The sequence below is a fragment of the Bufo bufo genome, chromosome 4, assembly GCF_905171765.1.
Source record: "Bufo bufo chromosome 4, aBufBuf1.1, whole genome shotgun sequence".
NCBI classification, from domain to species: domain Eukaryota; kingdom Metazoa; phylum Chordata; class Amphibia; order Anura; family Bufonidae; genus Bufo; species Bufo bufo.
Genome location: NC_053392.1, coordinates 85,621,553 through 85,693,641, shown reverse-complemented (window position 1 = coordinate 85,693,641; position 72,089 = coordinate 85,621,553).

Here is a 72,089-nt window from a genome sequence, read left to right as displayed (position 1 = left end):
TGAAAAAAATAGAACATGTACTACAGTATTCTTAATAGGCATATTCTCTCAGTGCCGGCAATGTGCGGTCCGCAAAATGCGGAACGCACATTGCCGCTGTCCGTGTTTTGTGGATCCGCAAAACACACACGGATGTGTGAATGGACCCTAAATGTGAGGTAAATTAGTTTCCAATGTAGAATTAATAACTAAACAATTAAATAATAAACATATTGCATTGTCTACTTACCACCAGGACAATAAGATGATCTGCTCTCTGGCTGCAGTCTGGATCTTGGTCTGGCTCTGGGGACTCCCTTGTCACTCTCTTCTCCCCCCTCCCTTGTCACTCTCTTCTCCCCCCCTCCCTCCCTTGTCACTCTCCCCCCCCTCCCTTGTCACTCTCATTTCCCCCCTCCCTTGTCACTCTCATTCTACCCCCCCTCCCTTGTCACTCTCATTCTACCCCCCCTCCCTTGTCACTCTCATTCTACCCCCCCTTGTCACTCTCATTCTACCACCCCCCTTGTCACTCTCATTCTACCCCCCCTCCCTTGTCACTCTCATTCTACCCCCCTTGTCACTCTCATTCTACCACCCCCCTTGTCACTCTCATTCTACCCCCCCTCCCTTGTCACTCTCATTCTACCCCCCTCCCTTGTCACTCTCATTCTACCCCCCGTCCCTTGTCACTCTCATTCTACCCCCCCTCCCTTGTCACTCTCATTCTACCACCCCCCTTGTCACTCTCATTCTACGCCCCCCTTGTCACTCTCATTCTACCCCCCCTTGTCACTCTCATTCTACCCCCCCTTGTCACTCTCATTTTACCCCCCCTTGTCACTCTCATTTTACCCCCCCCTGTCACTCTCATTTTACCCCCCCTTGTCACTCTCATTCTACCACCCCCCTTGTCACTCTCATTTATCCCCCCCTTGTCACTCTCATTCTACCCCCCCTTGTCACTCTCATTCTACCACCCCCTTGTCACTCTTATTTACCCCCCCTTGTCACTCTCATTTTACCCCCCCTTGTCACTCTCATTTAACCTCCCCCCCTTGTCACTCTCATTTTACCCCCCCCCCTCCTTGTCACTCTCATTTTACCCCCCCGTCACTCTCATTTTACCCCCTTGTCACTCTCATTTTACCCCCCCTTGTCACTCTCATTTTACACCCCCCTCCTTGTCACTCTCATTTTACACCCCTCCGTTGTCACTCTCATTTTACACCCCCCTTGTCACTCTCATTTTACCCCCCCTCCCTTGTCACTCTCATTTTCAACCCCCCCTCCCTTGTCACTCTCATTTTACCCCCCTCCTTGTCACTTTCATTTTACCCCCCTCCTTGTCACTTTCATTTTACACCCCCCCTTGTCACTCTCATTTTACACCCCTCCTCCCTTGTCACTCTCATTTTACCCCCCCTTGTCACTCTCATTTTACACCCCCCTCCTTGTCACTCTCATTTTACACCCCCCCTTGTCACTCTCATTTTACATCCCCCCCTTGTCACTCTCATTTTACACCCCTCTGTTGTCACTCTCATTTTACACCCCCCCTTGTCACTCTCATTTTACCCCCCCTTGTCACTCTCATTTTACACCCCCCTTCCCTTGTCACCCTCATTTTACACCCCCCTCCTTGTCACTCTCATTTTACCCCCCCCTTGTCACTCTCATTTTACACCCCCCCTTGTCACTCTCATTTTACCCCCCCTTGTCACTCTCATTTTACCCTCCCTTGTCACTCTCATTCTACCCCCCCTTGTCACTCTCATTTTACCCTCCCTTGTCACTCTCATTTTACCCCCCTTGTCACTCTCATTTTACCCCCCCCTTGTCACTCTCATTTCACCCCCCCTGTCACTCTCATTTTACCCCCTTGTCACTCTCATTTTACCCCCCCTTGTCACTCTCATTTTACAACCCCCTCCTTGTCACTCTCATTTTACACCCCCCCTTGCCACTCTCATTTTACATCCCCCTTGTCACTCTCATTTTACACCCCCCCTACCTTGTCACTCTCATTTTACCCCCCCCCCTTGTCACTTTCATTTTACCCCCCCTTGTCACTCTCATTTTACACCCCCCTTGTCACTCTCATTTTACACCCCCCTTGTCACTCTCATTTTACACCCCCCTCCCTTGTCACTCTCATTTTACCCCCCCCTGTCACTCTCATTTTACACCCCCCCCCCCCTTGTCACTCTCATTTTACACCCCCCCCCTTGTCAACTCTAGTGTAGCGTGGCCGAGCTCTGTTCGGTCCGCGGTACAGGAGCATTTGTTTCCTGTACCCGGCTGGACTAAAAGGAAGTGCACACTAAGTGAGCACTTCCTGTCAGTCCGGCCGGGTACAGGAAACAAAAGCTCCTGTACCGCGGACCGTACAGAGCTCGGCCACGCTACATTAACAACAGCAGTAGCACAGAGCAGACACAGCATGCGCAGGCAGGCTGCGCAGCACTGAGCCGGCGGCCGGAGGTTCTTTAGAGCGGCAAGCGCTCAGGAGGCGCAGCATGAGGGGTGCCGCCGGCTGGCCGAACCCCCGGCCGCCCGAGCTTATATAACCAACTTTTTTTTTACACCGCAAAAGGGCGCCCCCTGCTAAATGGCGCCCTAGGCGACTGCCTAAGTCGCCTTACTGGTGGCGCCGGCCCTGACTGGGTGCAATTCCTCACAGAGGCCGGCCCCTCCTCCACGATATATACTTAACAAATGACGAGGCAGCACTTCCAGCTTTAGGTGGCAGGGTAAAGACCCCAAAACTTTAATCCCAGCAACGTTTCGGCCTACTCAATGAGGCCTTTATCAAGCTACATAACAGTGCATACATCCGGGTATATATACCCACAATTCAATACAAGCCAATTACAATCAGTGATTACACATGTCATCAATCAAGTCACATGATCTCTAGCCACGTCATCACGTGACATTTGTGCGTGGTAAACATTACAGATGAATCATACAAAAAAGTATAAAAATTACAAGTGGTGATCATACATAATTACGATAAAATGTGCATTCCAATTGGTATATGTACCTACACCTAGTTTACACAGAGTTTGTGTCCCTTACGTACATAACTCCAAAACATAAATAAAGTGTATATGTGCTCAGTGCATAAAGAGTTAAAATCTTTTGTCAGTGATGCAGCTGCATCATATCTAAACTTAAAAACAACACGATGGAGCTGACCGCCCATGGACCCATAGAACCGGCCGGCGTTGGCGTCCCTCAGTCTGCAGTGCGCAGTTTCCGGGCCAGACGTCACTGGTCCTGCCCCCGACGCCGCTGCGCACCTACGTGCCAACTCCATGGACCGCAGCGTCATCCAATGGAGCGCATCGCAGGAACAACAGCAGAGAGGGGAGGAGGGCCAGGTCATGTGACACGGCAACAGTCACACACAGAGGTCGCATTACATTTTTTCTGGAAGAGTAAAAATACTCCTCTTACCATTCTTGAGGAGTATTTTTACCCGAGGAGGAGTATGAAAGTCGCGGTAAGTCAGATACATAATACGTAGGCCTACACTGGCTCACATCTGCGTTCGGAGCCGCTGTTGCAGATTCTGTCAAAAAGACCGGACAAAAAAGCCTTGTATGCAGCACTTTTTTGGTCTGGTAAAAAGACAGGATCCCGATCGGAAACTAAATGGACTCCATCCTAGTCGGCGGGGTCTGTTCTGCTTCTTCGCTGGCCGGGCTGGGTTCACATCACATTTTGTCATACATTTAAAAAGGACAGACAAAAAACGTATGTATGTTACCAGACGCCTCAGACAGATGACATACTGCGGCATCCGTCACCATAGAGTTCCAGCTAAGAGCTAAAGTGTGGAAGGCTGCTGACCCCTGTGTCGTGTATCTTATAGGCAAAACATACCGGTGGTGGTCTTCTACTGTATTCCAAATGGAGATGATTAAAGGGCTCGGTCACCTTTTGAAGCCCCCTCTACAATGCCATAAATAGGTGGGTGCTGGGAAACCTGCTGTCCATGGACTCCGTGTGCAAATAATGGCTGCCAGCAGCAGCCCCGTCTACAGTAATCAAGATGGCGGAGGTCACGTCATTTACCCGTGTGTCCGGCTGTGTCCTCTGCTGTGCCGGCTCAGAGAGCATTCAGCGCATGTGCAGATACAAGGATCCTGCTGCGTGTCTGCACATGCGCTCAATGCTTTCAACTGTCATTTTCACTGCTATGGACGTGATGCTGAAGTCAACTGTTTTGGGTCCATTAACACGTCCGTAAGTGTTTTGTGGATCTGCAAATTGCGGATCCGCAAAAAACGAACATCTGCAATGTGCGATCCGCAATTTGCGGACCACAGCTCACAGACACTATAATAGAAAATGCCTTTTCTGGTCCGCAATTGCGGACAAGAATAGGACATGTTCTATTTTTTTCAGGAACAGAATTGCGGATGCCGAAAAAAAACGGATCCCGAAAAAATGGATGCGGATCCTGAAAATGCGGATTTGCATCTGTTCCAGCCCCATTGAAAGTGAATGGGTCCGCAAATTGCGGAACGAATGCGGACCCAAATTACGAACGTGTGACCCTTACACACAGAATCCATGCGAGAGGCCCAGAACTGGTGAGCTGCACTAAGAGATGGGGGAGGGATGGATTTCCTATATCAGCGCCCTGCAGTGTACGGCGTAAAGGGGTCGCCCATTCAATCCACTGAAAATAAATGGCGGCACGCTCCCCTGGGCGCCATATAACTAATGTATTCTCTATGTAACATGGACCCCACAGAGCACCATACAGCGACACAATGAGGGCCTACACTGCACAGTCCTGAGCGGCAGGGATTCTGTGCCCCGGATTCATCCAGACTGGAGATTCCTACGTCAGACCTGATCTTCTGGGCCCCGGAGTGAGATGGACCAGATATATGAAGGGGAAGATGATTCTTAATAAATCAGAGACATCTCAGACCCTCCGTGCGCCACAAAGTCAAATCCATGTCCTCTAGGAGCTGGATTAGAAAGGAGTTATAAATTTATGCCGGTTCCTGGTGTAAATTATAGTAAATCCGGGGAAGGCTTCGCTCCTCAGCTTTTTAACCACTTTGGTAAATTAGCGACAAGCACAAAAAGTCACATATTATGGTGTAAATACACCATGTGCCACAATCTGTGACTTTTTACCACCACTATTGTACACATAAACTTCATGATGCGTTTTCCCTACAGACAAAGCCGGGAGGGGATCCAAAAAGAAGAAAAAGTTTAATAAAATATCAGGGAAGTGAAAAATAAGAGACTAATAATCTAGAGGAGATAACAACCATTGAAGATACTGAGCAGTTGGCAGGAAGCATCATGGCGGCCAGGCTGTGGTGATGTCACAGAGCAGTGATCTACAACAGGTTCCTCTCTATGACATCACAATGTCCAGGAACCTAGAAGACACCTCTGCACAGTCAGCTCAGCGCCATTTTCTTGAGTTCACACCTCGGTGTAAACTCGTTTTTGGCTCCGGAAGAGAGAGCTGGATTTTTTTCTAGTGTTTGCTTCCGATAGTTTTTTCCTTAGACTTTTTTCCCCTCAAGGCCCAATAATATCGGGGCCACTTGAGGACATTGTCATCAGGTCCGGCTCGGGAAACCAGAGATGGAATCCCGGGAATTAAGACAGCTAAACGCCGATAACAACACCTGGCTCAGTCGCCCCGAGAACGAGGGTAAGTGACACTCTGAAGAAGAATTGGGCAGACTTTGCTTTTATTATCTGTAATGGGGACAACCAGTCTATACTCCAACAGGACACATGGGGGCAACTATGTCATCTGGTGATAACTGAGATGTTTAAGGGGGTGAATATTGAGATGTTGAAGGAGGGATTGGGGGGGCTGCACACCAAAATTCTGCTTTTAAAAATGTCCCAAAATAGAGTTCTTATACTTTTGGGAGCTTACTTACTCACATATTTTGAGACATTTAGTTGTTTTTACACCACTCACTCAAGATATGTAAAGTGGGTGGTATGGTTAGCCTGTCTAGCTGATTTAAAGAGGACCTTCCACCGGTCCTGACATTACAATATAATTACCTGGCACTGTAGGACATGTTGAGGAAATGTCCTCAAGCTTATTTTTTTCCCTATGGGCTGCTCCGATCCCCTGTTGTGCCCCCAGTTCTGGTTTCCCGCCCTTTCTACTAATCCATACCATTCGTAAGGGGAGGAGGAGATGGCCATGTTTCTCAGAGGGTGTCATGGCTATGTCCTCCTTCCTGTACAGATGGTATGGATTAGCATACAGGGAGGGAAACCAGAACAGGGGGCACAACGGGGAAACGGAGCAGCCCATAGGGAAAAAGAATAAGCTTAAGGACATCGCCTCAACATATCCTACTGTGCCAGGTACTTCTATTGTAATGTCAGGACCGGTGGAAGGTCCCCTATAAAGGGGTTGTCTCACCTGCTCATTTCAGTCCTCTGTGCACGGCTCCCGGGGCACTTCCCGTGCTGTAGTGGGGGCGGTGCCTCTGCTTTAAGTGATGCAGCAGGCAAGCGGTGCTTAAATAATATAACCCTGCCCCTTTCCTGTAGGTGCAAACTCCTGAGGCTGCTAGTGTATCAGAATCACTAGCAGTCTCATCAGTGGAGCAGACCCTGTCCAGATCGCGACAACCAATGATAAGAGGTTGCCGCGTTCTGTTTTCTACATGAATGTGGAGAAGGAGAGATGGCCGGGAACGGGAGGTAATGCGCATGCGTGCGGCCTCGTGTGCGCGCCCGCTCCATCAATTCCCGGCCACCAGAAAGGCAGGCTTTTCTTCGTTTCTGTGCGTAATCGCGGTCACCGCAGCGGTGGCCGTAACCCCTAGAGAAGAGCAGTCTACAAACGAGGAAGAAGAAAGAAGATAGTGGGGATCAGAGGCATTACTGCTAATGAAACTACATTAGTAAATTACTTTACTCAGTGGTATAAAGATAATAAATATAACTTGATGAGGTCAGACAACCCCTTTAACCCACATTCATCAATGGAGACTTTATAAAAAAACAGTCAAAAACTGCTCCAGTGAAGGGGAGGTGCAGAAAGTGGAGGAACATCCCAAGACAGAAAAGTTAGACTTAAAGGAAATGTCTCACCAGAAAATGACCTATTGTATAAATCACATTTTTAATTTAACATATTTTTAAAGAATTTTTGGTGATGATGTTTTTTTAATTTTCTAAGTCAATAGCTATACTTTAACAAAAAACATGAAATCCTGCAGTTTTTGCATGAATTCCACTAAGCCTCATAATAGGCGCAACTTCTTGGTCTGTACAGATCACTTAACTGCAGTTACCTGCTTAGGCTAGTTTCAGACTAGCGGCAAGGAACTCCGGCAGGCTGTGAACAGCCTGCCGGACCTGTGCTGCCGCTAGTGCACGCATTCCCCGGACTACCGCTCCAGCCCCATCGCCGGAACTCCAGCCCGCCCCCATTATAGTCAATGGGACCGGAGTGGTAGTTTGGAGGTATGTGTGCACTAGCGGCAGCACGGATCCGAAAGGCTGTTCACCCGCCGGAACAGCCTGCCGGAGTTCCTTGTGTGAAAGTACCCTTATCTATACACAGAGATGATGTCATTACAGGCAGGATTTGGATGACAGATAACACAGGATCCACCAGGTGATTGTCAGAGCTTATCTCTTCTTTCCCTGTACAATGACCTCTGCACAGGTCACAGAGCATGCCTAGAAAACTCTCCCATAGAAGTCAGTGAGGTCCTCTCCTGACCATTGTATTTATGGTCTGTAGGGCTCTATAAATGAATCATATACTAGAAATACTTCTATTCTTACTCTTTTAGGTCAGACTATCCTTCGAGAGCAATTAAGATCAGCTCAGCGAACATCCAGGAGAGACAGGCAACATCGTAATGTCTCCAGAGCTCCTCCTCGGCAAATACCATCTGCCAGAGAGAGGAGCCGCTCTCCAATAACACCTGCGCCGGCCCAAGACCCCCGACCATCTGGGGAGAGCAGCCGGGAGAGTGCTGGGCCCACCACCCCTGAGTTCCGCCATCCTCGGCCCATACCAGCGAGCCGCAGGACCAGGGAGATGCAGCCACCCAGGAGGTCTCCCATACACCCTGCAGAAAGTCTCTTTAACATCCTAATACAGTGGATGGGCACCATGAGACCTCAGGCCATACCACCGCCAGAGCCCCCAACACCGGCTCCATTGGGTGTGCCCCACCAGCCTCCACCAAGCTCCAGGGCCGCGCAAATGGGAGACCTCCCTGCAAGGACCATCAATGCAGAGGGGTCTTGTGTCATCTGCCTCACTGACTTCATCCGGGGTGAGCAGGTGACATCACTGCCCTGCGGCCACATCTACCACCAGGCCTGCATCGACCAGTGGCTCCAGAATAACACCCGCTGTCCCCTGTGCCGCAGGGACTGCTTTTAACGGAGCACAAGACCAACATCCGCTTCTTCTGTCATCAACATCAAGACAGAAGAAAACTGTGCGGTGCTCTGAGGGGGCGTGGAAATTGCTGTAAGAGTCTTTGGAGTTTTTCCAGGTAAGTGACTTTTACATGCAGCAAAATTTCCATCATTTTCCCACCAAATCCAATTGTAGATTAAAGACATTTTCCTCCATAAATATTTCATACTGTAATAGAAAAGATCCACAGACGTCCTAACACAGAGCGTTATAACCGTGCAGCCACAAAGACCTCAATAAGGAACTAAAGGGGTATTCCGGAGCCATGAAAAGCCGGCCCGATGGGCTGGGAATGACTGAGAACAATAAAGGATATTACTCTATTACCTTGTCGCTCCTGGTCTGACGGTGCCCGGGCGCCGCTGCTCTCCACTTCTTACTTGTGGACTCAGCACGGCAGGAAATAGATGGGAATGCCGCTCCACCAATCACTGGCTGCGGCAATGACTCCCATCATCCAATGACTGGCAGAACGGCATTTCCATCCATTTCCTGCCATGTCGTATACAGAAGCAGGAGGTGGAGCGCAGCGCGGTCTGGGTATCATCACATCGGGGAGGTGAGTAACGTCCTGGACTGTTTTCTGAGAGGAGTAGCCCATCAGACCGGCTTTTCACCGCACCGGAATACCCTTTAAGCTCTGCTACATCTGTTCATATTATATTTGCTTTTCAGAAGCCAACCTATGGGAAGACTCCATCTTCATCACCATCCAACTTCATGCACATAAACAGCAATGACAAGACCGATACGTGTGTAGCACCACACAGACTACAGCTATTACCACAAGTTATTTTTTTGGGGTGGACTTCCACCTGAACCCCCTGAGTAGAACCTGGGTCAGTCTTTGGACTTCCTGATCTGCAAAAATTCTTACTCGATCCATCAGCACCTGCCATGGACACTTCCTAATGGACTGTAGGAGACCACGGAACATCTCTGGTCCACCTCCACTTCTTGAAGAATAAATATTGCTGGTGACTTATCGTACTTCTGCTCGTCCATTCTTATTGATGAGTGAATGCTTTTTCTTTCTCCATCTTTCTGATCACAGCGAGCTGCCTTCCATTTCCCCCCAGCAGGGTTTGGTCCCTGTATTAATACAGTATGGCCCCTCTTCTAGCTCCCTTTTTGGGTGCCGTCCCCTCTAGGTATTCCCTTTTCTTACTGGTGTACTGAAAAGGCGGACCATGGTCCAAATCCAAATCCCGGTACCCAGGCGTCTGGACCCCCGCATGTTCTGATTTCAACTGTATCTGTGCCATCAGGACACAAACTGATATGTGGGGGATCCAGAGCCTGGTCTCGGGAGGGGCACTTCCAGATTATATTCCGATTTTCTGTAGTGGGTCACTGTACATTGTGTGGCACAGTGTAGCGGTATACTGTACACGGTGGGGCGGTATACTGTACATTGTGTGGCGGTATACTGTACATTGTGTGGCGGTATACTGTACATTGTGTGGCGGTATACTGTACATTGTGTGGCACAGTGTAGAGGTATACTGTACATTGTGTGGCACAGTGTAGCGGTATACTGTACATTGTGTGGCACAGTGTAGCGGTATACTGTACATTGTGTGGCACAGTGTAGCGGTATACTGTATATTGTGTGGCACAGTAGCGGTATACTGTATATTGTGTGGCACGGTGAAGAGGTATACTGTATATTGTGGGGCACGGTGTAGCGGTATACTGTATATTGTGGGGCACGGTGTAGCGGTATACTGTATATTGTGTGGCACGGTGTAGAGGTATACTGTATATTGTGTGGCACAGTGTAGAGGTATACTGTATATTGTGGGGCACAGTGTAGCGGTATACTGTATATTGTGCGGCACAGTGTAGAGGTATACTGTATATTGTGTGGCACAGTGTAGCAGTATACTGTATATTGTGTGGCACAGTGTAGCGGTATACTGTATATTGTGGGGCACAGTGTAGAGGTATACTGTATATTGTGTGGCACAGTGTAGCGGTATACTGTACATTGTGTGGCACAGTGTAGCGGTATACTGTATATTGTGTGGCACAGTAGCGGTATACTGTATATTGTGTGGCACGGTGAAGAGGTATACTGTATATTGTGGGGCACGGTGTAGCGGTATACTGTATATTGTGGGGCACGGTGTAGCGGTATACTGTATATTGTGTGGCACGGTGTAGAGGTATACTGTATATTGTGTGGCACAGTGTAGAGGTATACTGTATATTGTGGGGCACAGTGTAGCGGTATACTGTATATTGTGCGGCACAGTGTAGAGGTATACTGTATATTGTGTGGCACAGTGTAGCAGTATACTGTATATTGTGTGGCACAGTGTAGCGGTATACTGTATATTGTGGGGCACAGTGTAGAGGTATACTGTATATTGTGTGGCACGGTGTAGAGGTATACTGTATATTGTGTGGCACAGTGTAGAGGTATACTGTATATTGTGTGGCACAGTGTAGCGGTATACTGTGTATTGTGTGGCAGGGTGTAGAGGTATACGTTATATTGTGGGGCACAGTGTAGCGGTATACTGTATATTGTGTGACACAGTGTAGGCTTTATGTGTATAACAAACATATTTCATATGAAAACTTACAACTACTTGGCTTGGACCTTGGGGATCTCGGACGCCACTTCCACACTTTGGCCGGGGGCTCGGCGGAGCTGATGTTGTGTTTTATCCTAATGAGAAAGATTTCATAATAAGGATTTGGAGAAAGGGCAGAGGGATAGCAGAGCAGGGAGAGGCTGGTGCTGCTACTAGGGAGCTCATACCATGTGGGAGTAATAAAGCCCTCCCCAGTAGTAATAATTCTCCTTATAATGTGACCGTGCAAAAAATACTCCCTTGCAATGCCCCCAGTTGAGCTAATGTCCCCATAATGTGCCAGTATAAAATACCGCTATATAGTGCCCCCAGTAAAAGCCCCCATAGTGCTCCTCTCCCCCCCTTCCTCTTAGTGCCCCCCATAATGTACCAGTATAAAATGTCCCAGTAGATGCCCTCAGTGTCCCCCATAATTTGCAAGTATAAAATACCCCTTCTTATTGCCCCCCGTAGATGACACTGATAACAGCCCCCCCCCCAAAGTGCCAGTAATAACAGGCCCCCCCCCCAAAGTGCCAGTAATAACAGCCACCCCCCAATGTGCCAGTAATAACAGGCCCCCCCCAATGTGCCAGTAATAACAGCCCCCCCCCCCGAATGTGCCAGTAATAACAGGCCCCCCCAAATGTGCCAGTAAAACTATTTTACATATAAAAAAAACAACACTTATACTTACCTCCATGTCAGAGATGCGATGCAGACTCTTCCTGTGTCCCGCGCTGTATGGATCAGGAAGCGCGATGACGTCATCGCGCCGCCCTCTGATAGGCTGCCGGCCTAGTGCCGGCAGCCTATCAGAGGAAGGGAAAGGGACACGCCTCTCCCTCCCCTGACGCAGCACTTCCATCTGTATCGCCATCTGAGGACGGCGATTGCGATACAGATGACTATGGAGATGAGCGCTTCCACAATGGAAGCGCTCATCTCTCTGTGTCCCGCTGCCGCTCCCCACTTCTGAGCAGGGCCGCACCGCCAGATCGAGGGGAGGGGGGGTGGGAGGCTTCCGCCAGCGATATGTCAGGGATCTGCGGATGACACACTGTTATGGCCAGAGGTCGCACTACATTTTTTCTGTAACAGTAAAAATATCCTTCTTACCATTTTTGAATAGTATTTTTAGCCGAGGTGGAGAACAAAAGTTGCAGGAACACAAATACATAATCCGCAGGACTACACTTGTTCCCATCTGCGTTGGAGTGAGCCACCACCATAGCTGTTTTCTACTGTACTTTTCCCACCCTCAGTGAGTGAGGGGCTCTGTCGAAAGACCGGACAAAAAAGCTTTGTGTGCAGCACTTTTTTGTCTGGTAAAAAAGACAAGATCGTGAATGGAAACTGAATGGACTCCATCCTAGTCGGCGGGGTCTGTTCAGCTTCTTCCCGGTCAGTCAGGCCGGGTTTACATCACATTTTTGTCATACATTTAACGGACACAACAAAACGTATATATGTTAACAGACGCCTGAGACAGATGCCGTACTGTGTCATCCGTCACCATAGAGTTTGTAAAAAAAATAAAATAAATACATTTAAAAAAGCAGTATACGTTAGCCTGTGCTGCACTTTGCAGGATGGAAAAACATGATACACCACGCTTTCCCATCCTGAAAAAAAAAGAAGAAAACTTTCATATATATTTTTTTTACAATGGAACTCTATGATGACGGGTGACACAGTATGGCATCTGTCTGAGGCGTCCGTTAACGTATACGGTTTTTGTGTATGCTAAACGTATGACAAAAACCCACCCTTACGTGCCCGTTAGTTTCGTTATTCTGGTCGTCTAATGGAGCAGAACAAAAGAAATAAACAGCGGTGGTGTGAACGGGGCCTGAGAGGTGAGAGCATGCAGGGAACCATTACTGGTCTAAGTAACATGAGGTAACTATAGCGAAGTGATGAAGTCCAGTCCAATATGGCGGATCTTCCCTGTACTTTATCACTTGGCTATACAGGGAGTGCAGAATTATTAGGCAAGTTGTATTTTTGAGGATTAATTTTATTATTGAACAACAACCATGTTCTCAATGAACCCAAAAAACTCATTAATATCAAAGCTGAATATTTTTGGAAGTAGTTTTTAGTTTGTTTTTAGTTTTAGCTATTTTAGGGGGATATCTGTGTGTGCAGGTGACTATTACTGTGCATAATTATTAGGCAACTTAACAAAAAACAAATATATACCCATTTCAATTATTTATTTTTACTAGTGAAACCAATATAACATCTCAACATTCACAAATATACATTTCTGACATTCAAAAACAAAACAAAAACAAATCAGTGACCAATATAGCCACCTTTCTTTGCAAGGACACTCAAAAGCCTGCCATCCATGGATTCTGTCAGTGTTTTGATCTGTTCACCATCAACATTGCGTGCAGCAGCAACCACAGCCTCCCAGACACTGTTCAGAGAGGTGTACTGTTTTCCCTCCTTGTAAATCTCACATTTGATGATGGACCACAGGTTCTCAATGGGGTTCAGATCAGGTGAACAAGGAGGCCATGTCATTAGATTTTCTTCTTTTATACCCTTTCTTGCCAGCCACGCTGTAGAGTACTTGGACGCGTGTGATGGAGCATTGTCCTGCATGAAAATCATGTTTTTCTTGAAGGATGCAGACTTCTTCCTGTACCACTGCTTGAAGAAGGTGTCTTCCAGAAACTGGCAGTAGGACTGGGAGTTGAGCTTGACTCCATCCTCAACCCGAAAAGGCCCCACAAGCTCATCTTTGATGATACCAGCCCAAACCAGTACTCCACCTCCACCTTGCTGGCGTCTGAGTCGGACTGGAGCTCTCTGCCCTTTACCAATCCAGCCACGGGCCCATCCATCTGGCCCATCAAGACTCACTCTCATTTCATCAGTCCATAAAGCCTTAGAAAAATCAGTCTTGAGATATTTCTTGGCCCAGTCTTGACGTTTCAGCTTGTGTGTCTTGTTCAGTGGTGGTCGTCTTTCAGCCTTTCTTACCTTGGCCATGTCTCTGAGTATTGCACACCTTGTGCTTTTGGGCACTCCAGTGATGTTGCAGCTCTGAAATATGGCCAAACTGGTGGCAAGTGGCATCTTGGCAGCTGCACGCTTGACTTTTCTCAGTTCATGGGCAGTTATTTTGCGCCTTGGTTTTTCCACACGCTTCTTGCGACACTGTTGACTATTTAGAATGAAACGCTTGATTGTTCGATGATCACGCTTCAGAAGCTTTGCAATTTTAAGAGTGCTGCATCCCTCTGCAAGATATCTCACTATTTTTGACTTTTCTGAGCCTGTCAAGTCCTTCTTTTGACCCATTTTGCCAAAGGAAAGGAAGTTGCCTAATAATTATGCACACCTGATATAGGGTGTTGATGTCATTAGACCACACCCCTTCTCATTACAGAGATGCACATCACCTAATATGCTTAATTGGTAGTAGGCTTTCGAGCCTATACAGCTTGGAGTAAGACAACATGCATAAAGAGGATGATGTGGTCAAAATACTCATTTGCCTAATAATTCTGCATGCAGTGTAATAGCCTGCTGTGCATTCACCACACACACACACACACAGATACATGACACACACCGCACCACATACAGTACAGACCAAAAGTTTGGACACACCTTCTCATTCAAAGAGTTTTCTTTATTTTCATGACTATGAAGGCATCAAAACTATGAATTAACACATGTGGAATTATATACATAACAAACAAGTGTGAAACAACTGAAAATATGTCATATTCTAGGTTCTTCAAAGTTTGCTTTGATTACTGCTTTGCACACTCTTGGCATTCTCTTGATGAGCTTCAAGAGGTAGTCCCCTGAAATGGTCTTCCAACAGTCTTGAAGGAGTTCCCAGAGATGCTTAGAACTTGTTGGCCCTTTTGCCTTCACTCTGCGGTCCAGCTCACCCCAAACCATCTCGATTGGGTTCAGGTCCGGTGACTGTGGAGGCCAGGTCATCTGGCGCAGCACCCCATCACTCTCCTACATGGGCAAACAGCCCTTACTTTCAAAGTTTTCCCAATTTTTCGGCTCACTGACTGACCTTCATTTCTTAAAGTAATGATGGCCACTCGTTTTTCTTTACTTAGCTGCTTTTTTCTTGCCATAATACAAATTCTAACAGTCTATTCAGTAGGACTATCAGCTGTGTATCCACCTGACTTCTCCTCAACGCAACTGATGGTCCCAACCCCATTTATAAGGCAAGAAATCCCACTAATTAAACCTGACAGGGCACACCTGTGAAGTGAAAACCATTTCAGGGGACTACCTCTTGAAGCTCATCAAGAGAATGCCAAGAGTGTGCAAAGCAGTAATCAAAGCAAAAGGTGGCTACTTTGAAGAACCTAGAATATGACATATTTTCAGTTGTTTCACACTTGTTTGTTATGTATATAATTCCACATGTGTTAATTCATAGTTTTGATGCCTTCAGTGTGAATCTACAATTTTCATAGTCATGAAAATAAAGAAAACTCTTTGAATGAGAAGGTGTGTCCAAACTTTTGGTCTGTACTGTACATCCCCCCCCACACACACAGAGATACATACATCCCACACACACCCCCTCCTCCTTCTTCCAGCTCCCGCCAGCCTCCCCTGCTCCAGGACCTGTATCGCTCCGGCGCCTGCCCAAACCAACCAATAACAAAGCTCCTTGCTGTGAGGAGCTTTGTTATTGGTTATTACAGGCTGCGCTGATGAATGTGAGGGAAAAGTCTAAGATGTATCGGTACGCCTTAGGCCCCTTGCAGACGAGCGTTTCGTCACGCTGCAAGTCTGAAGCGCAGCTCCCGGCCTGATGTCCCAGCACATAATGCTGCCAGTGTTATCCAATACGTTCCAGAACTGTAAGGTAAACTCTTAATGCTATGCGACCCCGTCAGCGCTGGGAGGTCAGGACGGGAGCTGCGCTGCTTGTCTGCAAGGGGCCTTGGATGCTTGAGCGGGTGTTATTGCGACCTCTAACCATGACCACCGCTGATGGATTGCAGGGCGGTTGTAACCATGGAAACGAGCAGTGTATAATGTGATGGAAAAATGATTCCAGCCAGCAAAGGAGGCAATATGGACAATCACAATACATTAGGAAGTGCCTTGTGTTAACCTTCTCTACATGATAAATGCTATTTGCTGAAGTGAGACAGCTTGTGTTTTCAAGTTCGCAGTACAAATTTTGGTTTTTATTTAAGAATTCCGTTATGGATTCCGCTACCACGGAGGATAACTTATGGTCCATGGTAGCGGAATCCATAATGGAATTCTTAGATAACCTGAATGCCGAACTTGAAAACACAAGTTCGCTCAACACTAGAGACAACCCCTTAAAAGTGCGATGTGCTGCAGGCGGCACGTACGAGAAATCTGCAAACAGAGCTGAGTCTGTAGGTTCCACATCATCAGTTATTACAGATGTTATCTTAAAGGGGTTGTCTTATCTGAGACATTCTCAGATAGAGTTGGGACCCATCTCCGTCACCCCCCCCCCCGGTGGAGCATTCTCTATTCATTTCTATGGCAGTTCTTAAAATAGTTGAGCGATTGTAGATTGTACTTTCATCAGTCCCACAGAAATGAATGGGGGGTGGCTGTGCTTGCGCGCAGAGGTCGCGCTACATTTTTTCCGGAAGAGTAAAATACTCCTCTGATCATTTTTGAGGAGTATTTTTAGCCGAGGAGGAGTACGTAATTTGCGGTAATTCATATATATAATACACAGACCTAAATAATGTTAAGATGTTGCTATTTCGGCAAGGAAACCATTACCAGTCTCCTCTATAATGTCTTCCATGCAGAAATAGCTAATTTTGACCTTTTTTAATTTTATGGCTGGCGGTCTGGGACGTCTGGTGGTTGTGGCAGGGAGCAGTGGCTGGTGGTCTGGTGGTTGTGGCAGGGAGCAGTGGCTGGCGGTCTGGGACGTCTGGTGGTTGTGGCAGGGAGCAGTGGCTGGCAGTCTGGGACGTCTGGTGGTTGTGGCAGGGAGCAGTGGCTGGTGGTCTGGTGGTTGTGGCAGGGAGCAGTGGCTGGCGGTCTGGGACGTCTGGTGGTTGTGGCAGGGAGCAGTGGCTGGCGGTCTGGGACGTCTGGTGGTTGTGGCAGGGAGCAGTGGCTGGCGGTCTGGGATGTCTGGTGGTTGTGGCAGGGAGCAGTGGCTGGCGGTCTGGGACGAATGCACAGAGGTCAGTCTTATACACGGTTTATTGGACTATTGCATAGTATAGTGTACTTGGCGTCTCTGTACTTTACATCTATGAGCACTGTGGCTTTCACTATAAAGGTCTGAAGCACACGACTGTATCCATTTTGCGGTACGCAAATCACGGATGCGGTCCGTGTGCAATCCGCATTTTCTTGCGGACCCATTGATTTAAGTGGGTCCGCCAGAACAGGAGATGCGGATAGCACACGGATGTCCATATTTTGTGGATCTGCGATTTGCAGACCTCAAAATGGATACAGTCGTGTACATGAGACCTAATGGAGGCAAAATGGCTGTCCCTATATCTGGGACAATCTATTGCCTATTTGCCAACCCTCCTTGGTTTTTCTGGAGTCTCCCTAAAAATGTAAGCCCTCTTAGATCCCAGCAGGACACATAACATTGCACCAATCACAAATTGTGCCGTCTAATTATGAGAAATTCATTTAATGTGCTCACCAATCATAAGTCTTGCAATAGTCACTAGAGATGGGAAGTTCGGATCTTTCAGATGAATCGGTTCATTTGAATCAGCTCATTCAAATGAACCGATTCATGAATCGGATCTTCGGTTCACTTCCTGAGCCGCAAGTGAACTGAAGATCAATGCGCATGCTCAGCTCATCGAATCTTCGGTTCACTTGCTAAGTCGGCTCTCAAGTGAACCGAAGGTCAGGAGGGACTGGCTCCTGGCAAACACAGCTCTGCTGCAGTGGAGCAGACTGTGATGTAGTGGCTATAGTTATTGCAGGGACTCAGATAATTGAGAGTTTATTAGTTAAAAGAATCGTGTCACCGAGTCCCTACCAGGCTTCCTGCTCTGCTACACTGCTGCATGCACTCTGTACACACACAGCTCTGCTACATGCTACACACAGAGCTAGTATAGCATGTAGCAGAGCTGTGTGTAGCATGTAGCAGAGCTAGTATAGCATGTAGCAGAGCTGCTACATGCTACACACAGCTCTGCTACATGCTGTACTAGCTCTGCTACATGCTCTCCCCCCTCCCCCCACGGACTTGTGGAGACAGGGAGCCTGGCAGGGACTCGGTGACTCACAGTTCTTTTAAGGCTACTTTCACACGAGCGTTCGGGTGTCCGCTCGTGCGCTCCGTTTGAAGGGGCTAACGAGCGACCCCGAACGCATCCGTCTGGCCCCAATGCATTCTCAGTGGAGGCGGATCCACTGAGAATGCATCCGCCTGCCAGCGCTCAGCCTCCGCTCCGCTCAGTGAGCGGACACCTGAACGCTGCTTGCAGCGTTCGGGTGTCCGCCTGGCCGTGCGGAGGCGAGCGGATCCGTCCAGACTTACAATGGAAGTCAATGGGGACGGATCCGCTTGAAGATGACACTATATGGCTCAATCTTCAAGCGGATCCGCCCCCATTGACTTTCAATGTAAAGTCTGGACGGATCCGTTCAGGCTACTTTCACACTTAGAAAATTTTCTAAGTAATAATGCAGACGGATCCGTTCTGAACGGATGCAAACGTCTGCATTATCGGAGCGGATCATCAGACGGATCTGCTCCGAACGCTCGTGTGAAAGTAGCCTAAGCCAAAGAATCAAATGAGTCTCTGACTCATTCGATTCTTTTAACTAATAAACTCTCAGACGATTCTCTGAGTCCCTGCGACTCCCCCTGTGCTGTGAGTCAGCGCTGGTGGCCTCTGATTGGTTGGAGGGCGGGGAGGGGCGGGGCTAGCGTCCACTGTCGGCTCCTATTGCACTGCCTGCTGCTGCCTCTATGCTAATCTGACTGAGCCGGTTCATTCGGATCAGCTCAGTCAGAGGAACAGACTCCTCCGGATCAGTGAACTGAATCGGTTCAAATGAACGATTCGTTCATGATCCGGACATCACTAAATTAGTCACATTCACTCCATGTTCTGGACGGTCGGGCTGTGGGTCACTTTCTCCATGTGCTCACAGCGTCCTCTCCAGTGAAGAACGTGCACCCAAACTCATAGCCCACCCCAACACATCACCATCAGCCCCCCAGGTCTCCATGTCAACATGCGCTGCGCCCGACTGGCCTAGCACGGACCCGATCATTTTATCCATCCGACCAGGGCAAGCATGCTCCAGCATATAGTGCCCTGGGGAGAGTTTGTTGGTATCTAGTTGCTATGGAGTTTGGGTGCACATTCTTCACTGGAGAGGACGCTGTAAGCACATGGAGGAAGCGACCCACAGCCTAAGACCGCTGACCCCGCCAGGCGCCACCCGGTGAGAATCTCGCGCAGCTGCAGGACTCTTCCTCCTCACTTCAGAGTGGTGTGCAGAATGGTCCGGCTGCCCGCTCAATCCGACCAATAACAAAGCTCCTTGCTGTAAGGAGCTTTGTTATTGGTCATTTCAGGCACAGGCAGCATCGCTGCGCTGCCTGTGCCGCTCACTGCGCTGATGAAAGGCAGGGAAAGTCTAAGGCGTATTGGTACGCCTTAGACTTTTTTTAAGGAGTAAAATCGCCTGAAGACGCGTCTATGACGCTTGTACAGGCGTTATTGCGACCTCTGGTCACACAGCATCAGGGGGCATGTTCAGTGTCCAAGGAGATAAGAGATGTATATCTCTATGCGGACGATCGCGGAAGTGCCTGATTCAATAATGGTGCACAACATTACATGTCACAATACATCCACAACCTCAATGTGTGGGGGCAGCCGGGGAGGGGAAGGCAATCAAACTCGGCCATCTAGCCAGAGGCGATCGCATCACTCCCCTCGGGGGCCCCCCACTGCAGTATACATTCTTTGCGTGCAATTACAATGGGACAAACCCTTCCCATCTATCTGCACCACAAACTGTAATGTACGTGTATATCCACTCGCTACCCGGTTTGTGGCCAGTGTAATGACATACATAAACTCAAGACGTTCACTAGCTGTAAAATAACATGTCGAGGTCAATAGACATATTGCGCATCAAGTAGCCCATTTGGACACATATCAGCCACCGTCCGTCAAGTCTCCTCACAATGGTCACTTCATTCACTGGCGTGTTCAGGGGTCCATAGGCGGCTCCATCCTTGAAACAGACAAAGGGTCATTGGGCTCATCCACAAGTTATCTGAAATAAATGAAAATTGTATCAACATACAGGCGATGTAATAGATTCAAAAGAAAGCGAGCACTGTTAAATATCCCCCACACCCAACAGGATGAACGAGGCCCCCCATGTCTAGTAAGCTAACTGCACATCCACTATCCACATAGTTCCCATCTACATTCAGCATTGAGGCCATCAGGCTTCAATGTGTGTAGCCTATGTATCCACATAATCTCACGTTGTTTAAGTAGCTTTTCCCTATTCCCTCCCCTTTTCAGTGGGGGGATATGGTCTATCAAACAACTCAAACAAGGATAACATCCATATTTTTTGCGACCTATATACGTCTGGACCATGGCCCTATCTCCAGCCACCTCTGCTCTGACTAACTTGTCCCTCAGGCTATCAGCTCTCCTGTACGACATTAGGGGAGGTACGGTGAATTCTTTAACCTTGCCGAAGTTGCTACTGAGTATAGGCCAGTGTTTTCTAATGGCACCTGCTATTAACTACCCTCAGTAAAAGTGGAGATGAATGGCACCCTAACGTTTTTGTTAGCTTCCTTCGGGCTCTCTGACTCCAATTCATCCAATTGTCTATGGACCAGTCTTCTAGGATACCCTCTATTGATGAACTTATCTGCCATTTCAGACAGTCTCTTGGTTCGTAGCTGTGGATCTTTTACTATGCGCTGTACACGGAGAAACTGACTCCGTGTCAATGTTTTAACCATGGACCGTGGATGACAGCTCTCAAACCTCAATAGTTTGTTACAATCCGTCGGCTTGGTAAACAAATCCGTCACAAGTACGGTATCATGCTTCATAACCATGGTGTCCAAGAATTGGACCTGCTTGGTGGAGTACGTAAGAGTGAACTGGATCTCAGGATCCATTTCATTCAAGAATTCATGAAAGCTAGCCAATTCACTCTCAGTGCCGTCCCAGATGACAAAAACATTGTCTATGTATCTCCACCACCCCCGCACGTGGCTGAAGTGGTGGGACACATAGACGTGTTCAGCCTCCAGGCCCGACATGAAAATGTTGGCGTAAGTCGGCGCCATATTTGAACCCATTGCGGTTCCCCGCTGTTGAAGGTAGTAGCCATCTTGAAACGCAAAATAATTGTATCTTAGTACTACACCGAGCAGGTCCAAAATGAACTCCCTACATTCGTCTGTGTATTCTGTCTTAGTCAGACATTTCCTGACTGCCTCTACACCCCTATCATGATTGATAGAGGTGTAGAGGCTCACCACATCAAACGAAACCAGCTGTGTGTTCGCCGTCACCCCCACATTCGCAATTCTATCTAAGAAGTCACCTGTGTCACGTATGTAAGATCTAGCTCCAACCGCAAACTTCCGAAGGATTTTATCTAAAAAGATAGCCAAATTGGAGAACACAGACTCCCTCCCGGAGACAATAGGTCTCCCCGGGGGATTTTTTACACACTTGTGAATTTTAGGTAACACGTATATCAATGGTGTCTTAGGTCGTGATATTATTAGGTACTTATACAGAGCTTCATCAATCAGACCCCCTATTTTGGCTCTATCTAATACTCTAGTGATTACCTTCATCACTTCAAATTTGGGGTCATGGTTAAGCCGTCTGTATACCTGGGTATCCCCCAGTTGTCTCTGTATCTCGGAGATATACCATTCGGTGTCCATCACAACGACGGCTCCCCCCTAATCGGCTGGCTTAACCGTGAGAGAGCCGTCGCTGCACAGTTCACCCAATGCCTGTATCTCAGCAGACGTCATATTTGGATGCTTCAGACCTCCAGTCTGCATAGAGCCTTTCAGGCTCTCAATGTCTGCCCTCACTGCATTGATATATGTGTCTATAGCTGGACATTTGATCTGTGGTGTGAAGTCACTCTTGGCATGTAAGCCCACACCGCGAAGACAGAGTTCACAACACCGCTCCATGTCGCCACCAATCATCTGTTTGTCAGTTTCAGAAAACCACACCTTCAATTTAATGTTTCTGAAAAACTTCTGTAGGTTGTGAGAGAAGGATTTATTATTTTACGCATATATAATTAGAACATTCTGTAGTACACATTTCTGTCCACTAGATGGCTGCAAACCATATGTATGAGAAGGTCAATAATGGAGGGGGAAGAGGGGATTACATTACAGTCTTCAAATACACCTATAGACTCAGTGAAACCACTCCTATCAGGTTAAGGAGCCAATAGTCTCTTCTTAAGGAACACCCCTTTTGTGATGTCATGTCTGCTATTTAAGTGAATGTACTGTGAATAAATTGCTCTCGCCTGCCTCTTCCACGATGGCTCAGGGAAGATGAGAAGATGCTTTTTATGAAACCACCTAGCGTGTCTGGTCTCATTATAAAGCAGTATGGTGTACACATACTTATTCTTCTAATTGATTTGGCACCACACAAAGAAGAAGGAGAAGCGCATGAATTGCGACAACAAAATGGCGCCGAGCGTGGGGCAGATAGCTTGCGTAACTTCCGATTCAAACGCCACGAGAGCGACTTAAACGGAACCATCAGACGAGATCACATGCCGGCAAGGTAAGAAAGCTTTATTTCTTACAAATCTCCTCTGTAACTTCCGCTTTTGTGGGTTCTCAAGAGTTGAATTGGTGTTATCGCAATAAAAGGGTTCAAGTTATAGCTGATCTGTCTGTTAGAAAGAACCTGTTGAAATATTCCTTCTTTGTGTGGTAGAACATGCTGGAACTAAACTGAAGTTGTTAGACAGCTGAGCCGGATATCCTGTGACGTAGAATTGGTTCCCAGTCAAGGTTCTGACGAGAACTTTGGGAAAAGGGTTAATACCAATTGCCATAGGCAATTGGAAGTTATTAAGATTTTGTATCCCGGTGAATTGACTAGGGGTCTTCACTTTGAGAGATTGTGGGTTCAATACTATTATTTCATTTGAGCTGTGTGCAACTGCGCTTAAGTTTGTGGGTTCGGTGGCGATTACTTATAGTAATCGGATTCCGTTTGAGCTTTGTGCAACTACGCTTAAGTTTGCGGGTTTGATAAGTAGCAATTGTTAGAGCTTTGTGCAACTACAATAATGGGAAATTCTAATGTTACAGGACAGAGTAAAGAGATATTAACGGTGGCTCAGTTGATGCGAGAAAAGAAAGGAAAAGTTTCAGTTAGAAATAAAAGTTGAAAGCATTCTGTCATACTAAGTAGCAGCGATTTCCGGTATTATCCGTAAATATGCAGTTTTGTGTAAAAGTTCCCCCTAGAGTTTGCAAATGCAGTAGGAGATAGATTAAATTAAAGTTTGTGGATAAGGCCTCATGCACACGACCGTTGTGTGCACCCGTGGCCGTTGTGCCGTTTTCCGTTTTTTTTTGCGGACCCATTGACTTTCAATGGGTCCGTGGAAAAATCGGAAAATGCACCGTTTTGCAGCCGCATCCGTGATCCGTGTTTCCTGGCCGTGAAAAGAATATGACCTGTCCTATTTTTTTCACGGTCAACGGTTCACGGACCCATTCAAGTCAATGGGTCCGTGAAAGAACACGGATGCACACAAGATTGGCATCCGTGTCCGTGATCCGTGGCCGTAGGTTAGTTTTTATACAGACGGATCCGAAGATCCGTCTGCATAAAGCTTTTTCAAAGCTGAGTTTTCACTTCGTGAAAACTCAGAACCGACAGTATATTCTAACACAGAAGCGTTCCCATGGTGATGGGGACGCTTCTAGTTAGAATACACTACAAACTGTGTACAAGACTGCCCCATGCTGCCTGGCAGCACCCGATCTCTTACAGGGGGCCGTGATCAGCACAATTAACCCCTTCAGGTGCGGCACCTGAAAGGGTTAATTGTACTATCATATCCCCCTGTAAGAGATCAGGGCTGCCAGGCAGCAGGGGGCAGACCCCCCCCTCCCCAGTTTGAATATCATTGATGGCCAGTGCGGCCCCCCCCCCCTCTATTGTAATAATTCGTTGGTGGCACAGTGTGCGCCCCCCCCCCCCCCCCCCCCCTCTATTGTAATAATTCGTTGGTGGCACAGTGTGCGCCCCCCCCCCCCCCCCCCTCTATTGTAATAATTCGTTGGTTGCACAGTGTGCGCCCCCCATCGGCCCCCCCTCCCTCTATAGCATTAACAACATTGGTGGCCAGTGTGCGGCCTCCCATCTCCCCCCCCCCCATCATTGGTGGCAGCGGAGTTCCGATCGGAGTCCCAGTTTAATCGCTGGGGCTCCGATCGGTAACCATGGCAACCAGGACGCTACTACAGTCCTGGTTGCCATGGTTACTTAGCAATAGTACAATAGTAGAAGATTCATACTTACCTGCTGCTGCGATGTTCGTGTCCGGCCGGGAGCTCCACCTACTGGTAAGTGACAGCCTCAGGTCTGTGCGGCGCATTGCTAAATGAACTGTCACTTACCAGTAGGAGGAGCTCCCGGCCGGACACAGACATCGCAGCTCCCAGGTAAGTATGAATCTTTTACTATTGTACTATTGCTAGTAACCCGCTGCCACCAATGATCGGGGGGGGGGGGGAGATGGGAGGCCGCACACTGGCCACCAATGTTGTATAGAGGGAGGGGGGGCCGATGGGGGGCGCACACTGTGCCACCAACGATTTATTACAATAGAGGAAGGGGGGGGCGCACACTGTGCCACCAACGATTTATTACAATAGAGGAAGGGGGGGGGCGCACACTGTGCCACCAACGATTTATTACAATAGAGGGAGGAAGGGGGGGCCGATGGGGGGCGCACACTGTGCCACCAATGATTTATTACAATAGAGGGAGGAAGGGGGGGGGGCACACTGTGCCACCAATGATATTCAAACTGGGGAGGGGGGGTCTGCCCCCTGCTGCCTGGCAGCCCTGATCTCTTACAGGGGGATATGATAGTACAATTAACCCCTTCAGGTGCGGCACTTGAGGGGTTAATTGTGCTGATCACGGCCCCCTGTAAGAGATCGGATGCTGCTAGGCAGCAGGGGGCAGTCATGTACACAGTTTGTAGTGTATTCTAACTAGAAGCGTCCCCATCACCATGGGAACGCCTCTGTGTTAGAATATACTGTCGGAAATGAGGTTTCACGATCTAACTCATATCCGACAGTATATTCTAACATAGAGGCGTTCCCATGGTGATGGGGACGCTTCAAGTTAAAATATACCATCGGATTGGAGAAAACTCCGATCCGATGGTATAAAAGGGACTCCAGACTTTACATTGAAAGTCAATGGGGACGGATCCATTTGAAATGGCACCTTATTGTGTCAACGTCAAACGGATCCGTCCCCATTGACTTGCATTGTAATTCAGGACGGATCCGTTTGGCTCCGCACGGCCAGGCGGACACTAAAACGACTTTTTTTTTCATGTCTGTGGATCCTCCAAAAATCAAGGAAGACCCACGGACGAAAAAATGGTCACGGATCACGGACCTACGGACCCCGTTTTTGCGGACCGTGAAAAAAAACGTTCGTGTGCATGAGGCCTAAGTGTGTAGATGGAAAGTTGAAAGTAATTGAGGAGAATGGACAATATTGGTATAGTAAAATGGAGGATTTGGGTGTGGTAGGGAACAGAACAAAGAAGTTTGCCATGCGGCATTCCCTTCCCCCCACCACATGTGTTGTAACTAAGTAATCCTGGGTCTTGTGGTCCATCAAAGACTACCTATTGCTTTTTCTGTCAGCCCCTCCTCTACACCATGTGCTGGAATGTGCTAATCAGCACCACCCACTGTGCCTTCTGCTCCCTCTAGCCCTTCCCCACCCCCCCAAAAACTCTTTCCTTAGGCCCTTATGGGGGATGGGAGTGTGTGTGCGAGTAACATAATGTTGTTTGTGGATCTCAGAGACAGGACACAATTTCTATTATCAGTTTCCAACACTGGATTATATCCAGTGATGTCTGAAAATAACCCTTCCCAATTGTATGTCCCATCAGTTAAAAATGTACCTGCAGTAATTGCCCCTATGATGCCTACTAGAAATATTCCAGGCCAGTCTACTGAATCTAGATTGCACCCATTCTAAGTCCTTATTCAGGTATGAGTGAAAGTGTAGGGATATCTGCATCATTATATGATGTATGACATATATTACACCCAGTAGTAACATCAATTTTGCCATGATGAATAGATTTCCCAATTCAGAGGACTTACTTATGCTGCTTTATAGAAAATTAGTTAAAATATGGAGAGTTTTCTCATATTATTTATGAGATGTGGAAAATTGAGTCCAATGTAGAGTTGGGGATTTAATGCATAGTGAAGATCAGTGAGTCTAGGAGGAAGTGTCTAGGTCATCAGTCAGTCACATTGTCCTCAGGACAGAGAGTGTGGAGAAAGTTTTCACTAGACTCCAGGAAAGTTGGGTGGATTTGGATTTTTGAGCTTACTTTATCTATGCATGAGAAAATCCTAAGTACTGCCTTTGTGTATGGTCTTGAGAATCATCTAGAAAGGTCTAGTGTTGGCTAGGCTTGAGAGAAGTTCATTTTGTCCATATTTTGTCATATTTTTAAAGTTAAATCAAACAAAGACCTAAGGCAGGGGTGGCTGCCTATCAGTCCTCCCCACAAGGGGGGGGGAAAGACTTTGTATGTACTTGCCCACTTCCTCGCCCGTGGGAGGAGCTACAAATGTTCAGCCCCTTCAAATGAAACACCCATAGGAAATTAACAACCCAGAATCAAATACTGGATCCCTATTATTTATATAATCCTTGGGATCTAATTACATTGCCTCATAGCAAACATGTTCCATGATCTCTCATGGCTAAGGGTAGTATCACATGTGTAGGAGCATCTAGTAATGCAATTCCTACTCCTCTCACCAATTAATCACCGTCTTAAGGGTGTGCAAAATTAGATCCGATCATTCTGCTGCATCTGGAAGGGGGGAGGCTGGGAGTAGTAAATACAAATACTTTTTCCCACCTCTGTAAATAAAAATATAAAAATTCAAATTTAATGTCTCCAATTAATAACCACATTTTTGAGTTTCTGGTAGATCATTTCAGGTTCCTGGAAGATGGATCATCTCGGACAGGATATGCTGTTCCTACTTAATCTGATGTTGTCAAGAAAGAACCACTCCGTCCAACAATGGTAGTGCAGGAGACAGAGCTGAAGACACTCGCTGAGGTTGGTAAGATGGCTGAGGGTAAGACTGCTAACATCCAGGTATGCCTTCGGTATCACTCATTATTATGGTCTAATCTAGTGAAGCAGAGATTTTGTTTGATCCATGGCTAAGCCCATCAATAATGAATGCTGAGTGTATGAAAGATGTTTGATGCCCTGATGCTGCCTGAGGAGGTAGAGGCTACATTATTACCTGAAGTCTACGCTAAGTGGAAATCTGTGTGATATAGGATGGCTTAAGGCCAGTGGACTTCCAAAAAGTTTGCCTTTTTCAGATACAGGTTACAGAGGCTGAAAGGAAACATCAAAGGATAAAGGTAGAAGTGATAATAGGACTCTGGAGAGTTGGTAATAAACTCTTCCTTCAGAGGGCACTCTACCTAAAGAGGATGGATTTAGAACATGGGCAAATCGAGAGAGAGAAGGTGTGATTGGGTTCTGTAGTGGATGACTCCTGGGTTCAACAATGCTGCCACTAGGTGAATGTTGTAATAATGATAGGAGAACTATGGGAGTTCCAGGAAGGCATATGCCAAGGTCATCTTACCCATTTCAGAGACTGCGGATTGACTACATTCAGAACAAAGGTGGAACAGTGTGAATATGTCTGTGTCTGTATTGATCTCTTTCCAGGATATTCGGAGATTTGGCCTGTAGCGAAGGCTACAGCTAAAAGATACTGACTGAGGTGAGAGTACCTATGCCTGGGGTTTTTCTTCCTCCGATATACATCTAACCGGAAGATAGGCCTAAGTCCTCATGAAGTACTCTTTGGGAATGCTCCTGGATTAGGTGTCTATTTCCCCAATAGTTCCAGATGCAGCATAGTAGTTTTCCAAATTATGTTGTCTGTTGCACAAGTTATTGTCTAATGTGTATTTCCAAGTTTTAGTTGTTTCCTAGAATCCAGACTGTATAGAAGCGATTCATTCTTCACAATCAGGAGATTGGATAGTGGTGAAACAAGAGACGGGCGGAAAGTCCTAGAGCTACCGTTTGAAGACCTACATCAAGTCCTGATAACCGCCGCCACTGCTGTCGAATTGCAAGGAGAGACTGATCGTATTGCAATCAAGTGCCAGGACTATAAGAGCCATAATGTTGTTTCATGCCTTATTGTTTGTTCCATATTGTACAAAGGGGAAATCACAGTCAAATCAAATTCCAACGGTGATATATTATCAAGATGAGTCAGGAACAACTAAGTTGACTTTTGCAGTATAGTGGACTGTAAGACAGATGACAGATAGGACACTTGGTTTTGGTCTGATAAGTACATCTGTGTGACGGGGACTGATCCAGTCTATGGTAATTGTATTTAAATATGACCATACCAACTGTGGATATTGGAAATTAACAGAATGGAGTACTAGTCTAAAGTGTTAGAAATATAAACTAGTGGAAACTACCTCTAGAGTCAGTAAAGCTGAACGTTTGTCGCAAAGGATGACTATCCTGAAGGGAACCCTACCAAACAGTTGTAAACATGATGAGTGTAATCCTCTGTTCCTGTCCATTAGAAATCCTATCCAACAGGATTCGGGGATATATGTTTTAGGAGCATGTGTAAGTGACCAAGATCCCCTAGGCAAATTTAGAATGTTGGTAAGAGAGAGAAACCTCAAAGTTCAGTAGCATCTGTGGCTCCTACATCCTTACCTATAATTGACATTAAATATTTGGCCAAATTTAAAATATAATGACAAACTGGCCTTAGAGACAGGATTTATACAGGAAAGCCCTTTGGTGTTTTCCCTCCAGGATATTGTTCTTACATAATTCAGGTGAAGAAGACAAGTAGTGACTCTAACGTTTACTCTGACAGTTGGTTAATCAACCAAAATTATCAAAACGCAGATATCTGGTGATTGTGTGGAGATTTGAAACTCCAACCCAGGATGCAGGTAGAATAAAGTGGTCAATGTACCCTGATCAAGTCCTGATCGGGTACTGATGCCATTTGTTTCTGTTCTCACCTCCTGAGTGGGATCAAATCAGAAAACAATGTCCGGTCACGACTAAGGAGGTCACTGCCTACATCTTTTGACTCACGTTTATACATGGATACATGGATGCCATAGGAATCTGTAGAAGAGTTTCTGATGAATTTAAAGCAAAAAGTCAGATAGTTGCAGGATTTGAGTCATTAACTCCCATGATTAGTAAAAATAAAAAATAAAAATAATTTTTTTTGATTGGATTAACATATCTATTGTCATCAACAGAGATTTGTGAATTATATATGTGATGCTGTTGAGGGAATGGTGGAACAACTGAGCTCTTTTCCAGTGATGACTCTACAGAACCGACTGGTCCTTGACAGCAGAAAAAGGAGGGGTCTACAGGAACTGCTGCATCTACATCCCGGACAACACTGCCCCTGATGGAAGGATCACCAAGGATCTGAAGAAACTGATGGAAGGATCACCAAGGATCTGAAGAAACTGATGAACTTTATCAAATGAACTGACGGGAAAAATTCTGAAATTAATATCATGGCCAGAATAATGTTTTGGGAACTGGTTCAGTGACTACAATGTTATTAGAATTTGCTTTTAACAGGCTGTCATATAGTTCTACATTTTGGGAAAATTGTTTTGGAAAATGTATAATACATCCATGCCCACACTATGTATATGTGCTATGCCCCTGTCAAAGACACAGATTATTCCATCCTTAAGTAAATAAAACCTTGTTGATGGTTGCGGGGTAAATAGGACAAGGTGAAGGCAAACCCGAAAGGGAGTTGAGGGGACCTGGTGAAGCAATAAGGAAAGTCCAGCTCTTCGCTGTTTAGGGCGTTGGGAGAGTACCTCACTTTGCCTGTTCACCTCTGGTCTATTTCCCGCAAAAAGGAGGGATTTGTGAGAGAAGGATTTATTATTTTACGCATATATAATTAGAACATTCTGTAGTACACATTTCTGTCCACTAGATGGCTGCAAACCATATGTATGAGAAGGTCAATAGTGGAGGGGGAAGAGGGGATTACATTACAGTCTTCAAATACACCTATAGACTCAGTGAAACCACTCCTATCAGGTTAAGGAGCCAATAGTCTCTTCTTAAGGAACACCCCTTTTGTGATGTCATGTCTGCTATTTAAGTGAATGTACTGTGAATAAAAGGCTCTCGCCTGCCTCTTCCACGATGGCTCAGGGAAGATGAGAAGATGCTTTCATGAAACCACCTAGCGTGTCTGGTCTCATTATAAAGCAGTATGGTGTACACATACTTATTCTTCTAATTGATTTGGCACCACACAAAGAAGAAGGAGAAGCACATGAATTGCGACAACAAGGTCAACTTCAAGTTGGAACCAATCTACACCCACTGCAGGGCAAAACGTTAAACCTTTAGACAGTAGCTCAGTTTGTGCGGTTGTCAGTACATGGGAAGATATATTTACCACTGTGGATTTCTTTTCCTTGTCGGCCGATTTCTTACAATCCGTTGCTCTTTTTCTCCATCTGTATTGTCTCTGTCCACCACGTCTGGTCCTTTTAAGTCCAGAGCTGGGCCTAAAAAACAGTCGTCTGGTCGTTGCTCAGTTGGTGTACGCCCCACCTCAGCTGTTGATGTCATTCTTCTCCTGGGGTTAATATTACTCTTTTTGTTATTGTTGTAATTACCGTAAAACGGTTGCCGTCTCTGGCCTTTTTGCTCTTGCCACGTGTAGACGTTACCCCGTCTGTAATCTTCGTCATCACGCAGCCATTTTCGTTGTTTGATCACCTCCTGCTCTTTCCTAAATTTTTCCAAATACGCAGAGCAACTGGTTAGGTATGTATCATAGTCCTGTGTAGGAATGGCTTCCTTCAATTTATTATCAGCTTTATCAAGTTGTTCACGTGTCATGCCCAATTCATGCTGGAGGAACTCCAGATTAAGCAGTATGACATCAAGGGCATATTTGTTGGAGATCTGCGTGAATTTAAGTGCAAACTTGCTGTCAGCTGGAAACAGGCTAGGCTTCAGTTGGGAGCGCATCCCCCTTGGGATTCTATGCGACTTGTAGTACTCTGCTATGGTCACTAGATGCAGCTCCATTGAAGCCAGCCGTTTACCATCCGCCTCATAGCCTTTCTTTAGCTCTATAACAGATGGGGTAGATAAGAATGTGCAGTCGCTCACCAAATCATGGAGGATCCTCTCCTCATCCTGCCTAGTGTAGGAGAATACATCGGGGGGGTCTCTCTCAGATGGATCATGCATCTTCAATGGATTCAGTGCTCATCTGCTAAGTCCTTATATAAAATCACAAATATTGCAGCAGCACAGTCAGACGTTGTGCACTGGGTGCAATTCCTCACAGAGGCCGGCCCCTCCTCCACGATATATACTTAACAAATGACGAGGCAGCACTTCTAGCTTTAGGTGGCAGGGTAAAGACCCCAAAACTTTAATCCCAGCAACGTTTCGGCCTACTCAATGAGGCCTTTATCAAGCTACATAACAGTGCATACATCCGGGTATATATACCCACAATTCAATACAAGCCAATTACAATCAGTGATTACACATGTCATCAATCAAGTCACATGATCTCTAGCCACGTCATCACGTGACATTTGTGTGTGGTAAACATTACAGATGAATCATACAAAAAAGTATAAAAATTACAAGTGGTGATCATACATAATTACGATAAAATGTGCATTCCAATTGGTATATGTACCTACACCTAGTTTACACAGTTTGTGTCCCTTACGTACATAACTCCAAAACATAAATAAAGTGCATATGTGCTCAGTGCATAAAGAGTTAAAATCTTTTGTCAGTGATGCAGCTGCATCATATCTAAACTTAAAAACAACACGATGGAGCTGACCGCCCATGGACCCCATAGAACCGGCCGGCGTTGGCGTCCCTCCGTCTGCAGTGCGCATGCTCCGGGCCAGACGTCACTGGTCCCGCCCCCGACGTCGCCGCGCACCTACGTGCCAACTCCATGGACCGCAGCGTCATCCAATGGAGCGCATCGCAGGAACAACAGCAGAGAGGGGAGGAGGGCCAGGTCATGTGACACGGCAAACGTCACGCAGCATCAGGGGGCGTGTTCAGACAATTGGATGAATTGGAGTCAGAGAGCCCGAAGGAAGCTAACAAAAACGTTAGGGTGCCATTCATCTCCACTTTTACTGAGGGTAGTTACTTAATAGCAGGTGCCATTAGAAAACACTGGCCTATACTCAGTAGCAACTTCGGCAAGGTTAAAGAATTCGCCGTACCTCCCCTAATGTCATATAGGAGAGCTGATAGCCTGAGGGACAAGTTAGTCAGAGCAGAGGTGGCTGGAGATAGGGCCATGGTCCAGACGTATATAGGTCGCAAAAAATATGGATGTTATCCGTGTTTGAGTTCTGTTAACTGCAGCTATATGCTGAAAGGGGAGAAATGTATACACCCTGTATTAAATACGCAGTTTGATATACGACACTTTTTAACCTGTGATAGTTCATATGTGGTCTATCTTTTGTCTTGTCCCTGCAATCTTCTATATGTGGGGGAGACTATATGTGATGTGAAGACCAGGATGAACTATCACAGGTACTCCATACGCCAAAAGAGGAAAGATCTCCCGGTGCCCAAACACTTTATTGAGGCTGGACACAGGGAGAAGGACCTCAAATTTAGGGTGATAGACCATATCCCCCCACTGAAAAGGGGAGGGAATAGGGAAAAGCTACTTAAACAACGTGAGATTATGTGGATACATAGGCTACACACATTGAAGCCTGATGGCCTCAATGCTGAATGTAGATGGGAACTATGTGGATAGTGGATGTGCAGTTAGCTTACTAGACATGGGGGGCCTCGTTCATCCTGTTGGGTGTGGGGGATATGTAACAGTGCTCGCTTTCTTTTGAATCTATTACTTCGCCTGTATGTTGATACAATTTTCATTTATTTCAGATAACTTGTGGATGAGCCCAATGACCCTTTGTCTGTTTCAAGGATGGAGCCGCCTATGGACCCCTGAACACGCCAGTGAATGAAGTGACCATTGTGAGGAGATTTGACGGACGGTGGCTGATATGTGTCCAAATGGGCTACTTGATGCACAATATGTCTATTGACCTCGACATGTTATTTTACAGCTAGTGAACGTCTTGAGTTTATGTACGTCATTACGCTGGCCACAAACCGGGTAGCGAGTGGATATACACGTACATTACAGTTCGTGGTGCAGATAGATGGGAAGGGTTTGTCCCATTGTAATTGCACGCAAAGAATGTATACTGCAGTGGGGGGCCCCCGGGGGGAATGATGTGATCGCCTCTGGCTAGATGGCCGAGTTTGATTGCCTTCCCCCCCCCCCCCGGCTGCCCCCACACATTGAGGTTGTGGATGTATTGTAACATGTAATGTTGTGCACCATTATTGAATCAGGCACTTCCGCGATCGTCTGCATAGAGATATACATCTCTTATCTCCTTGGACACTGAACACGCCCCCTGATGCTGTGTGACTGTTGCCGTGTCACATGACCTGGCCCTCCTGCCCTCTCTGCTGTTGTTCCTGCGATGCGCTCCATTGGATGACGCTGCGGTCCATGGAGTTGGCACGTAGGTGCGCAGCGACGTCGGGGGCGGGACCAGTGACGTCTGGCCCCGAGCATGCGCACTGCAGACTGAGGGACGCCAACGCCGGCCGGTTCTATGGGTCCATGGGCGGTCAGCTCCATCGTGTTGTTTTTAAGTTTAGATATGATGCAGCTGCATCACTGACAAAAGATTTTAACTCTTTATGCACTGAGCACATATGCACTTTATTTATGTTTTGGAGTTATGTACGTAAGGGACACAAACTCTGTGTAAACTAGGTGTAGGTACATATACCAATTGGAATGCACATTTTATCGTAATTATGTATGATCACCACTTGTAATTTTTATACTTTTTTGTATGATTCATCTGTAATGTTTACCACACACAAATGTCACGTGATGACGTGGCTAGAGATCATGTGACTTGATTGATGACATGTGTAATCACTGATTGTAATTGGCTTGTATTGAATTGTGGGTATATATACCCGGATGTATGCACTGTTATGTAGCTTGATAAAGGCCTCATTGAGTAGGCCGAAACGTTGCTGGGATTAAAGTTTTGGGGTCTTTACCCTGCCACCTAAAGCTGGAAGTGCTGCCTCGTCATTTGTTAAGTATATATATATATACAGTCAGGTCCATAAATATTGGGACAGCTACACAATTCTAACATTTTTGGCTCTATACACCACCACAATGGATTTGAAATGAAACAAACAAGATGTGCTTTAACTGCAGACTGTCAGCTTTAATTTGAGGGTATTTACATCCAAATCAGGTGAACGGTGTAGGAATTACAACAGTTGGCATATGTGCCTCCCACTTGTTAAGGGACCAAAAGTAATGGGACATAATAATAATCATAAATCAAACTTTCACTTTTTAATACTTGGTTGCAAATCCTTTGTAGTCAATTACAGCCTGAAGTCTGGAACGCATCGACATCACCAGACGCTGGGTTTCATCCCTGGTGATGCTCTGCCAGGCCTCTACTGCAACTGTCTTCAGTTCCTGCTTGTTCTTGGGGCATTTTCCCTTCAGTTTTGTCTTCAGCAAGTGAAATGCATGCTCAATCGGATTCAGGTCAGGTGATTGACTTGGCCATTGCATAACATTCCACTTCTTTCCCTTAAAAAACTCTTTGGTTGCTTTTGCAGTATGCTTTGGGTCATTGCCCATCTGCACTGTGAAGTGCCGTCCAATGAGTTCTGAAGCATTTGGCTGAATATGAGCAGATAATATTGCCCGAAACACTTCAGAATTCCTCCTGCTGCTTTTGTCAGCAGTCACACCATCAATAAATACAAGAGAACCAGTTCCATTGGCAGCTATACATGCCCACGCCATGACACTACCACCACCATGCTTCACTGATGAGGTGGTATGCTTAGGATCATGAGCAGTTCCTTTCCTTCTCCATACTCTTCTCTTCCCATCACTCTGGTATAAGTTGATCTTGGTCTCATCTGTCCATAGGATGTTGTTCCAGAACTGTGAAGGCTTTTTTAGATGTTGGGCAAACTCTAATCTGGCCTTCCTGTTTTTAAAGCTCACTAATGGTTTACATCTTGTGGTGAACCCTCTGTATTCACTCTGGTGAAGTCTTCTCTTGATTGTTGACTTTGATACACATACACCTACCTCCTGGAGAGTGTTCTTGATCTAGCCAACTGTTGTGAAGGGTGTTTTCTTCACCAGGGAAAGAATTCTTCGGTCATCCACTACAGTTGTTTTCTGTGGTCTTCCGGGTCTTTTGGTGTTGCTGAGCTCACTGGTGTGTTCCTTCTTTTTAAGAATGTTCCAAACTGTTGTTTTGGCCATGCCTAATGTTTTTGCTATCTTTCTGATGGGTTTGTTTTGTTTTTTCAGCCTAATGATGGCTTGCTTCACTGATAGTGACAGCTCTTTGGATCTCATCTTGAGAGTTGACAGCAACAGATTCCAAATGCAAATAGCACACTTGAAATGAACTCTGGACCTTTTATCTGCTCATTGTAATTGGGATAATGAGGGAATAACACACACCTGGCCATGGAACAGCTGAGAAGCCAATTGTCCCATTACTTTTGGTTCCTTAACAAGTGGGAGGCACATATGAATACTGTTGTAATTCCTACACTGTTCACCTGATTTGAATGTAAATACCCTCAAATTAAAGCTGACAGTCTGCAGTTAAAGCACATCTTGTTCGTTTCATTTCAAATCCATTGTGGTGGTGTATAGAGCCAAAAATGTTAGAATTGTGTTGATGTCCCAATATTTATGGACCTGACTGTATATATACACACAGTATATATATTATATATTTGAATATCTAAAATTAATTTCTTATTAGGGAAAGGTGGCTGTAATAAACTAATCTGTTCGGGCTCCAGTGATGTGATCCTCAACTTCGGCACGGTCGCGCCAAAAGAGACCCTACTGAGCCACGACTCCTGGTGATGCGTCCACGTTCTTAGCAACCTTGTGCGATGCTCTGTTTCTCCCCTCAGAGCGTGTGCTGAGGGAGACAGGCAGTGAACTGACAGACAGTACATCTGCTCAGTCATGTTTAGTTTTGTGTCTGACCTTATTGGAAAGCCAGGCCACCAGACCAATCAGGTTCTAGTGCGGTGACCTGGCGTTCAGTGGCGTAGCGTGGGGGGGACCCCGGGCGCAAAATTTTAGGGGGCGCCAGCAGGGCCGCACCGCCAATTAGGCAAAGTGAGGCAATCTTCCCAGGTGGCACGGCCCTGCTCACAAGTGGGGGGCAGTGACAGGTCACAGGGAGATGAGTGCTTCTATTGTCATCTGTATCGCCATCCTCAGGACAGTGATACAGATGAATGTGCTGCGGGGCAGGGGAGGGAGAGGCGTCTCCCTTCCCCGATCCTCTGATAGGCTGCAGGCCTAGAGGCCGCTGGGCGTCATCGCGCTGCCTGAGCCGTACAGCGCGGGACACAGGCCGAAAGAGGCCTGCATCACATCGCTGCCATGGAGGTAAGTATAAGTGTTTATTTTTTTTATATGGTACATTACTGGCTACTGGCACATGATTAGGGGGGCCATCTATGGGGGGCACTTGTTACTGGCACATGATTGGGGTGCCATCTATGGGGGGCACTTCTTACTGCCACATGATTGTGGGGCCATCTATGGGGGGCACTTCTCACTGGCACATGATTGGGGGGCATCTATGGGGGGCACTTCTTACTGGCACATGATTGGGGGCATCTATGGGGGCACTTGTTACTGGCACATGATTGGGGGGCATCTATGGGGGCACTTGTTACTGGCACATGATTGGGGGGCATCTATGGGGGCACTTGTTACTGGCACATTATTGGGGGGTATCTATAGGGGCACATCTTACTGGCACATTATTGGGGGGCACTGTGGGGGCACCTATGGGGGCACTTCTTACTGGCACATTATTGGGGGCACTTTTTACTGGCACATTATTGGGTGGCACTATGGGGGCACTTCTTACTGACACATTATTGGGGGCATCTACTGAGGCCCCAAAGGTTGGGGGGGGCGCAATACTTGGCTTGCCCCGGGTGCTGACAAACCACGCTATGCCACTGGTTTAAATCCCTCCTGTTTATACACCATGCTAGTGATAGTCTATTGTGGCTCACTCGCGTGTACTCCTTTTTTTTCGCTGTTCCTGATTGCTTCCTAGCAATTCTGACCTAAGTTTGTTTTGACCATTCTCTGCCTCACGTTGGTACTTTTCAGCCCGTCTGGGTTTGACCCATTTTATGTTGCCTCTGCTTATTGTGTTAATCTGTCCGCGTGTTTGTTCGTTCGTCTCTGCACCTTAGTAGTGTGGCGACCGTCATGCAGTTGTGGTCCAGCCATTTAGGGCTTGTACTAAAAGTAGATAGGGACAGTGGGAAGTGGAGGTTCAGATCAGGGTTCCACTGTCCTTGTCCTGAGTTACGTGACAGTCAGAACAGCAGCATGTTCCTTACTTTTTGGCAACCTGTAATTCTTTTTTCTTTGCCAGCAGATTGTCTGTGAAATTGTAGAATCATGCTTATTCACCGAAAAAAATCCATCTACTGTAAATAGCAGAAAGATGGGACGGAGAGGATTCTAGAGGCTCCAAAACTAGTAAACAAGCTCTACTAGAGTGTGTGCCATAACTGCACTTACAGCAGTACATGCACAGTAAAATATTCTGTCTAGATTAAATATTTTATTATGCACATTCCAATCGGCTATGGTTCACTGATGGGATTCCTAACTTATTGCAAGGACCAGAACAACTGTCCTATAGTGAACCACTGTGCCTACTGAACAGATTTGGCTTGGGGCTACTCCTCAGGGTGTTGTCCCATGGTCCCATGGTTTTCACCCTTTCACCCCCCATACAGGGATCCGGACTTCGCTGCAGGGACCTCCAAACTGCTACCTTTTGGACTAGTCCCTATTCAGAGGCTGCTAGCCAAGGTTAGTTAAAGGGGTATTCCCATCACAATGATCACTGTTAAATCTTTTAATGATTTGACAGTGATAATTTTTCTAAATACATTTTATTACCCAATTCGCACCCTTTTTGAGAAAATAAGTCTCCTCTTACCTGATTGTTGTCTTTCATCTCCCCTGGTTACGGCTACCTCTCCTGTCGAATCCCGCCGGGCCGCGCTTGCGCAGAAGACTGAAGATTCTCTCCCGGCCGGGCCGCGCAATGTCCTGAACGCTCACGCCGCCGTGCATGCGCCATGATGACTTCTTCCTGGCCAGTATCGCACAGATCCGCGAACGCGCATGCCAGCTCTGTACTATACAGGCCAGGTATTAGTCACCATGGCGCATGAGCGGCGGCGTGCGCGTTTAGGACTTTGCACGGCCCGGCCGGGAGAAAAACTTCAGTCTTCTGCGCAAGCGCCGCCTTGCCCGGAGATGACGTCAATCAAGCACTGCCGAATCCAGGAAGTGAACGTCGCGCTGGACGAAGGTAAGTATAAAAACTGAAGATGGGAATACCCCTTTAAGAGATTCTTGTGTGTGGCTCTAAGGGTGATGTATTTCAGGACCATGGACAGCAAAGCTTTTTCTACTTAATGGGGTATTCCTGTTTCACGGATGACCTATCATTGGCATAGGTCATCAATTTCAGATTTATAGAGGTTCGACTTTCAGCTCCTCTGTCGATCATCTGTTAGTAGGGGCTGCATTCTTTTCAATGTTTACCTGCACACCGTTGATGTTGTAGTGGTGGGGCAGTGTGTCCGATTCAAGTGAATGAGAGATGTAGCTGGAATTACACTGCACCACCGCATCAATGTAGATGGCATGCAGGTAAAAACACGGAAGAGAACACAGCTCTTGCTCTAGCACCACAGCCCCTTTAAACATCTGATTGGCGGAGTGCCGATATTCATTCCCCCACCGATCTGATATTGATTGATGACCTATCCTGAGGATATCTCATCAATGTCACTAAACAGGAATGCCCTTTTAAAGAACACCTGTTACCATTTGGAAGAATTCTGACTTTAACTGCTGATCCTCTGAGTAATGTTTTTTTTTGCTCTGCACCCCACACCCCCAGTTTACAAGATATGGCACCCTAATTAAATGTGCCCTAAATGCAAATAGAAATTGACTTGTCAAGGAGGTGGCAACCACTTCACTTCTCTAAAGACGGAGATATGTGTGATATGACTGAAATATTCCAAAATTTCCATTGGTCCTAGGCCCCAGTGTGATGTATTATCTGACCTGTCAGTTCAGCATTGATGGCTAGTGTTCGGCCAGTGGGATCTGGATATACAATTTGCCCTTTACTCTTGTATAATTACAAGCAATGGCGTCTATTCGAGGTCATCTAATCTTACCATCCATTGGAGAGTATTTACTGTGAAAATAAAAAGAAAGCATCTGAAGCGACCCGGAGGGAAGGAGTGGTAGTAGCTATGATGGTGGTAGAAGTACTCACAGTTCACTGTAGCCGTCCTCACACAGGCTCTCCCTGAGCTGTGCAGTGAATGCAGGGTGTACCCTTTTTTCCCTCGTGGCACACCATGGACTTGGTGCTCCTGCCTGGTGTTAGGAGGGGTGCTCTTGATGGTGGATATTTAGCAGGGTGCAAGGCAAGAGGTTAGGAGCAGGGCCCGGCGTATGGTCGAGGCAATGATCAGGCCCAGTCTAGCGATAACTAAGAACAGTCTCTTTACTACGGATGATGGGTGATGCAATATAAGCATATTTCAGGCACAATTCTGAGGTATTCTACAGAGCTTGCTTTTCCCAATGGCTGTGTATAGGCAAGAGCAATGATGGCAGTAGTAGTCCACAAGTCTTTCTCTATGAGTGCTAGTAATCTTTCCAATTTGACCACGGGTGTTAAAGTTATTTTTTTTTTATGTGGTAGGCACCAGAGGCTACAACCCCTTCCACATGCAGCAAGGTTATCTTTACTGTCACCGTACATGCACTCACCTGATCCTAAACAGTCTGAATTCTCTTAGGGTTAGTCTCCTGGCACAATTGCTTTTGTTCTGGCAGCTTCTAATTACATGGAAATTGTGGTTTTCCTGGAGAAAAATTATCTCTCCTTGCTGCCAGCTTCTGCCAGGCTCACAGGCTATAGCTTCACATACAACCCCAGCCAGACTTAACTCTAAACTAGAGAAAAGTAACCAGACAGGGGCGTGATCAGCACATCACCCTGGCAACCTATCTAGAACTGCCAGAGTTAACTACTTCCTTGTCTTATATATTTAGCCATGTGGGATACACAGTGCACGAAATAAACAACATTAACCCTTTGAAGTAAACATGAACCCTTTTAGCAATGAATTAACCTGTAGCAGTGATCTACTGGGACACTGCACATCTATGACTGTCTTTCACATATTCCTGTGTTATGGCAGTGGTGCCAGCCTGCTGTATTGATTTATCTCTTATGATATTTTTTATATTTATCATCTCTTTACCTTGAGATAAAGTCATATATTATATTTGTCTACTTTAAAAAGACAGAAAAGCTCAATTAGGATATTCTGCATTTATACAGCCATATTTCAAGAAATGCATAGTCCACCCTTTACTTCCCGCATAGTCACCGCTGGTGCTGCTTACTTTCCGCTATCTGATTCATTGCATTTTTCTTGCTAAATATAAATATATAGTAATATGATCTGTACCTCATCCAAAATGACAAAATATTTAACCAGCCTGATGATTGATCTAGACAGGTAATACGGTTATGTCGACAAATCAGCATTCATGGTAATAGAAATCAATGGAGGTAAAACATATCTAAAAATGTATCAAATCTTTCCATCTTAAACCAAGATCTTTTCATCGTGTAGATGTGTTGTCACCCTGTGTATTCTGACATTGCATTTATATTGTATGCCATTTCTATGTCTGTATTGAATGTATTTGCTGTGATATCCATGTACACCAGCAGGTGGCAGCAATATGTAGACAGAATACAGCCAGTTAGTATATCTAGACTGGAATAGACCATTCCAGGCTAGCTTCCCCCTATCTGAGGAGGAGTGGAATGTTCCCACATCCTAGTTCAGCGGGAGGACAGAGAGTTCTAGGCAGTGTACCAGCCACCCCCTGTTGGGGTAGGCTGTGTGAATAGGAGCTCCCAGAAACAGGGATCCCAACCAAGGATTCAGGCCTTTGATGAGGCCCAAAGCAACATTCCCAGCCTGAGTTCCTTATCTCAGCTGGATGACAAGGAAAGCAGCCAACTTCAGAACTGTCAGATCTCCAGGAAGAAACCACCATTCCCTGCGAGCAGTCCTGTAAGTACAGATTCCAAATACAAGGAGAAGATAAGTACCTCCATAGCTAGTCAGGCCCAAACAAAGCAGAAGATAGACAGAGCAGAAGACAGATACCTGCCAGATTCTTAAAGGCGTATGTACCAGATGCAGAATATAGATATAATTCCTGCCACATATTGCTAATACCTGCTGGGACCCTAGACTATTGCTGTAACATTGTATGGATCTAGAGCTGCATAAGATAACCTCAAGTAAAGACAAGTTGGACCCTATTATCTGTGTGGAATACCATCATTCCTCCATTACACCTATTTACAACACTCAATTTGTTGCATGTGAGCCAGGATACAGGAGTCCAGCCGTACTACAGGTAGGAGACACCGTTGACACAATACAGAGACAATATCCCCCTCTGGCATTCCTAACCTAGTACATGAACTATACCATCTTAAAGGGCCCTTTTACAGTACCTGCGCAAGCTGCAACTGGCGTCACAAACTTAGTTACACCTAAATCTGACCCACTGCATAGCAGCCCCAATGACCGAGTGTCCTGCTCATTGCATCAAGTGGCGTCACGAACAGGATCGGATTGTATTGTGTGTCCATCCCTAGCAACAGAACCGCAGCTAATTGTGCACAAAAACGGACTTAAAAATCGCATGTTTCACAGTATTGGCAGGGCTGAAGATTGTGCAAAAATAGGCTATAGCTTCACATACAACCCCAGCCAGACTTAACTCTAAACTAGAGAAAAGTAACCAGACAGGGGCGTGATCAGCACATCACCCTGGCAACCTATCTAGAACTGCCAGAGTTAACTACTTCCTTGTCTTATATATTTAGCCATGTGGGATACACAGTGCACGAAATAAACAACATTAACCCTTTGAAGTAAACATGAACCCTTTTAGCAATGAATTAAGGCTACTTTCACACTAGCGTTCGGAGCGGATCCGTCTGATGTTTCATCAGACGGATCCGCTCCGATAATGCAGACGTTCGCATCCGTTCAGAACGGATGCGTCTGCATTAAAACTTAGAAAATTTTCTAAGTGTGAAAGTTGTCTGAGCGGATCCGTTCAGACTTTACATTGAAAGTCAATGGGGAACGGATCCGCTTGAAGATTGAGCCATATTGTGTCATCTTCAAGCGGATCCGTCCCCATTGACTTACATTGTAAGTCTGGACGGATCCGCTCGCCTCCGCACGGCCAGGCAGACACCCGAACGCTGCAAGCAGCGTTCAGGTGTCCGCTCACTGAGCCGAGCGAAGGCTGAACGCTGGCAGGCGATTCATTCTCAGTGGATCCACCTCCACTGAGAATGCATTGGGGCCAGATGGATGCGTTCGGGGCCGCTCGTGAGCCCCTTCAAACGGTGCGCACGAGCGGACACCCGAACGCTAGTGTGAAAGTAGCCTAACCTGTAGCAGTGATCTACTGGGACACTGCACATCTATGACTGTCTTTCACATATTCCTGTGTTATGGCAGTGGTGCCAGCCTGCTGTATTGATTTATCTCTTATGATATTTTTTATATTTATCATCTCTTTACCTTGAGATAAAGTCATATATTATATTTGTCTACTTTAAAAAGACAGAAAAGCTCAATTAGGATATTCTGCATTTATACAGCCATATTTCAAGAAATGCATAGTCCACCCTTGACTTCCCGCATAGTCACCGCTGGTGCTGCTTACTTTCCGCTATCTGATTCATTGCATTTTTCTTGCTAAATATAAATATATAGTAATATGATCTGTACCTCATCCAAAATGACAAAATATTTAACCAGCCTGATGATTGATCTAGACAGGTAATACGGTTATGTCGACAAATCAGCATTCATGGTAATAGAAATCAATGGAGGTAAAACATATCTAAAAATGTATCAAATCTTTCCATCTTAAACCAAGATCTTTTCATCGTGTAGATGTGTTGTCACCCTGTGTATTCTGACATTGCATTTATATTGTATGCCATTTCTATGTCTGTATTGAATGTATTTGCTGTGATATCCATGTACACCAGCAGGTGGCAGCAATATGTAGACAGAATACAGCCAGTTAGTATATCTAGACTGGAATAGACCATTTCAGGCTAGCTTCCCCCTATCCGAGGAGGAGTGGAATGTTCCCACATCCTAGTTCAGAGGGAGGACAGAAAGTTCTAGGCAGTGTACCAGCCACCCCCTGTTGGGGTAGGCTGTGTGAATAGGAGCTCCCAGAAACAGGGATCCCAACCAAGGATTCAGGCCTTTGCTGAGGCCCAAAGCAACATTCCCAGCCTGAGTTCCTTATCTCAGCTGGATGACAAGGAAAGCAGCCAACTTCAGAACTGTCAGATCTCCAGGAAGAAACCACCATTCCCTGCGAGCAGTCCTGTAAGTACAGATTCCAAATACAAGGAGAAGATAAGTACCTCCATAGCTAGTCAGGCCCAAACAAAGCAGAAGATAGACAGAGCAGAAGACAGATACCTGCCAGATTCTTAAAGGCGTATGTACCAGATGCAGAATATAGATATAATTCCTGCCACATATTGCTAATACCTGCTGGGACCCTAGACTATTGCTGTAACATTGTATGGATCTAGAGCTGCATAAGATAACCTCAAGTAAAGACAAGTTGGACCCTATTATCTGTGTGGAATACCATCATTCCTCCATTACACCTATTTACAACACTCAATTTGTTGCATGTGAGCCAGGATACAGGAGTCCAGCCGTACTACAGGTAGGAGACACCGTTGACACAATACAGAGACAATATCCCCCTCTGGCATTCCTAACCTAGTACATGAACTATACCATCTTAAAGGGCCCTTTTACAGTACCTGCGCAAGCTGCAACTGGCGTCACAAACTTAGTTACACCTAAATCTGACCCACTGCATAGCAGCCCCAATGACCCAGTGTCCTGCTCATTGCATCAAGTGGCGTCACGAACAGGATCGGATTGTATTGTGTGTCCATCCCTAGCAACAGAACCGCAGCTAATTGTGCACAAAAACGGACTTAAAAATCGCATGTTTCACAGTATTGGCAGGGCTGAAGATTGTGCAAAAATCGTTAAAAAGTGATTGTCTTACTTGCATTGCTGTGCCAAAGAGAGCACTGCACGTGCGCTACAGCAGTTGCAGAGTTAATTCGCCATTGTGGAGATTCGCCATATTCGTTTCAAGATGGCGCTGCCTCTTCATGCCAAAAGACAAAGAACTCAAGAAACGCCCTCTCAGGAGCGCGAAAATGCTAACTACGCCCCCCAGAAGCGGGAAAATCTTGTAACACCCCCTCAAGAAAGGCGCGAAGATGTCGAATACGCCCCTTCAGGAGCGGGAAAAATCGAGACTGCCCTCTGTGTACCTCCTACTGTGGACAGAGGTGATAAAGGCTCCACCCTCCTAGCCGCGCCCTTAGAACAGATATCCTGGTGGACTGAGGAGGAGGTGAAGATGGCGTACCCTCAGCCACGCTGGAACCAAATGGTGGTTTGCGGTGAACCCGTATATGAAGAGCACCCACCGGAGATCCGAGTCTCCCAGATAACAAAGAAAGGTGGATCCTCGATATTTGCTACCATGCTGAAGGCTGTGGATTCCTCCCCGGCCAAGGCCGAAGCACCACTCACCTTGCCCAGCATTCCGGAGGAGACCGTCGCTGAAGTCCAGGCTCCTGCTGCCAAGAACTCAAACCTGATGGAGTTCCCGGAGGCCGTGGATCCCTCCGCCAAGTCAAGTGCCACCGCGGAAGAGGACGTGCCTGGCGGAATGGAAGTTGACGTCGAGCCGTCCACCGCAGAGGCCGTCGCTGACGTCACCAGCATCCAGTCTGCGGCGCAGATGAAGATGGAGCTGCAGGATCGGGACCAGGAGACACCGGAACCGGCCGCCCGGCTGCATCGTCAGGTAGGAGCAACCCCGCTCCCTGAGGCCCAGGCCTGGTCTGTGTCCGTCCCACCGCCACGTCCTGAGACCCCAATACCTGCCGTCAGGCCCAGGCCTGCATCGCATCCCGCGACACCCGCCAATGTCACCGGACCCCAACCTGCACCGCTGTCTGTGCATCCTGGTGCGGTGGAGGCGGCTGGAGATTCCACTCCACCGCCCAGCTACGCCAAACTGAGCAGCCTAAACCCTGACGTGCCCCACGAAATTACCGCATTTTCCCAGATGGCTTGGGAGTACAAGTCGGCGGTCGAGGAGTGGGCAAAACAAGTAATAGATGACCCCCAACCAGGCGACCCCAAGTTAGCCAGGAGGACTGGAACCGTCCTATGGTTTTCAGTAGAGAGAGGAGTGGGGTTCCTCCAGGACAATCACTCGGGCACTGAGGTGTTTGTAGGCCGCCGGTCCGTAAAGAGACGCTATTTGCCCCAGGAAAGGCAAAACTTATATATTGGGGACCAGGTGGAATACACCCCCATGAGGTCCATGCAGAGACTCTTTGCTGCGGGAGTCACCCTGTTACAGAAGCCGCTCTCCCCTGCCATCACCCCAGAGACCTGGCAGGAGGATTCAGGCTCTGCGGCCAGGACCAGGTGCCTGCAGGAAACCCCAGACGGCCGCCTAATCTTCAGGGAACAGCCTCAACCAGCACTTGCACCTTTAATTCCTGATCTGTCCCCACCACCAACCCTGCGGGTGGGACAGATAAACAATAGTGTATTAACTTTTAACCCCAAGGTGCAGCCCTGCTTTATGCCACCCTACATGCTCCCATGGAAGCAGCCATAGGCTAATGTTCCGGCACTCCCTGAGCCTTTGAAGCCAAAATTTCTTCCCTTTCCTGCACCGGTTGTGGATCCCGGTCTGCAGCAAGCAACAGCTACGTTCTCCAGGTTGGCTGTCCAACCTATACCTACTGTAACCGGTAGAGGCCGCTGGCGCACCACAATTAACACTACCCTAAGTCACCAGCAGAGGCAGGAGTTACCTCTTATGCACTTCAGCAGCTCAAGCAGCGATGAAGAGCTGGATACCTACCTGTAGGGTGTCCTCACTACCAGTAATATACAAGTGACATTGTTTGGGAGCCACGCCATGGACTGATTGCCTGACGGGTGAGGACCTGTTGGCATGTTGTGCTTTTAACCGTTTTTGTTCCAGGTTGCCTGTTTGTCCTCATCCAGATGGTCATGTCAGTTAGGACTCCCCCCATCAGCACTTAACCCCTTCAACTCCAAGTTAACCGTTTTATCCCCTTTCTCAGGTTACTTGATAGCTTGCTGCTATTTTATGACATTTTAACCCTTTGGATTACAATTAACTTTTGCCCTGTGGATTGCAAAGGACTTTTCTACAACTTTAAGCACTTCCAGGAATATGGACTCAAGTTATTGTTGAGCCTATCCTTGCACTTATAAAGATTGCACTATTTTATATCAAATGTCTGCAACATAAAAGCTTGCACTTAATTGTCATGCTATTTAATAACTTATGTAATTGTAATTAGTTTACAAATGTTATGCAACGTTCAAGATATACTGCCCATTGTGTGTATTATCTCTCTAGGTGCCACAATGTGAATTTATGCACTACAGGGAGTGCAGAATTATTAGGCAAATGAGTATTTTGACCACATCATCCTCTTTATGCATGTTGTCTTACTCCAAGATGTATTGGCTCGAAAGCCTACTACCAATTAAGCATATTAGGTGATGTGCATCTCTGTAATGAGAAGGGGTGTGGTCTAATGACATCAACACCCTATATTAGGTGTGCATAATTATTAGGCAACTTCCTTTCCTTTGGCAAAATGGGTCAAAAGAAGGACTTGACAGGCTCAGAAAAGTCAAAAATAGTGAGATATCTTGCAGAGGGATGCAGCACTCTTAAAATTGCAAAGCTTCTGAAGCGTGATCATCGAACAATCAAGCGTTTCATTCAAAATAGTCAACAGGGTCGCAAGAAGCGTGTGGAAAAACCAAGGCGCAAAATAACTGCCCATGAACTGAGAAAAGTCAAGCGTGCAGCTGCCAAGATGCCACTTGCCACCAGTTTGGCCATATTTCAGAGCTGCAACATCACTGGAGTGCCCAAAAGCACAAGGTGTGCAATACTCAGAGACATGGCCAAGGTAAGAAAGGCTGAAAGACGACCACCACTGAACAAGACACACAAGCTGAAACGTCAAGACTGGGCCAAGAAATATCTCAAGACTGATTTTTCTAAGGTTTTATGGACTGATGAAATGAAAGTGAGTCTTGATGGGCCAGATGGATGGATTTGTAAAGGGCAGAGAGCTCCAGTCCGACTCAGACGCCAGCAAGGTGGAGGTGGAGTACTGGTTTGGGCTGGTATCATCAAAGATGAGCTTGTGGGGCCTTTTCGGGTTGAGGATGGAGTCAAGCTCAACTCCCAGTCCTACTGCCAGTTTCTGGAAGACACCTTCTTTAAGCAATGGTACAGGAAGAAGTCTGCATCCTTCAAGAAAAACATGATTTTCATGCAGGACAATGCTCTATCACACGCGTCCAAGTACTCCACAGCGTGGCTGGCAAGAAAGGGTATAAAAGAAGAAAATCTAATGACATGGCCTTCTTGTTCACCTGATCTGAACCCCATTGAGAACCTGTGGTCCATCATCAAATGTGAGATTTACAAGGAGGGAAAACAGTACACCTCTCTGAACAGTGTCTGGGAGGCTGTGGTTGCTGCTGCACGCAATGTTGATGGTGAACAGATCAAAACACTGACAGAATCCATGGATGGCATGCTTTTGAGTGTCCTTGCAAAGAAAGGTGGCTATATTGGTCACTGATTTGTTTTTGTTTTGTTTTTGAATGTCAGAAATGTATATTTGTGAATGTTGAGATGTTATATTGGTTTCACTGGTAAAATAAATAATTGAAATGGGTATATATTTGTTTTTTGTTAAGTTGCCTAATAATTATGCACAGTAATAGTCACCTGCACACACAGATATCCCCCTAAAATAGCTAAAACTAAAAACAAACTAAAAACTACTTCCAAAAATATTCAGCTTTGATATTGTCGGGATTTGAACTCGTGACCAGCCATATCCCAGGCGGTAGCCCTGCTTACTAGGCTACCATCTTCTCTGGACATTACTCCCTGAAACCTATTATGTAACCTCTGTCTTGCCAAGCCTTGCTCATCACCCTTGATTCCCCACACCTGGTACTTCCCTATATAAGTCCAGCCCCTTGCACCCTAGCTTGCTGATTATTGAGCTCCTGAGCCTTGATCAAGCTTCTCCTCATCTGCTGCTCCTGCTACTACTGAAAGTCCACTGCTGACCAGGAATTGCCTACCGACTACTCTTCTGCTTGTCCCTACCTACTGAACTGCTACCACCGTTGCCATCCGGATTGTCTGACCACGCTTACTGCCGCCTGCCCTGACCCACGGCCTGCCTACCGACTACTCTTCTGCCTGTCCCTACCTACTACCTGCCTGCGGTCCTTGCCACTGGGCTCCACTCCTACCTCCAGCCAGCGGTCCTCTGACTCAGGTGAGCCTGTAGGATTGTTACAGATATTAATGAGTTTTTTGGGTTCATTGAGAACATGGTTGTTGTTCAATAATAAAATTAATCCTCAAAAATACAACTTGCCTAATAATTCTGCACTCCCTGTATTCCAAATGATTGGACTTACCATTGCACTTAACAAAAAATGTAGCAACTTACTTAAAGTGTGCCTTTTCACAGCTCTTGTTCTCTCCCCCTTATACGGACTGTCAACATACGGACGTTGTACACCAATGGCCTACACCCGGTGATGCATACCCATAGGTACCCAGGGTAGGACCAAATGGTAAGTCCTGACAGGTCTAGTAACTTCACAGGTACCCCTGCTGCTTCGGGAATAGTTAGAAGCCCTAGGCTGCTCCTTCCCGCTTGTTAAATGTTCCGGATTGTTCCCATCCGGAGGTGTCTCATTTCCAGGCGCGCACGGGATTAAAGACCCTCCTCCTGTGACATCGCCAGAAGATACGGAGATGACGCATACCTCCCCTTTTGAGCTTTTTGCCTAAGGTAAGGCGCCTCAAACCTTAGAGCCATAACTTAGCTTCCTCTTAAGACATCATAGTGATCGTGCTATAAGCCAAATTTCTTCAGGCTATGATGCAGGGAAGGGAATACAGGATAAAGCCACCCTTTCATTTGCCAGTATTTCATTATACCATGGTGGGATTACGGAGTAAAGACACCCCCATGCTTTCTTTGATGTTTAAAGGATCCAGGAACATACAAAGTCAGTCAGTAATGTTTGCTTTGTGCAGTATTTAGGTTACCTGGTTATACCAAGATAAGGAAACTGTGTGTTGGACACCTTATGCTAGCGGGCAGGAACCTCGAGGAAACCGTTATGTGTTTTGTCTTTGTACGTCATTTATATGTATATTCATGCAGCACTTTGTATTGTATTGGGTACCCAGAGCTTGTTCTTTTTATTATAGCATACGCCGAGGACGGCTTCACTTAAAGTAAGCGGGTATGTAACATCCCAGAGTATGTCACTAAAACTCTGTCACCCAGCTTCATGATGTTAAAGTGTAGATGTGTTGTCACCCTGTGTATTCTGACATTGCATTTATATTGTATGCCATTTCTATGTCTGTATTGAATGTATTTGCTGTGATATCCATGTACACCAGCAGGTGGCAGCAATATGTAGACAGAATACAGCCAGTTAGTATATCTAGACTGGAATAGACCATTCCAGGCTAGCTTCCCCCTATCTGAGGAGGAGTGGAATGTTCCCACATTCTAGTTCAGAGGGAGGACAGAAAGTTCTAGGCAGTGTACCAGCCATCCCCTGTTGGGGTAGGCTGTGTGAATAGGAGTTACATTTAGTCTAAGACTACTAGTTGTCTGCTCTTGACATGTGCATGTTTTGTTTTTTGGTATTTTTTGATAAAAATTAGCTTTTATTATTTCTTTATTTATAAATTATGGACACTTATATCTAACCTACCTATTTAGTAGGTTAGATATAAGTGTCCATAATTTATTAAATAAAGAAATAATAAAAGCTAATTTTTATCAAAAAATACCAAAAAACCAAACATGCACATGTCAAGAGCAGGCAACTAGTAGTCTTAGACTAAATGTAAATACAAAAATAAGTGCCTCTACATGTGCAGGGTACACAAGTGTAATACATGTGTGAATAGGAGCTCCCAGAAAACAGGGATCCCAACCAAGGATTCAGGCCTTTGCTGAGGCCCAAAGCAACATTCCCAGCCTGAGTTCCTTACCTCAGCTGGATGACAAGGAAAGCAGTCAACTTCAGAACTATCAGATCTCCAGGAAGAAATCACCATTCCCTGCGAGCAGTCCTGTAAGTACAGATTCCAAATACAAGGAGAAGATAAGTACCTCCATAGCTAGTCAGGTCCAAACAAAGCAGAAGATAGACAGAGCAGAAGACAGATACCTGCCAGATTCTTAAAGGCGTATGTACCAGATGCAGAATATAGATATAATTCCTGCCACATATTGCCAATACCTGCTGGGACCCTAGACTATTGCTCTAACATTGTATGGATCTAGAGCTGCATAAGATAACCTCAAGTAAAGACAAGTTGGACCCTATTATCTGTGTGGAATTCCATCATTCCTCCATTACTCCTATTTACAACACTCAATTTGTTGCATGTGAGCCAGGATACAGGAGTTCAGCCGTACTACAGGTAGGAGACACCGTTGACACAATACAGAGACAATATCCCCCTCTGGCATTCCTAACCTTGTACATGAGCTATACCATCTTAAAGGGCCCTTTTACAGTACCTGCGCAAGCTGAAACTGGCGTCACGAACTTAGTTACACCTAAATCTGACCCACTGCATAGCAGCCCCAATGACCCAGTGTCCTGCTCATTGCATATCCATCCCCAATAATGAATCTCCCAGTGTCAACTGTGAGCATAGAGGAAGCTGGAGAACTTCATTCCTGCTGTACCCTCTGACCATGCAGGTCACCCTCCTGCAAAGGAATGAGCAGCCCCAATAGTGTCTGATGTTCTTATGCAAGGGCCATCATTGTGATGTCCTGGACTGCTGTGATGTCCTGAACTGCTGTGATGTCATGGACTGCTGTGATGTCCTGGACTGCTGTGATGTCATGGAATGCTGTGATGTCATGAAATGCTGTGATGTCCTGGATTGCTGTGATGTCATGAAATGCTGTGCTATCATGTGCTCATTTGCATATGCAGTTGACAGTGGGCTGCCATTCAAACTTGAAAACACTTTTAATACCTTCCACACTGAAAAATTGCCACCCATTGGTTCCTATGGATGCAATGTGAAAAGAGCCCAAGATCGGATATCAGCTACTAGATGGGCGTCTGTAATAAAGTGGCCATACAGTGAATTTCATTATCTATCTACCTATCTAGATTTAAAAAATTCCAACGACCTTAAAAGTAGTGTTTTTTAATCACCAGACCAGACTGGGACTTTTCTCAAGCAGTGACAAAATACATTGGTGCTCAGTGAATAGATATACATCTCCCACTGCACATGCGCAGGGTTCGTACCTACTTCCTAGACTATTATGGAACGCATGTTGTATATCCAAATCATCACGTGGATATTTAGGCCATGGGCAGGGCTGGGACAAGGTCCACCACCAACAGAGGCTGAGCTGCCCAAGTGCCCCCCCCCCCCCGCCATTTAGATATGTATGTTTGTTATTAATCAGACATCCAACCCCAACCCACCCAAGCCCCAACCCCCCCCCCACCCCCACCCGGGGCGTTCCTTGTAATTTTACCCCATCCAGAACCCCATCAGACCTCAGATCAGACGAAAAAGAATATTATCTTTATTTAAGAACTATCTTACTTCACTTCAGGGAAAACTCTCACACTCTCTATCCCTGCTGGGGCCTGGGCTGGGTCGTGACACAGTGCTGTGCTGCTGCCCGCGCTGCTCCTGGTCTCCAGAGGGCGCACATGTGACCTGACTGCGTACAGCGCGTCAGGTCAAAGTGTGCACTGTACGCAGCCAGTCAGGCAAGCGACTGAGCAGAGACCAGAGCAGCGGAGCGGCTGAGCCAGGAGGCGGAGCGGGGAGGGAGCACGTAAGTCAGTGCCAAGTGCTCAATACTCCCTCCGTCCTCCAGCGCGGCCGGCAGCCCGGCAGGCGCGGCAGCAGCAGCGACGTGGTCAGTGGCCTGCCTGCCGCCCAGAGGCTGGGGAGCTGGCCTGCGCCCGGAGGCTGGGGCCTCCCCCGCCTCTGTGTCGGCCCGGCTCTGGGTCACGTGACCGCTATCAAAATCACATGATCGCAATGATCGGCATTATGTAATTTCAACTATTGCAATCTCATATTATGTAATAGTATCATTAATTATCAGAGGAGATCATAGGGTGCAAGTTTATAGGGAAATGGTTATACGAGTAAACCCGAGATTCCTCCATGTATATCCACATTTTCAAATGTAGGCAAGGCATGTTAGAGGGAGATTGCTCGGTATCTGGTTGCCAAACACCGAATGCAACTATGTCAAACCACAATCTCATCACAGAATTAAGTTTCAAAGTACTATTGTAGCCCATGGGAGGATGTGTATTGGGATCTTACATCAGAGTGCGGTTACGCCCAATGAGTCAAGAACCCCAGCAAATTACATCATGTTCTCGTGTCCAGAATAACCCCCAGACCCTCGAACAAGTTGTATTTGGCCCTATCCCCCCTGCCAACAAATGTGAATGTATATGTAATATTCATGCAGACTATAAAGACCTCCCCAATTGGGAAAAATTCCCATAGTGTAAATATGATTAATAGAGGAAAAACATAGTGGGACTATTCAGTCTAAACGTCTTACATATATACGGATGTAGCAGGGTTAACACACATGCTTTATGAGACATGTTATCTAAACTAAATGCAACTAAATGCGTTAAGCAATTGCTTTTCAATGGCTTTTGTTTCAAGATAACGCGATGAGTTAAGAAATTTGAGTTAAGAGTGTGTGTTACCCCTGCTACATGTATAAGGAAATAATATTTTTTTTTATAAATCAAGTATTATTTTGTATGATAGCAGAACTTTCTATTTGTTTGGATGCTGGATCGTCTCCACCGCCGCTGGCACACCACCATTTTCCTTTACTGCTGTGCCACTCACATTATTTGTACAAAAAAGTTGGGACACTAAACAAATTGTGAATAAAAACTGAATGCAATGATGTGGAGATGGCAAATGTCAATATTTTATTTGTAATAGAACGTAGAAGACAGATCAAACGTTTAATCCGAGTAAATGTATCATTTTAAAGGAAAAATACGTTGATTCCAATTTTCACGGTGTCAACAAATCCCAAAAAAGTTGGGACAAGTAGCAATAAGAGGCTGGAAAAAGTAAATTTGAGCATAACGAAGAGCTGGAAGACCAATTAACACAAATTAGGTCAATTGGCAACATGATTGGGTATAAAAAGAGCTTCACAGAGTGGCAGTGTCTCTCAGAAGCCAAGATGGGTAGAGGATCACCAATTCCCACAATGTTGCGCAGAAAGATAGTGGAGCAATATCAGAAAGGTGTTACCCAGCGAAAAATTGCAAAGACTTTGCATCTATCATCATCAACTGTGCATAACATCATCCGAAGATTCAGAGAATCTGGAACAATCTCTGTACGTAAGGGTCAAGGCCGTAAAACCATACTGGATGCCCGTGATCTCCGGGCCCTTAAACGACACTGCACCACAAACAGGAATGCTACTGTAAAGGAATTCACAGAATGGGCTCAGGAATACTTCTAGAAACCATTGTCAGTGAACACAATCCACCGTGCCATCCGCCGTTGCCAGCTGAAACTCTACAGTGCAAAGAAGAAGCCATTTCTAAGCAAGATCCACAAGCTCAGGCGTTTTCACTGGCCAGGGATCATTTAAAATGGAGTGTGGCAAAATGGAAGACTGTTCTGTGGTCAGACGAGTCACAATTCGAAGTTCTTTTTGGAAATCTGGGACGCCATGTCATCCGGACCAAAGAGGACAAGGACAACCCAAGTTGTTATCAACGCTCAGTTCAGAAGCCTGCATCTCTGATGGTATGGGGTTGCATGAGTGCGTGTGGCATTGGCAGCTTGCATGTCTGGAAAGGCACCATCAATGCAGAAAAATATATTCAGGTTCTAGAACAACATATGCTCCCATCCAGACGTCATCTCTTTCAGGGAAGACCCTGCATTTTTCAGCTAGATAATGCCAGACCACATTCTGCATCAATCACAACATCATGGCTGCGTAGGAGAAGGATCCGGGTACTGAAATGGCCAGTCTGCAGTCCAGATCTTTCACCTATAGAGAACAATTGGCGCATCATAAAGAGGAAGGTGCAACAAAGAAGGCCCAAGACGATTGAACAGTTAGAGGCCTGTATTAGACAAGAATGGGAGAGCATTCCTATTTCTAAAACTTGAGAAAACTGGTCTCCTCGGTCCCCAGACGTCTGTTGAGTGTTGTAAGAAGAAGGGGAGATGCCACACAGTGGTGAAAATGGCCTTGTCCCAACTTTTTGGGGATTTGTTGACACCATGAAATTCTGATTCAACATATTTTTCCCTTAAAATTGTACATTTTCTCAGTGTAAACTTTTGTTCCGTGATTTATGTTCTATTCTGAATAAAATATTAGACGTTGGCACCTCCACATCATTGCATTCAGTTTTTATTCACGATTTGTATAGTGTCCCAACTTTTTTGGAATCCAGTTTGTATTATCTATCTATCTAAGTATATATCCATGAGGACCATTTTAATCAGATTACCTCTGCCTATAATAGAAAGTGGCAATTTACTGTAAACCAAATAGCAACCTTCTGAGCACTCCTTTCCAAAAGGGAGATAACAATAAAGGCATCTGTAAGCAGATTTGAACCTATGACACTGGCTGACCTGTTACATGTGCGTTTGGCAGCTGAAGGCATCTTTGTTGGTCCCATGTTCATATGTGTCCGTATTGCTGAGAAAAATTATGTTTTAATAAATGCAAATGAGCCTCAAGGAGTAACAGGGGGGTTGCCGTTACACCTAGAAGCTCTGCTCTCTCTGCAACTGCTGCGTCCTCTCCACTTTGATTGACAGGGTCAGGTGTGATGATATCTACACTGCCTGGTCCTGTCAATCAAAGTGGAGAAGGCATGGCAGTTGCAGAGAGAGCTGAGCCTCTAGGGGTAATGGCAACGCCCCCGTTGCTCCTAGAGGTTCATTTACCTTTTTTTCACAAATCATACACTTTTTAAAGTAAGCAATGCCCTTTTATGCGATACAGAGCCATCCCCTCAATGTGTCTGGAGATGCAGCATCCCGGTGCCACATACAGTCAAGGCTGCCCTCCGGTAGGTGCCATAAGAATTCTGTAGTGCCCGGGAGATTTGCCAAATGTTTCGGGATTTCCAGGAGAGTTGGCAAGTATGAATATAATGTTACAAGGTGATTCATTTCTAAAACACTGTTTTCCAGTATAGTTTAATTGAGTATCGATGACTACAAGACTTATGCCATTATCATTGCTGTCTGTATATCATTTTGCATTAATATTGTTCCATTCTTCAATATTAAAATACAAACCAAGACCTTCCTGTCCCGTAAATAATTCAGAGCCTGTAATTATGTTCTCGGAGATTTAAGCATGAAGCCAATGTTGTTTAATTGAACTCGGCCATCGGAAATTAATAACGCAGTATAATTATGCAGAAAATGATGCTGTAAAAACCGATCTGCACAGCTAATCCGAATGTGAAGATTGTTATGATGAAGGCAAATGTAAAAATCAGTTATTAAAGGTTCACCCAGAGATGTATGATATTCTTCCTATAGTTTAATTACCCACTCCATAAGGTTATCACATATGTAACTTATCATAAACCCCCCCGTTGTATCTTCTTCACATTCCATAATGTGCCCGCCACTCCATTACTTTTCATGATTAGGCCCAACAGGAAATCAGAGATGGAAAATGATAACTCCTAATGAGCCCAATGGCCAGAAATAACTTCATTGAGACGGCTTTATTAACTACTAGGAGACTTGGTCACTGCTGTGTCTTCTCTCGGCAGCTAAAGAGAATTTTTTTATTTCGTATTGACCAATTCAAAGAAGAAACATTTAGCACATGCAATATATTCTCTTTTTTGGCAACAATATGAAGTAAATTTAAACGTAGACAAAAGGAACTGATGTATTATTGAAGTGAAGGATCTCAGACTCCCAACCACTGATTTGAAAAAGCTCAGTGGAGCAATCAAAGCTTGATTTGGCCCTGGCCTTGGATTATTCTCATCTATTTGAAATGACATAATCCAACCCAGGTGGAGTACGGAAAGAATGGGAGTAGTAGTAACAGGATGTAGACGGTAGTCATTGTGTTTGCAGTGGATGGGCCTCTCTCCACCAAAATCCCCACACTCATAGAGCTGTGCAGTGATGAGGAGTCACACTTGGGATGATGGATGAAGTAGCAGTTCCCCGGGGGGAACAACCTACCCTGTGTAGAGTCTCCTGGCTAGTGTCTTTGGTGTTAGTATGTGAATTTGGGCTGAGATAAAGTTGAACAAGTATCTTACCATTTTCTTTACCCCCTTAACACATAAAGCAGTACATGTACAGCTCAGCAGCAGAACCCCTTTCACCATAATAGATTTCTATTGTGGTGAATGGGACAAGGGATCAAAAGATTCCAGGTTCAAGCCCATTAAGAAGGCTTAAAGTTATTATAAAATACGTTTTTAAAAAAAATCAAAAAAATCAGGCTGCAGGGGCGTGCATGAATGTGGGTGGTAGATGGGTGCAGTAGTCATACTCACGGCTTCCTGAAGCTCCCTGGGGCGGCATGCAGTGACGGGAAGGGCGCACTGATTCTTCCATTCGGAAAATGCTCTTAGAAGATCATGGGTTCCTTGTAAATGTAAAAAAAAAAAAAGAGCCTAATTCCTTTTAAATCTTTTACCTTTTTAGGTTTCCAGATAGACTTCAGGAACATGCTATTGAAACTATCCTAGGAAGAGATCCAAAAGATCAGGTAGGCTGTTTTCTTCCTGGTTCGTCATCACTGGATATCTATCGGGTCAGCATTGACATCATTGACAGAGGCAGTTCCCTGGGTCAAAGCCTATATCCGAGTGTTGCAAGTCAATATTCTATCAACCTCGATCATCACCCGCAGTGTCTCAATCACGAGACATGAGGCAGAGACTTTTGTCCTTTGCACTCAATAATACTAACCGTATTAACAGATGTTTATACAATTCAGGAGCCCATTTCAACAATCTCTGGTTTAAAAACACATGATGCTTCAGGAGAGACGTATGTCCTCCAATCCCAGACAGTTAGAAGTAATTTACTTGTCCCCAGTTCATTTCCAGGATATCCTCAAGAACCACTCAGTGGTGATCTAAACGGACAACATCACAGTTATGTATTAACTAACAAGAGGGCACACAATCCTCTCTACAAAATCAAATATACAGAAAATTCATGCTATGTTAAAAACATCTTTGCAGTCCACACCAAGGGCAACCTGAAATGTTTAGGCAGACTGGTTGAGCAGAAAGCAGATCAATCCAGGAGAATGGTCCCTGAACAAACACATAATCTGTCCGGTCATAGAAAAATCGGAATTTGCAGAAATAGATGTCATGGTCATAGCCACCAACTCTAAGATGTGTAGGTGCTTCTCTCTAAACCCAAGGGAACTACCAGAAAAAGTGGACAGCCTATCCTTCAGTTGGAGGAGAACATACTGTACGTTTTTCCTCCCTTTTCCCTGATACCCAGAGTTCTATGGAAGATCAGGGACAAGAAGGTGACCGCAATAACCATAATTTCCTTTTGGCCCCAGAGGGTTTGGTTTCCTTTTCTGCTGCACATGATGAAAGGCATCTTACTGAAGACTGCCAATTTGGAAGTACCATCACCTTCAAGGGGGACTTCTGCACTCCAATCAATGGATTTTTCAGTTAACAGCCTGGAAACTGACAGGCAGAGATTAAAAAAAACAAGGGACTATCCAATTCTGCTATACTGACTACCCACAAGCCTGCCGCTTTGAAGGTTTATGGCAAAGTCTGGAAAATCTTCACAGACTGGTGCACTAAAAACAGCCTTCAAGATCTTTCTCTTCCAGATGTTTAGCAATTTCTTCAAGAGCGGTTTCAGATGGGACTAAAACCAGAGTGCATTTTTCAGCAATTAATGCTGGATGGTTCCCTGTCTAATCAGCCATTATTTAGAATATTTTTTGAGCCCTTTACAATGTAAACCCACCTGTAAAGTCGCCAGTGCCTTCTTGGGATTTGTCTGTTCTTCTCTATATGGAACCATATCACAAAGTTCATGTGGAGGACTGGAAGGTTTACCTATAAGGAATATTTATATTCCTCCATAATAAATTCATGGAGGGGAGGGGGCAAGACATTAACTCTTTCTGTGCTATCTTTGGACTCAAGGATAGAGTTGAGCGAACATCTGGATGTTCGGGTTCGAGAAGTTCGGCCGAACTTCCCGGAAATGTTCGGGTTCGGGATCCGAACCCGACCCGAACTTCGTCCTGAACCCGAACCCCATTGAAGTCAATGGGGACCCGAACTTTTCGGCACTAAAAAGGCTGTAAAACAGCCCAGGAAAGAGTTAGAGGGCTGCAAAAGGCAGCAACATGTAGGTAAATCCAATGCAAACAAATGTGGATAGGGAAATGAATTAAAATAAAAATAAAAAAAATAAAAATTAACCAATATCAATTGGACAGAGGTCCCATAGCAGAGAATCTGGCTTCACGTCAGCAGAGAATCTGTCTCTTCATGCCATAGCAAAGAAACTGGCTTCATGTCAGCAGAGAATCAGTCTCTTCATGCCATAGCAGAGAATCTGGCTTCATGTCAGCGCAGAATCAGTCTTCATGTCATAGCAGAGAATCAGGCTTCACGTCACCCACCACTGGAACAGGCCACTGTCACATATTTAGGCCCCGGCACCCAGACAGAGGAGAGAGGTCCCGTAACAGAGAATCTGGCCTTATGTCAGCGCAGAATCAGTCTTCATGTCATAGCAGAGAATCAGGCTTCACGTCACCCACCACTGGAACAGGCCACTGTCACATATTTAGGCCCAGGCACCCAGGCAGAGGAGAGAGGTCCCGTAACAGAGAATCTGGCCTTATGTCAGCACAGAATCTGTCTTCATGTCATAGCAGAGAATCAGGCTTCATGTCACCCACCACTGGAACAGGCCACTGTCACATATTTAGGCCCCGGCACCCAGACAGAGGAGAGAGGTCCCGTAACAGAGAATCTGGCCTTATGTCAGCACAGAATCTGTCTTCATGTCATAGCAGAGAATCAGGCTTCACGTCACCCACCACTGGAACAGGCCACTGTCACATATTTAGGCCCAGGCACCCAGGCAGAGGAGAGAGGTCCCGTAACAGAGAATCTGGCCTTATGTCAGCACAGAATCTGTCTTCATGTCATAGCAGAGAATCAGGCTTCACGTCACCCACCACTGGAACAGGCCACTGTCACATATTTAGGCCCCGGCACCCAGACAGAGGAGAGAGGTCCCGTAACAGAGAATCTGGCCTTATGTCAGCACAGAATCTGTCTTTATGTCATAGCAGAGAATCAGGCTTCACGTCACCCACCACTGGAACAGGCCACTGTCACATATTTAGGCCCAGGCACCCAGGCAGAGGAGAGAGGTCCCGTAACAGAGAATCTGGCCTTATGTCAGCACAGAATCTGTCTTCATGTCATAGCAGAGAATCAGGCTTCACGTCACCCACCACTGGAACAGGCCACTGTCACATATTTAGGCCCCGGCACCCAGACAGAGGAGAGAGGTCCCGTAACAGAGAATCTGGCCTTATGTCAGCACAGAATCTGTCTTCATGTCATAGCAGAGAATCAGGCTTCACGTCACCCACCACTGGAACAGGCCACTGTCACATATTTAGGCCCAGGCACCCAGGCAGAGGAGAGAGGTCCCGTAACAGAGAATCTGGCCTTATGTCAGCACAGAATCTGTCTTCATGTCATAGCAGAGAATCAGGCTTCACATCACCCACCACTGGAACAGGCCACTGTCACATATTTAGGCCCAGGCAGAGGAGAGAGGTCCCGTAACAGAGAATCTGGCCTTATGTCAGCACAGAATCTGTCTTCATGTCATAGCAGAGAATCAGGCTTCACGTCACCCACCACTGGAACAGGCCACTGTCACATATTTAGGCCCCGGCACCCAGACAGAGGAGAGAGGTCCCGTAACAGAGAATCTGGCCTTATGTCAGCACAGAATCTGTCTTCATGTCATAGCAGAGAATCAGGCTTCACGTCACCCACCACTGGAACAGGCCACTGTCACATATTTAGGCCCAGGCACCCAGGCAGAGGAGAGAGGTCCCGTAACAGAGAATCTGGCCTTATGTCAGCACAGAATCTGTCTTCATGTCATAGCAGAGAATCAGGCTTCACGTCACCCACCACTGGAACAGGCCACTGTCACATATTTAGGCCCAGGCAGAGGAGAGAGGTCCCGTAACAGAGAATCTGGCCTTATGTCAACACAGAATCTGTCTTCATGTCATAGCAGAGAATCAGGCTTCACGTCACCCACCACTGGAACAGGCCACTGTCACATATTTAGGCCCCGGCACCCAGACAGAGGAGAGAGGTCCCGTAACAGAGAATCTGGCCTTATGTCAGCGCAGAATCAGTCTTCATGTCATAGCAGAGAATCAGGCTTCACGTCACCCACTACTGGAACAGGCCACTGTCACATATTTAGGCCCAGGCACCGAGGCAGAGGAGAGAGGTCCCGTAACAGAGAATCTGGCCTTATGTCAGCACAGAATCTGTCTTCATGTCATAGCAGAGAATCAGGCTTCACGTCACCCACCACTGTAACAGGTCACTGTCACATATTTAGGCCCCGGCACCCAGACAGAGGAGAGAGGTCCCGTAACAGAGAATCTGGCCTTATGTCAGCGCAGAATCAGTCTTCATGTCATAGCAGAGAATCAGGCTTCACGTCACCCACCACTGGAACAGGCCACTGTCACATATTTAGGCCCAGGCACCCAGGCAGAGGAGAGAGGTCCCGTAACAGAGAATCTGGCCTTATGTCAGCACAGAATCAGTCTTCATGTCATAGCAGAGAATCAGGCTTCACGTCACCCACCACTGGAACAGGCCACTGTCACATATTTAGGCCCAGGCAGAGGAGAGAGGTCCCGTAACAGAGAATCTGGCCTTATGTCAGCACAGAATCTGTCTTCATGTCATAGCAGAGAATCAGGCTTCACGTCACCCACCACTGGAACAGGCCACTGTCACATATTTAGGCCCAGGCACCCAGGCAGAGGAGAGAGGTCCCGTAACAGAGAATCTGGCCTTATGTCAGCACAGAATCAGTCTTCATGTCATAGCAGAGAATCAGGCTTCACGTCACCCACCACTGGAACAGGCCACTGTCACATATTTAGGCCCAGGCAGAGGAGAGAGGTCCCGTAACAGAGAATCTGGCCTTATGTCAGCACAGAATCTGTCTTCATGTCATAGCAGAGAATCAGGCTTCACGTCACCCACCACTGGAACAGGCCACTGTCACATATTTAGGCCCAGGCACCCAGGCAGAGGAGAGAGGTCCCGTAACAGAGAATCTGGCCTTATGTCAGCACAGAATCAGTCTTCATGTCATAGCAGAGAATCAGGCTTCACGTCACCCACCACTGGAACAGGCCACTGTCACACATTTAGGACCCGGCACCCAGACAGAGGAGAGGTTCATTCAACTTTGGGTTGCCCCGCAATATAATGGTAAAATTAAAATAAAAATAGTATTGAATGAGGAAGTGCCCTGGAGTATAATAATATATTGTTAAGGGGAGGTAGTTAATATCTAATCTGCACAAGGGATGGACAGGTCCTGTGGGATCCATGCCTGGTTCATTTTTATGAACGTCAGCTTGTCCACATTGGCTGTAGACAGGCGGCTGCGTTTGTCTGTAATAACGCCCCCTGCCGTGCTGAATACACGTTCAGACAAAACGCTGGCCGCCGGGCAGGCCAGCACCTCCAAGGCATAAAAGGCTAGCTCTGGCCACGTGGACAATTTGGAGACCCAGAAGTTGAATGGGGCCGAACCATCAGTCAGTACGTGGAGGGGTGTGCACAGGTACTGTTCCACCATGTTAGTGAAATGTTGCCTCCTGCTAACACGTTCCGTATCAGGTGGTGGTGCAGTTAGCTGTGGCGTGGTGACAAAACTTTTCCACATCTCTGCCATGCTAACCCTGCCCTCAGAGGAGCTGGCCGTGACACAGCTGCGTTGGCGACCTCTTGCTCCTCCTCTGCCTTCGCCTTGGGCTTCCACTGGTTCCCCTGTGACATTTGGGAATGCTCTCAGTAGCGCGTCTACCAACATGCGCTTGTACTCGCGCATCTTCCTATCACGCTCCAGTGTAGGAAGTAAGGTGGGCACATTGTCTTTGTATCGGGGATCCAGCAGGGTGGCAACCCAGTAGTCCGCACACGTTAAAATGTGGGCAACTCTGCTGTCGTTGCGCAGGCACTGCAGCATGTAGTCGCTCATGTGTGCCAGGCTGCCCAGAGGTAAGGACAAGCTGTCCTCTGTGGGAGGCGTATCGTAATTGTCCTGTGTTTCCCCCCAGCCACGCACCAGTGATGGGCCCGAGCTGCTTTGGGTGCCACCCCGCTGTGAACATGCTTCATCCTCATCCTCCTCCACCTCCTCCTCATCCTCATCCTCCTCGTCCTCCAGTAGTGGGCCCTGTCTGGCCACATTTGTACCTGGCCTCTGGTGTTGCAAAAAACCTCCCTCTGAGTCACTTCGAAGATACTGGCCTGAAAGTGCTAAAAATGACCCCTCTTCCTCCTCTTCCTCCTGGGCCACCTCCTCTTCCATGATCGCCCTAAGTGTTTTCTCAAGGAGACAAAAAAGTGGTTTTGTAACGCTGATAACGGCATCATCGCCACTGGCCATGTTGGTGGAGTACTCGAAACAGCGCAACAGGGCACACAGGTCTCGCATGGAGGCCCAGTCATTGGTGGTGAAGTGTGTCTGATCCGCAGTGCGACTGACCCGTGCCTGCTGCAGCTGAAACTCCACTATGGCCTGCTGCTGCTCGCACAGTCTGTCCAGCATATGCAAGGTGGAGTTCCACCTGGTGGGCACGGCGGTGAGCGGGAAGGCCGAAGTTACGCTGTAGCGCAGACAGGCGAGCAGCGGCAGGGTGTGAACGCCGGAAGCGCAAACAGACGGCCCGCACTTTATGCAGCAGCTCTGACATGTCGGGGTAGTTGCGAATGAACTTCTGCACCACCAAATTCAGCACATGCGCCAGGCAAGGGATGTGCGTCAAACCGGCTAGTCCCAGAGCTGCAACGAGATTTCGCCCATTATCGCACACCACCAGGCCGGGCTTGAGGCTCACTGGCAGCAACCACTCGTCGGTCTGTTGTTCTATACCCCGCCACAACTCCTGTGCGGTGTGGGGCCTGTCCCCCAAACATATGAGTTTCAGAACGGCCTGCTGACGTTTACCCCGGGCTGTGCTGAAGTTGGTGGTGAAGGTGTGTGGCTGACTGGATGAGCAGGTCGAAGAAGAGGAGGAGGAAGCTGAGTAGGAGGAGGAGGAGACAGGAGGCAAAGAATGTTGCCCTGCGATCCTTGGCGGCGGAAGGACGTGCGCCAAACAGCTCTCTGCCTGGGGCCCAGCCGCCACTACATTTACCCAGTGTGCAGTTAGGGAGATATAGCGTCCCTGGCCGTGCTTACTGGTCCACGTATATGTGGTTAGGTGGACCTTGCCACAGATGGCGTTGCGCAGTGCACATTTGATTTTATCGGACACTTGGTTGTGCAGGGAAGGCACGGCTCTCTTGGAGAAGTAGTGCCGGCTGGGAACAACATACTGTGGGACAGCAAGCGACATGAGCTGTTTGAAGCTGTGTGTGTCCACCAGCCTAAATGACAGCATTTCATAAGCCAGTAGTTTAGAAATGCTGGCATTCAGGGCCAGGGATCAAGGGTGGCTAGGTGGGAATTTACGCTTTCTCTCAAATGTTTGTGAGATGGAGAGCTGAACGCTGCCGTGTGACATGGTTGAGATGCTTGGTGACGCAGGTGGTGGTGTTGGTGGTACATCCCATGTTTGCTGGGCGGCAGGTGCCAACGTTCCTCCAGAGGCAGAGGAAGAGGCCGAGGCGGCGGCAGCAGCAGAAGAGGCCGAGGCGGCAGCAGCAGAAGAGGTAGCAGGGGGAGCCTGAGTGACTTCCTTGTTTTTAAGGTGTTTACTCCACTGCAGTTCATGCTTTGCATGCAGGTGCCTGGTCATGCAGGTTGTGCTAAGGTTCAGAACGTTAATGCCTCGCTTCAGGCTCTGATGGCACAGCGTGCAAACCACTCGGGTCTTGTCGTCAGCACATTGTTTGAAGAAGTGCCATGCCAGGGAACTCCTTGAAGCTGCCTTTGGGGTGCTCGGTCCCAGATGGCGGCGGTCAGTAGCAGGCGGAGTCTCTTGGCGGCGGGTGTTCTGATTTTGCCCACTGCTCCCTCTTTTGCTACGCTGTTGGCTCGGTCTCACCACTGCCTCTTCCTCCGAACTCTGAAAGTCAGTGGCACGACCTTCATTCCATGTGGGGTCTAGGACCTCATCGTCCCCTGCATCGTCTTCCACCCAGTCTTGATCCCTGACCTCCTGTTCAGTCTGCACACTGCAGAAAGACGCAGCAGTTGGCACCTGTGTTTCGTCATCATCAGAGACGTGCTGAGGTGGTATTCCCATGTCCTCATCATCAGGAAAAATAAGTGGTTGTGCGTTAGTGCATTCTATCTCTTCCACCCCTGGGGAAGGGCTAGGTGGATGCCCTTGGGAAACCCTGGTAGCAGAGTCTTCAAACAGCATAAGAGACTGCTGCATAACTTGAGGCTCAGACAGTTTCCCTGATATGCATGGGGGTGATGTGACAGACCGATGGGCTTGGTTTTCATGCGCCATCTGTGCGCTTTCTGCAGAAGACTGGGTGGGAGATAATGTGAACGTGCTGGATCCACTGTCGGCCACCCAATTGACTAATGCCTGCACCTGCTCAGGCCTTACCATCCTTAGAACGGCATTGGGCCCCACCAAATATCGCTGTAAATTCTGCTGGCTACTGGGACCTGAGGTAGTTGGTTCACTAGGACGTGTGGCTGTGGCAGAACGGCCACGTCCTCTGCCAGCACCAGAGGGTCCACTAACACCACCACGACCATGTCCACGTCTGCGTCCGCGTCCCTTATTAGATGTTTTCCTCATTGTTCCCGTTCACCACAATTTTGAGAATGGCAAATTTGGGAATAGTTTTTCAACCCAGAACAAAAAGTGTGCTTTTACGGTCACTACAAATAACTTGACCAGCTAAAACAGTACAGATTTGGTTGAATAGAAATGTGAGGCCTGTTTTTTTTTGCGCTGTGTGACAGGTATAGGTTTAATCACAGAATTAGACTTGTATCTGCACGGTAATGTAAGATATCCTTTTTGGGATAGATTTCAAGTAGGCCTCATATAGCAGAAACTAGTTATTTTGAGAATGGCAAATTTGGGAATAGTTTTTCAACCCAGAACAAAAAATGTGCTTTTACGGTCACTACAAATAACTTGACCAGCTAAAACAGTACAGATTTGGTTGAATAGAAATGTGAGGCCTGTTTCTTTTTGCGCTGTGTGACAGGTATAGGTTTAATCACAGAATTAGACTTGTATCTGCACGGTAGCGTGTGTGTTAAATTTTTCTGAATGACACTATCAGCACCTTCAATGTAAGATATCCTTTTTGGGATAGATTTCAAGTAGGCCTCATATAGCAGAAACTAGTTATTTTGAGAATGGCAAATTTGGGAATAGTTTTTCAACCCAGAACAAAAAGTGTGCTTTTACGGTCACTACAAATAACTTGACCAGCTAAAACAGTACAAATTTGGTTGAATAGAAATGTCAGGTCTATTTTTTAGGCGCTGGGTGACAGGCTCAACTTGCCCCTGATGTAGTATATGGCCAAAAAATAAGCACACTATTGATGGTTAAATGCACTTGGGTGACACAGGCTCAGCCTGCAGCTGATGTAGTATATGGCCAAAAAATAACCAGACTGTTGATGGTTAAATGCACTTCAGTGACACAGGCTCAGCCTGCAGCTGATGTAGGATATAGCAAAAAATAACCACACTATCGATGGTTAAATACACTTGGTGATAGCTTGTGCTGACGCACCACAAGCCACAAAATGGCCGCCGATCACCCCAGAAAAAAGTGATCTAAAAACGCTCTGGGCAGCCTCAAAAAAGTGAGCAAGTCAATATTAGCACTTCAATGATCCACAGCTGCAGATCGATCACAGAATGAAGTCTTTTGGAGGAGTTAATCTGCCTAATCTCGCCCTAATGTCGCAGCAGCAACCTCTCCCTATGCTTGAATCAGCAGAGTGACGTGCAGCGCTACGTGACCCAAGCTTATATAGAGGCTGGGTCACATGCTGCACTGGCCAATCACAGCCATGCCAATAGTAGGCAAGGCTGTGATGGCCTCTTGGGGAAAGTAGTATGACGCTTGTTGATTGGCTGCTTTGCAGCCTTTCAAAAAGCGGCAAGAAAGCGCCGAACACCGAACCCGGACTTTTACGAAAATGTTCGGGTTCGGGTCCGTGTCACGGACACCCCAAAATTCGGTACGAACCCGAACTATACAGTTCGGGTTCGCTCATCCCTACTCAAGGACAGAAAAATGTTGGTAAGCAAATTTTATGATACACTTGATCCACTTTTTTCGACATAGAATTTAGGTAAAGCAGGTGAGATGGAGCACAGTTTTTTAATATGTTTTACAAAAAATTTATTCCACTAAGCAAAATAATCAAAATCATCATTCATGCTAAGTTTTGCTAAGGGGCCCAATGACTGATAGATGCGGATCCCACCTCTGGGACCTACTCATATTTCCAAAACCTCTGGGACCTACTCATATTTCCAGAACAGGACCCCCAAATTGTTCAACAATGTGGGCATTCCGAAAATAGCCAAGCTTAGCTATTTTTGACAGTCCTATAGCGGTAAATGGAGCGATGACTGCACTTGTGCTTTGCAATTACCATTCACCACCATGGAAGGCCCGAAAACAGCCGAGTGCATTTGCTAGGCTATTTTTGGAATACCCAGAGCAATGAATGAAGAGCACGCCGCGCAGTATGCTCTTCTTCACTATAGGGGACCCATTCTGGAGACAGGAGCGGGACCCAGAGATGAGACCTGCACCTGACAATAGTGGCATATCCTAATGATATACTGTACCATCAATGTCCAAGACAGGCCAACACTTAAAATGGCGGAAGAATCAAATACCAGGCCCTTCCTTGGTTGGAAAGTTTGGCACCATAAGGGTCCATTCACACGTTCGTTGTTTCTTTCCTGATCTGTTCCGTTTTTTGCGGAACAGATCTGGACCAGTTCTGTACCCATTAATTTTCAATGGGTCCTGAAAAAAAATCAGACATTGAGCTGTCCGATTTTTTTCAGGACCCATTGAAAATGAATGGGTACAGATCTGGTCCAGATCTGTTCCGCAAAAAACTGAACAGATCAGGAAAGAAACAACGGACGTGTGAATGGACCCTAATAGGGGTAATTTTGCCATAGGGGTATCTATCCTCTATGCATACCACTGCCTACCAGAACGAAGAAATAAAAATCTCACGGCTCAGGAGGTCCAATTTCAGTTTGTTAGAACTAATATTTATAGGTTTCTTTGTTTTCCATTCCTCAGACCAAAGTTTTTTTTGTATCTCGAGCTGAATATGAAAAAAAAAGTGCAGAAGTTTGAAATCTTCTAAGGGATTGAATAAGAAATATCTTTAGCAGTTCTTGATTTGTGTGAAGGGAATAATAATTAACATGCAAATCATTTTATACTTTGAATCAAAAAGCAGCAGATGGTCAAGAGAACACACAATTCGCAAACTCATAAATAATAATCTTGGGCAATAGGACAGAATGAAAAGTAAGCACAGACATAGAGATGATACATTGAGTATTGTTGTAGAATAAACACGGCAAAATGAAATGTCTTGAGGAAAATAAACTGGTGCAGTGGGAAATGTGTATTCAGCCCTGTAAGGTGATTAAGCGAATATAGCAATTTTGCGAATTTTGTATTAATAGTTTTCCTTTTGATATTTCACTTACCATTTTTATGACATAGTATTTTTCTATACTGTTATTTTATAATATACAGTATATTACATTATGTATTATTATATTATTTTATGATGCTATAAGGTATTTTCATGAATACTGCTATTATTGTATATACTTCCACTTTTACTGTTAGGGCATGTTTAAATGGGGGTTATGTCGCTGGAATTTTGGCGTGGACTTCGCTCCAAACTTCTTGAAGTGGCCGCATGGTGTCTGCCTCCCACTGATTTTAAGGCAGGCAGCTCTGCAGTTTGCACAGCCGATGGCTTAAAGCCACGACGGCTCCAAGAACAGACATGTCCCTTCTTGCCGCGGTGTCTGAACGAAAGCCTCTTGAATCTGCAGCAGGTGTCTGCTTGTATAACACCCCGGAGTGGTGTTACCACTCCTGCACCCGGCTACTATCTCTAATGGGCTAGCCTGAATGTCATCTGTGTATTTATGTCCAGGTCCTCTACACTGTGCATTCCTAATCTTGTCATGCAACAGTTTATTACATGTAATGTGCCTGGATCACCAGCAGGTGGCAGTGCAAATGGCAGAGCTATAGTTAGAGAGAATGGAACTCACCATTCCATTCTCTCCCCTTTGGGCAGTAGTGGTCCAGTCCTGCTTCCTGCTGGAAGGATGGGGCAGAAGTTTCCAGTTCTAGACAGGAACTGCGTGCGTATGCCAGCCAGAGCACCCTATGGCCATGAATAAAGATGTCTGGAAGCCATAGGGGCCAGAGGAATAGTTCTTCAGCCACCATAAGAGGAATCAGCAAGAGGAAGAGTTCTTCGGCTGAAGATAAGTTTTACTGAGTGTCAGGAGGGGAATAACAGTTGACAGCACCCCATCCAAGGATACCAGGACAGTCCTAAAGTACAGAAATCAGACTTAAGCAGAATTTAGTGCAGCTTAAAGAAAGAAAGCAAAGTATTTAGTCAAGCCTGTCAGTACAGCAGAGATAGGGAGCAAGCAGAGTTATTAAAGAAGACTACCAGTTTATGCTAACGCCTGCTGGGGCCAAGATAAAGCTTGAAGATTGTTTTGGATGAACGTTTACTCAAGTAAAGCTGTTATTCAACTACCTACAAGGTCTGTACTCAATCTTTCTTTTATCCCTCAATCATCTTCCCCTTTTTATTGCTTCGTAGCCAAAGCCTGGGGTCCAGCAGTGTCCAGGTAGGAGCACCGTGACACAAAGAGACATTTAGGCTGCACTACACCACTCGGCATTCCCACTAAACCTGGAAAGCGATAGGGGCCCTGGAGGGGCAGCGCACGTCGCACTTGTAGTTTAGCTCCATTCACAGCTAAGCAATGAGTAGGTGCCCGGCATTCAAAATTCACTGTGTGGATGTATCCTTATTGTATATAGTATTTTCATGTATTTGGTTATAGTATATTGTGTTTTTATGTATACTACTGTTATTGTATACAGAATTTTCACGTATCTTGTTATAGTATATTCACATGCACTTTTTATTGTATGTAGTATTTGTGCTGCAGTATATAGTTAACACTGTGTATAATGTTTTTACATACAGTATTATGGTAGTATAAGTAGTTTCACTATACTGTTATTGTTCTATTTTTTCTATACTAATATAAAGTGTATATAGCATTTTTATATATAATGTTATTCTAATATATTGTGCTCTAACTATACTGCTAATATTGTATATGGTATATTGCTTACGTTAATATAGTATTTTCATATATGGTGTTATTGTATTATATAATATTTTCATTATATTGGCTAGCACTTTTTAGTTTTTTCTGTGCTGTTGAGACTGGATCTCTTTTGCTTTTAAGATACTGAACACAAAAAGATAAAGATATACAAAAAGATATACAATAACATACCTCACCAAGAAGGAGTTGTTGAAATCAAATGAAAATTTCTATGTGTGAATGTAATTATGACATATATATGTGATTACAATATTAGAGAAATTTGGGAAAACTGTACAAGAGAAAGGAGGCTCTAGGATCCTGTTGGTCTGCCTCAACTATGGATACAAGATGAGATACAGTTGGACATGGTGTCCTACAGATTCCCTATGGTATCCTGAGGCACAGTTGCCGAAAGAGAAGGCAGCTGGGCCTGTAAATCCTGCATACTCATAGGTTGCCGAAGTTGGAGTCCCAGCTGGTCCAATTAGAAACATAGAATGTGTCGGCAGTTTGCAGCTACCACTTCTGCAGGAAGGCTATTCCATGCATCCACTACTCTCTCAGTAAAGTAATACTTCCTGATATTACTTTTAAACCTTTGCCCCTCTAATTTAAAACTATGTCCTCTTGTAGCAGTTTTTCTTCTTTTAAATATTCTCTCCTCTTTTACCGTGTTGATTCAGTTTATGTATTTAAAAGTTTCTATCATATCCCCTCTGTCTCGTCTTTCTTCCAAGCTATACATGTTAAGGTCCTTTAATCTTTCCTGGTAAGTTTTATCATGCAATCCATGTACTAGTTTAGTAGCTCTTCTCTGAACTCTCTCCAAAGTATCAATATCCTTCTGGAGATATGGTCTCCAGTACTGCGCACAATACTCCAAATGAGGTCCCACTAGTGCTCTGTAGAGCGGCCTGAGCACCTCCCTCTTTCTACTGGTAATGCCTCTCCCTATACACCCAAGAATTCTGCTAGCATTTCCTGCAGCTCTATGACATTGTCTGCCTACCTTTAAGTCTTCTGAAATAATGACCCCTAAATCCCTTTCCTCAGATACTGAGGTTAGGACTGTATCACTGATTTTATATTCTGCTCTTGGGTTTTTACGCCCCAGGTGCATTATCTTGCACTTATCCACATTAAATTTTAGTTGCCAGATTTTTGACCATTCCTCTAGTTTTCCGAAATCATTTTCCATTTGGTGTATCCCTCCAGGAACATCAACCCTGTTACAAATCTTTGTGTCATCAGCAAAAAGACACACCTTACCATCGAGGCCTTCTGCAATTTCGCTGATAAAGATAGTAAACAATATGGGTCCCAGAACAGATCCCTGAGGTACCCCACTGGTAACAAGACCATGGTCTGAATATACTCCATTGACTACAACCCTTTGTTGTCTGTCCCTCAGCCACTGCCTAATCCATTCAACAATATGGGAGTCCACGCACAAAGACTGCAATTTATT